The 60,948-nt window shown below is 40.2% G+C and overlaps 3 protein-coding genes across 4 annotated transcripts; all 3 read left to right on the top strand.

Moving 5' to 3' along the window:
• The first annotated feature begins 2,171 nt into the window (after positions 1-2,171).
• Positions 2,172-11,138, top strand: spon2a (spondin 2a, extracellular matrix protein). Its single transcript, XM_053323801.1, has 5 exons — positions 2,172-2,400; positions 4,339-4,559; positions 9,019-9,210; positions 9,583-9,754; positions 10,951-11,138. Exons 1-5 carry the CDS (start codon positions 2,172-2,174, stop codon positions 11,136-11,138), a joined length of 1,002 nt encoding a protein of 333 aa, XP_053179776.1.
• A 3,783-nt stretch (positions 11,139-14,921) lies between these two features.
• kdm3b (lysine (K)-specific demethylase 3B) lies at positions 14,922-38,746 on the top strand. 2 transcript variants are annotated; one of them, XM_053323788.1, is made up of 25 exons: positions 14,922-15,393; positions 23,499-23,663; positions 24,701-24,814; positions 25,012-25,117; positions 25,688-25,812; positions 25,899-25,958; positions 26,097-26,798; positions 26,969-28,166; positions 28,260-28,476; positions 28,624-28,838; positions 28,967-29,119; positions 29,204-29,311; positions 29,415-29,542; positions 29,648-29,951; positions 30,059-30,312; positions 31,430-31,702; positions 31,854-32,025; positions 32,143-32,233; positions 32,330-32,460; positions 32,593-32,712; positions 33,718-33,741; positions 35,185-35,324; positions 35,764-35,940; positions 36,059-36,193; positions 38,171-38,746. In XM_053323788.1, the coding sequence occupies exons 1-25, from the start codon at positions 15,187-15,189 to the stop codon at positions 38,249-38,251; spliced, it is 5,400 nt and encodes a 1,799-aa protein (XP_053179763.1). In that variant the 5' UTR covers positions 14,922-15,186; the 3' UTR covers positions 38,252-38,746. The 2 variants fall into 2 exon arrangements, with proteins under 2 accessions (XP_053179763.1, XP_053179761.1); XM_053323786.1 differs by having other exon boundaries at positions 29,645-29,951.
• Positions 38,747-41,344: 2,598 nt separating this feature from the next.
• reep2 (receptor accessory protein 2) lies at positions 41,345-50,868 on the top strand. The gene is made up of 8 exons (XM_053323806.1): positions 41,345-41,497; positions 43,865-43,937; positions 45,846-45,922; positions 46,249-46,369; positions 46,553-46,666; positions 47,655-47,835; positions 49,331-49,497; positions 50,665-50,868. Exons 1-8 carry the CDS (start codon positions 41,466-41,468, stop codon positions 50,734-50,736), a joined length of 837 nt encoding a protein of 278 aa, XP_053179781.1. The 5' UTR covers positions 41,345-41,465; the 3' UTR covers positions 50,737-50,868.
• Positions 50,869-60,948: the final 10,080 nt, after the last annotated feature.

The following is a 60,948-nucleotide window of genomic DNA, read 5'->3' as shown; positions in this document are numbered from 1 at the left end:
CAACAGACATCACATGACAGCGACTAACTGTCGAGATTGGCCCTATAGTGCAGCAAAAACAAATCATTATAGACAGGAAAGATCATCTTCAATGTACGCACCAGTACATTTTTTGCTGTGAATTCCTGGTTAAAAAAGTTTGATCTTCCTTTCTTGGAATGTGTGCGTAAATGCATGTGTGACTGACACATACAGAGGAAAAAAACAGCTAAATCTTTGCAACAGCTTGTGACAGGACTGACCTCCTTTTCTATTCTAAACACAGTAGAGGGAGCAGACGGGACAGTAGCAGTTAAGATCGCATACTAATGTGAAAAACCTCCAGCTCCAGCTGCTGAACTTCCATTAACCCACAGTGCTCAATCACAAGCACAGATCATAATCTGCTTATTGTCAGCCTGAAAATAATATTACTATGTCTTTCTTCCAAAAGAAAGTAACTTTTTGGAGCAGCTAAAACATCTCAACCTGGAGCTTTATCTGCCTCCTGCAGAGCAGCATAGTTGCAGTCAGTGAGATGATCAGATGACTGAGCAGTGAGATCAAAGCTGGGCTCAGTGTGTCTCCATACTCAAGGTATTTTTATGGTCGGCTGTTAAACTGTGCAGTGGTTAATATACATTTAATGGAGACGGGGAATTGATAAAACACTCCCTGACATATAAGGCTGCGGTCAGAAAAGTGTCAGAGTTGGAGTTTTGCAGCTATATTGGCAGAGTAATACTATCTGACCTCTGGAAATAGACTTCAGGGACAATGTGCAGCAGGACATGAGTGCTGTGTATGTCTGTGTGTGTGTGTGTGTGTGTGTGTGTGTGTGTGTGTGTGTGTGTGTGTGTGTGCAAGCGTGTGCATCAGTGTTTGCGTGTACATGCATGCGTGTTTGTGTGTCCGTCGACTTGCCCAAATTTAACTGTCTGCATTCTGCAGCTGCTTGGAGGTTTAGTTATAGTATGCAGTAACCCATAGAAATCTGCCATCAAGTCATAAAATCGTCATCTCAAAGGTATAACACCTGCCAATAAAAAAGGAAATAGGGCGAAATAACATCACTTTTCTTTTCCAGAGCACTACATACAGAATTTTCTTTAAGTACTGAAGGTTAAAGTGTCCAAATTGAAAAAGGCATTTCACTACTAAACTGAACTAACTTTCTGGAGAGAATTAAGGCGGAGATGTTGTTGCAGTATACACACATATTCTCACACACACTAGAGTAGTTTTGTTTATCTGGCTGGAAATAGACAGCAGGGAAGGGGTGGGATGAGAATTTGGGTGGGGAAGGGCAGAGATGGATGGGAGGAGGTGTGTTTGGAGCGAAGGAGCGCAGAGAGACAAGTAACATGGCTCTGATTTACATTCATCTCCTGGAGAATGGTAAAAAAAGACAAACACCCGCTGACAGCAAAGCCAGAGATACTCAGCTCAGGTGCACATATACAAAGAGATAAAAACACAGTGTGGGTACTTTCTAGTTTCTTGGCACTGCATGATGACTTACAGTGTGAGGCTGAAGAAAAATAGGTTTTATTATGCACGTGCCCCCTTCCCATTCCACCTTGTCATCGAATGGTCAGTCGGTGAGGTCAGTAGATCGGAGCAGACAGGATTTGCATCTATACTTCAGGTTGTCATCCATGTTGTTTTATTTTAGGACACCTTCTGTAACAGACATTACCACGACAGTGACGAATGCTAACCGTTTTGCAGTGTAGCCACAGATTGGCTGTGGACCAACACACACGCCCTGCCCGGGAGAATAGGAGAATTTTTTTTAACGAAGACTGCAGGGTCAATGGGTTCAGCAAGCTTTGTTCTTAGATAAAATGGATGAGTTGTGATATGAGCGAAAGGATGAGGAATTTCCACCCCTTCTACTGATTTTCCAGTATTGTGTGGGTTTGGTTTCCTACAAATTCATGTTGAGATCCTTTCATGTGTTTACTGATAGACATGGATTACATGCCTTTACAGAGCTTTGTGTTTTTAATGTGCCACACATTTCATGGTATTCCAGAAAACTCAGAGGCAGGTGCAGCATTTTTTCTACAATTATCATTGTTGGTGTTTCTACAAAGACTGTGACCATGTGCAAACTAGATACAGTACATCCATACCATGAGAGTGAGTAACACTTACACAACCATTCTTCATTCCTCTGTTTCTTTCAGATGATGTCATTAGAGCACCTGGCCTGTGGTTGGCTGCAGCAGCTGCTCATTGTGCTTTTAAAGCTTTGCCTCACTTTTGCTGGGCCTCTGCAACCGCTCAATGGGACTGACTGCACAGCCAAGGGTCCTGCCTCCTACATACTGGTCTTTACTGGTCACTGGAGCCCACAGGCCTTCCCAAAGCAGTATCCCCTCTTCCGGCCCCCTGCACAGTGGTCCAAATTCATAGGTGAGAAAGTCACAGAATTACACACTTCATATGTACAGTTTGACCATTGTTTGATATTCAGTTGAGTTATGTCAAAGAGAAGTCAGAGCATATTATTTGACTTCTATCAGTTATGCAGTTTTCTTTTCAAGAGGAGAAAAACGGGGGACTAGGATGGTGTCTACAGTGCTCCTTATCATGTGTTCGAGGTTTATGGCCTCATTGTCACTATACACATATTTACACAGACACATACATGGAGGTTAGAGATCATAATGAGCAAAGCAGTGAGACTCAGACAACAATACAAATGACAGTCTAAATGCTACCAGATGGGGTTTCTTTAACTTATGTCCAGCCCTATCTTTAATATTTCTCTCAATCCTTCATTTTTTCCCACATTTCCACTGGTTTACCGCAGTGTTGGCGGTCAAGAACGGAGTGGCGGTTTTGGGGTTGGTGAACGGGGGTGATGATAGTCGGGGTGTGGTGGGGTCAGACCACTTACCTCAGAGCCAGGAAGAAGGAATAAAAGAAAAGATTCCAGTTCCTTCCTCCTATTCTGTTTTTTTTTCCATGCCATGGAGCATGGGATGGATGGCAGATGTTTGTGTATGTGCACGTATGTATGTGTGTTATACTACTCTTGTGCATCGCTGTCTGAGGTAACTGTGGCTCTGTCTGGTTTCCAACTCTCCCAACAGTGCCCCTCTGCCCTGCCAGAGGATGATGGCCTACTTACTCCATACAGAGCCAGGCACCAGAGATTCTGACATACCCATAAAGGCTTTAATGTGTCAGGGTCCTGGTCATCAGTGGACAGGAGAGGGATAAGGAATGGGTTTTGTCACAAGAGAAGAAAAACACAAGGGCCTCAATGGACTGACAAAAAGAAAGCTGGGAATGGAGTTTGTCACAGTACAGAGAAAAGCGTAATCTGTCGAGGCGTTTAGGGGCCTGCAATGGTTTTGTATTGCTTTATTGTGGAGACCAGGGGGCAAGAGACCAAGGACACTGCCATAAGGAAAAGGGATGGAGTTTGTCATGACCATAGAAAAACACAAGCAGTAGAGAGGGCGGGAAGTGGGCTTCAACATCTTGGTGGGGCTTAAACGTGATGCGTTATCGAATTTCAAGGTCTTGACGCTTGTGGGAAATTTGTCAGAATGGAAAGGCAATTAAGTGCGTAAGTAATGGCAGTTTGGGGAGAAACAGGATAGTGTGTGAAGTGTGCTGGGCACAATGTCTGTGTGAGTCAGTGCAGTGTGTGTGTGTGTGTGTGTGTGTGTGTGTTAATACATGTGTCACAAGTGTTTAAATATAAGCGCATGGTTGTGTATGCGTGTCTGTATGCAGCTCTGAAAAGTGAGGTAAGGCAGAACCATCAGAGCATTTGTCAGCATGTTTCTGGCTAACCTTACTCTGCCCCTAAAACCACTGGTCTGGGCCAGTGGCTCTGTGGATTTCAATACGGAGCTCCAGGACCTGCGGTACAACAGTTTAACCTAAATATGACTCTTGATTCTTAACAGATTTCAAAATCAACTAAATATGAGAATGTGAAACAAAAGGTTCGGCCTGAAGGGTATAAAAAAGAATCAATCAACTTTTGTTTTTGTCCTCCGTCTGGCTGCTGACTCTGAGATCTTGACCTAACTCCTGGCAGCTCCAGTCTGTGTTTTGGTTTTATCAGTAATAGATGGGGAAAAGATGTAACTAAAACCATGCAGAAATGCCAAAGACATGTGTGTGGGCATTTTTTTCTGAATTATCTGATTAAATGCAAGAAGTAAGAAAGTAAGACGCAGCCATAGAGATATATAGAGGCTCCATGGTGGAAATGATCTCACTGTCTGGCTGAGGTTCTGTGGTACTTCACTGACATTGATATGCATTCCAGTGAATAAGCAACTTACTCCTGTCTTCTCCTCTTTCTTGTGTTTCCTTTCTCTCTTTTAGCGGTGAGCCATAATCGACATTTTCGGCTTTGGGAGGAAGGAGCTGCAGCCAGTGTAGGGGTGCAGAACTTTGCTGAAATTGGGGTGACAGTGGAGCTAATGAAGGCAGCCAAAGAGGCAAGAAAGAGACGCACTGTTGGAGCCATGTACCGAACAGCTGGTATCCCTAATGGTATTGGGCACAGCTCCACTGAGTTGCTCATGCAGCCCCGGAGCTCACTGGTAGGTACAAATAAAACTTAAGTGGAAGTAATACTCATTCACAAAAGCACACACATGCTCAGACACAGTAAGTCGCACAAACCGTCTATTCAATCATCTGGTGACCTGGGCCTCTCCACAACGCCGTCCATCCACACTGACCAAACACTTCCCCACTTCTTTCCACTATCCAATGTTAGACTATGTTTAGCCCAAGCACTGAAGCCCGACAGCCACAAATGCCCACATCCATCCTGCACAGTCTGCAATCTGTCTACTGCCTGTCCCGCTGACCTCTGGGAGCTCAGTAGAGGGGCCTAGGAGGAAATTTTGTAAAAGCTCGGAATAGTTTGACTATTTGAGAGATACTTGCCTGACTCTGTCCAAAGAAAACAAATTAAGCCTACCAGCACCTCCTATTCTTACTTCACATTATATCTTTTATTTAATCTGTTCATACTGATTAAACAAACAAGATATGATGTCCCGGTAAGTAGGTTTTTGTTACCTTTGGACAGAGCCATGCTAGCTGTTTCCCCCCTTGTTTCAGGCGTTATGCTGAGCTAAGTTCCCCACCACTCCTGGGTACAGCTTCATATTTTAAATAAAGAGTGGTATTGATCTTCTCATCTAATTTAATGCAAGAAAGCATTTTTCCAAAATTGTTGAGCTGTTTCATGCCCATATGTACATATATGTATGTACATTAAGAGAGAGTTGTTGGTTTCTGTAATCCTACATGTCCATACTGGCCTTGAAGTAATCTCTTCCTTGCATTACTACAATGGATGAGATGGTGACTGGCAGTCCTTGTTTCATGCAAAACTGCATTCTGATGTGCAGCCAAAGTTAATATGAGGCTTCAGCAGTCAAAGTAAGACAACCGAGTGGTTATTTTCGGAGGATATTTTTAGTACAAAATTCCCTGTTTGTGTTCCTGTCTCTTCATTGCAGCTCAGTGAGCGTGGAAACACAAAGGGAGACGATTTCACTAAAAAGACTAACTTGGAAGATTCTCATTTGATTTGACTTTTTCAAACTGCTGAAGCCTTATATTAGCTTTGACTGAACGCTAGGAAGCATTTTTGCACAGAATGAGGAGGGTACATTTTCTGCCATCCTTTACTGGAGTAAAAAGAGAAAGGATTACAACAGTCAGGAACTCTTTCAATGTACATAGATGTATCAAAGATGATAGACCTATGATAGACCTAAAAGAATCTGAACTCATCCTTTAAGATTATAGTTTGACATTTCGCGAAATAGGCTTTTACTTTCTTGTTGAGAGTTGGATGAGAAGATCAACATCGCTCTCATGTTTGTACAGTAAATATGAAGCTACTGTCAGGGCCTGGTTTAACCAGGCTGGTTAGCTTAGCTTAACACAAAGACAGGAAAATATATATGTAAAAACAAGAAGTTTTGTTTTTAGGGGTTTAGGTGTGAGACTATTTCCTGGCCCGGCTCAGTTACCTCCTGAAATCATTGCAAACAAAGGAGATATAAAATGTTAATTGGTGAGCTTTAAAGGTGCTGAAAGGTGGATTTTGTTACCTTTGGACAGAAGCTAGCTTCCCTGTTCCCAGTCTTTAAGCTGGGCTAACATTCTGCTGGCAGTAAACGTTAATATTGAACAGACAGATATGAGAGTGGTATCCATCCCCTAATCTAACTCTTGGCAAGAAAGCGAACTCCACTTCGGTATGGAGTTCATGGTGGACTGCATTTTCAATTAAAGAACAACTTTGCTCAGCATTGGACTACAGGGTACCAGTGCAAAAATAATGAATTAGTCTTGGAACAAAGGTCAAGGCTGCACTCTTTTTTGAGAATTGGGCTAAATTTAAGGCAAGGCCTTAAATAAAGTCAAAGGATTTGAGGTAGGAATGAGGTACTGTGGAAAAAAGTAATGTGTCACACTCTTTTGCAGAGTTTAAGTGGGAAATAAAGTATTCCTTTCTGTGTAAGGTATGTAGCTGATGATTGAGAAGGAAAGAGGTGAAGAGGAAGGGCGTTTTTAGAAATAGGTGTGCCTGCCTGAAAGTCTGGTGACCTACATTTGTTTATTGGTTATTCCACTGCCTGCACCCAAGGGCCCTGAAAAATCATAAGCATACCTGTTGGAGGGCATCTTTCATACTTGCCATGGACAGCAGCTTAACGGCTTGTCATTGAGGTACGTGATGTCTGTGGCTGCTTTTAAACGAGTCTGTCTGTTTTTAGATCAGTGGACAGTAAGGCAAAAAAAAGCAGGGCAGGACAGTTGCATGTTGTTGTAGCACGTGACAACAACAAACTGAATGATGTGAATCTGTTGATAGCTCAATCTGTTATTCAGCTTTTTTGTCTGTCTGCATCTCTCACACACTCGTTGAATGAATGAATCCCATCCTTTTTTCCTCCCCACAATCAAACATTCATACACAATGCCCATAAAATCACAAACGCATATGATTCCCATCTCCATATGCATAAGACTCCTGCTATTGCTGTTTGATGCGTAATTCAAAACAGACAGATAACATCAAATAAGTACCATTAAGGGCCTAATAGACATTATTCTATAAGACTCAATATTTTATAGGATCAAGGAAAATGGGACAACAGCTGTGCATTAAGCTACTTGTGCTACTGGACTGGGTTGCATGTTTTGAGGACGGTTTGTTCTCTCCAGGCTCTGTGGAAGATTTGCTATGATGGAGAAAAAGTGAGAGGGATCATGGGAGCTTTGAGTAACTGTCTGTTCTCTAGAGATACTTCCTGGCCTGTATAATGCAAACCACCATAGTCTGATCAAGCCAGTGACGAGGGATACCCCTGAGTAGACATCCTTACTGAGTGGCCCAATGGATATAGCAGGACAGCTTCTTGGAAAAAACGCTGTTTCAAAGGAGGCTGATGAGGACAAGAGGAGGGAGGGATGTTAGCAGAGGAGTGAAGAAAGGAAGGAAGGAAGGAGGGGATCAGAGGAAGATTTTTGAAAGTCAACAGAGCTGCTTCTGATTTGGTCTCTCTGTTTCTCACTGTGCGTCACAGGCAAGAAACAGACCCCATGTGTCATGCTGACACTAGCTAGCTCCTATCCCTTGTGGTTTGTTTGGCCTGGTGAATTGGTTTGATCTCTACTCCAGCACTCTTCCATCCAACCCTCTATCTGAGTCCAGCCCACCCTTTCCTCGAAATCCAAAACCATGCAGGTCCTCAAATATCGGGCCACAAATGGGTAGGCGTTTCCAAATGTGCTCTTTTCTGGGCGTCTGCCACCTCAGCGTGTGCTGACCCCCAGGCCACTTCCTGTATGAGGTCACCAGTTCTCAGGAAACATCCATCACACAGGAGACACAGGCTAACCCAGCACAGGAAACTGAGTGGGTGCATTCATGTGCACATATGCAATTCCACAGTCCCTGCATTTATAGGTTACACAGTTTATAAATCCTGGCATCGACAGTATGTGTGTGAGATGTCATGCTCATTGCATTTATTGTCCTGGATTATATTCCTGTTGCAGACAAGGGTGGGTAATCAAAAGGGCTAAATCTAGATCTATGTTCTATTCTTATTCACCTCCTAAGAGCTGTGCGTCAACTGAAACTCGTCCAGATTGCTGCGGTGAGACCTTTCATTGAAATAATCATCTCACATATGCTTAAATCACTATACCTGCTCCATGACTGAAATAGGGTTGATTGTAATGTCTGTTCTTCTTGTGATTTAAATATTGCATTTTTACAGTAGTTTCGCGTACAGTAATAATTTGGAAGACAGAGAAGAAAGCATATATTCATAAATACAATATCAATAGTCACATACAGCACATACTGTATAAAACAATAATCATGTGTAAGGAAGAAAAAACAAGTTCATTGCATTCTTCAACTTCAACTTTATGCTTATCACAGATGACATAAGAACAAAGATATTTAGAAAACAATACACTGTATACAGTATAAAGTAAAAGTACAAAGTATATAAGAGTATATGTGAAAAATTAAGATCAGTGCCAAATGTAGGGCAAAATAAAGTGCAGTTCTGCATAAGACAGGTGTCTGTCTGTCTGTCTGTCTGTATTACATTAAGAGATGCCGCTTTTCAATGGCTACATAAATTAAATAATTGCTTTGATCATCCTGTAGTGTCAACCTGAGGGAAGAGGTCAGCTCTTGATTCATAAAATAACTGATCTTATTTATTTTCTGTTTTATACCTACCCTATTTGAATGATGTTTACAATGTGTTTCATGATGACCCTGATGAAGGCCACAAGCCAAAATGCATTTGTCTTACAATAAAGTTGTTCTATATACTAGTGTTACTAAGTGTTGCTGACATTTTGAACCATTTAGATGTGTTGGGGATATTTCATCTGTCTTTAATCGGGCTTTAAAAAAAATACATCTCTCTATTGTCTGTCTTAAACCAAATTTCCCTTTTAGACAGTAAAGTTGAAACATTTGCTTCCTCTCTCTCTGGTCACCAGCTGTCTCTGATGGTGAAGATGATCCCCAGCCCTGACTGGTTCGTTGGTGTGGACAGTGTCAACCTTTGCGAGGGCAGCCAGTGGAAACAGGAAGTGACCATTGACCTCCAGCCTTATGACGCGGGGACAGATAGTGGATTCACTTTCTCCTCTCCCAACTTCCCCACGAACCCCCAAGAAAACATCACAAAGGTGAGTAAGCTCTTGTGTTCACAAAGTTCAAAAGTACAAACACTTTTCTTTCATTCACTCATTTACTTTGCCATTTATGCATTCGACCCAACTTGAGACAAGACAAGGTTGATATCCTTCATCTTATTCTTTAAATAGGTTAGCAGCACATGTGAACGAGACGTCATTCTTAGCTGTCTCCACTTAAGTGATTGCTTGGCAGGTCTCATGCCTGACCTGAAGTGAATTGAGTAAAAAGGGCCCCTCTTACATAATCAACCATCTATCCCTGCCCAGCATGTGTTTTAAAGTGGACTATTGTGTAGTTGAGCCTTTGTTGAGAATCTGCTGGCTCTCCTGATGAATTATGCTGTTCTTTTCTGTCTCCTTCAGATCACGTCTCAGATGCCGAACCACCCGGCCAACTCCTTCTACTACCCAAGACTAAAGGAGCTTCCACCAATCGCCAGCATAAAGCTTATGCGCCAGAGCAGATCACCCGACCGTCAAACCTCCATGTCCAATCATATTCTGCCAAACTCTATCAATCCTCAGTATTTCTCAGGTAAGACCACAGGACTCTCAGTCAGTGTTACCCAGACATTTCGACGAAAAAAATTAAACCTTGATTAAACTATAAGTAACAACACAGCAGGCTTTGTAGTCTCAAAGCCCAGGGTTATTGTCTTGAGCAAATTTTTCGCCTTGCATCTTTTTCACAAGCTTGACTGCTGCACTGTGTAGTAAGTGCTCAGTGTTTATTTGACATAAACAGTCAATGCATTGACTGCAAATACAGTATTTGTGAGGTAGACTACGTGTGTTCAGCCTGTGACTGTCATTTCTCTTCATTCTCTCTTCTTTTGTTCAAATCCACACTTATTCATGTTTTCCCCTCTCATCTCACATACAGAGATGAGAGGGGAAAACATGAATAAATGTGGAATTTTTTGCTCAAGGTGATACATCTTCAGTTCATGCAGATGTGCCTTAACATCTATTTGTGCCATCTTGAGTGAATTTGCATCTAAACACATCCTTCTTTGGACTTCATAGACAAATGTGCCTCTTTTAAAACTCACATTGTTTTCTGTCTGAACACAGTCAGACTCTTTAATTTCTAATGCTCTTTAATGCCAAGATCAATAGAGGAATATAAAACTGATTGTAAATACAGTTACTTTATACATCTTTTTTGTTCATTTTTCACTTAATGTCCAGTGTAAGTCATGTATAGTCATCACAAAGAATGCAATAATGCTTATTGCTCACTTTGATAGAAAGCAATTATACCATATACAGTATATGCCCATATATTACATTTTCACTGTTAGTCAAAATAGTAAACACAGTGAAGAGCTGGCACATCGTGATCATGATCTTCACTGCTGCTTCTTGTCTAATCAGCCCTCAGCAAAAGAGGAAGGAGGATTTTCATCTGCCCTGCAGACAGCCAGTATTACTCAGTATTTGTTAGAGGAATTATGTATTTTACACACTTTTATTGGCCTTGATAATTCAAACGCACTACACACATAGCATAGTTTCAAAATGACATAAGTGGAAATATGTGTTTATTCTTTCATCTGGCTGGTTAAATCAAAGGTTATGGTGGGCAAACTTTGGCCCTTAGACCCTGCTTTAGAAAGGTGTCCTCTACACAAAATCTACAGATGCTTCAAGAAAATGTTACGCTCCCTTCTCTGCCATTTATTCTTTACTTAAACATGGCTTTCTCATGTCTCTCTCCACTCAACACAGAAACACCACTGGACTGTGAGGTGTCTCTCTGGTCATCCTGGGGTTTGTGTCTGGGTCCCTGCTCCAAAGGTGGTGTTCGCCACCGCACACGCTACATTCTCTTGCGGCCAGCCAACGCTGGTGTCCCCTGCCCTGAGCTGGAGGAACAGATTGAATGCGTACCACACAGCTGTATGAAACTCCAGTAGCCTGCTGAGCACACAAGCACAGATACTGCCAGTATTCAACACTGGGACTCATGTTATTACTGCTGGACTGAGAAATGCTGCTGCATCTTGAGCATTTCCTTGATAATGCAAGGGATTTTTTCATCTTTGTCACAGCCAAATTGTGGAAAAATAAGACTTGGTGCATTACCTGTGCAGCTCATTATTTTTAGTGTATGCACTCCTCTGGGTGTATCTTGAATGATAGCTCATTATCACCCACACATGCGTTTAAACTGTACAGTGATCATTGCACATCAGAGTTACAAATGCACACACACTCTTACATGTAGGCACACAAAATTCCTTTCAAATACTGCATACTTTTACAGGCATGGAAGCATTAGTTTACATAAGTAACCTATAAACGCTTGGCACATGCAGCTCTCTCAAAATAACCTCACACCCCGATTTATAAATATCACCTTTCACAACTTATGGCTGACTTGAAACTTGGAGCCAGTCTACAGACGCTGGCCGATTTTATAACAGATGCAAGTTTTTATAGAAAGAAAAAAATAATATGTGTATTATGATCTCTTTTGATATTGTAATGTTGAGATTTTGTATATACTGTATGATGTATCTTATCTTGTATAACTCATGAATAAATATGGACTTGTGTTTTTCAAATAGAAAATGTCTGTGCTACTTTGTTCCCCTGAATGGCTTTTCACTTGTGGAGTACTATTATTATTATGCAAAAGCAAAGACTAAATTTGAAACCCATTGGACTGGAGAATATTCCTGACCTGCACGGCTCCAGTAATACGCGATGAAGTCAACTTATTTGTGTATGCCAGAACAACATTTTGCCAGTATTGACACTTCTTTATTTGTGCTCAAAGAACTTACAGCCTATGCAAAAATACACAGCCATAAATATCACAGTGTGAAAGAGTTATGATGTCTTAAATAGAAGTCACAATGCATCATATTTATAAATAAGAATTGTGTTTATCCCAAACTTTATTACAAAGCTGTTTTCCAAATTATATATAGATGATTGACAACTGAATGTAACTACTACATTTTTGTCAGTGTCAGTCTATACTCTGGCAGAATACCCTGAGAAATACTGACTATCTACAACACGCTGCAGTGAAAACTTTGTGGCGGAGTAGCACCTCCCAGTGGTCCTAGTCAATAACAACAACAATACAACAACTTCCAGGGGTCCGTTCCATAAAGCAAGCTCAGAAAAGCGGCGCTTATTGTCGAACACCTGACTTAAATGAGTCTAACAAATGAGATCAGGCTAAAGCGGTTCCATAAAGGCCGATCCACGTTCATGCAATCAAACTAATTCAAGGCAGGCTCGAGTATTCAGACTAATTGCGTGTGCACGCCATTCATGAGCAGCCCATGACGTTGAACACAGATCAAACGGATTCATTTCACAATGACAAAACACCACAGAAAGCCACAGAGCAGCAGCAGTCTTTAGCACACTTCACACTTCTGCTGTAGGATCACAAAATACAGTAAATAAAATCCAAGAGAAAGGCTGGCAGGAACTTGCTGATCGATTGAATCGGTGTGATCTGTCTGTGAAGGTGCGCTCTTGTTGCAGTACCCTGCGTACTATGGCAGGTCTGTCATGTTCAAGCTCGTCAATCAAGGGACACGCCGTCAGAAATAGAGAAACAGCGCATGGGTTGAGGTCGTTATAGACTGGACCTTAATCAATTAATAGAAAAAGGGAAACGCGTAGACATGCATCCGCTAAACACGTCTTTAAATGTATAGGTACTAATCAATAACCAATACCTTTAAAACAGCGCTTCCTACCAGTTAAAGCCATCTATTTAAATATTACATGTCCAAATATTTTTGCAGTTGTTCAATATTTATGAGGCTGTTATAGCCTACTGTCAGGCCTCAATGTTGAAATATTATGAACACACACACACACACAGACACAAATACATATATAATTAAGTATGATTAACTATGTACTCGACTATATAGGGGTATGAATGTATACATACGAGTATTAAGTTGACTATATATATGTGTAGCCTATATATATTTATATGATTAGGCTATTATTAAGACGACTTTATGTGAACTTTTCTTTTTAAATTATGGTGATTAATGAAGCCATATAATATGTTAAATAATCACTTTTCTATCAGGATAAGCAGCAACTCAGGCTAAGCCTGACAATTAGCCTGGTCTGATCCAGGTTTGCTAGCATAAATTGCTGTGGTGGTAACTGAGCTTGAACTATGCTGAACTTGCTTTATGGAACCGAATCTGCTAGAAAATGAGCCAGACTAATGAAATAAACCAGGCTTATTTGGTAATCCTGCTTTATGGAACAGGGCCCAGGTTTACTATACTACACAGATATAAAACATTAAAGAAAACAGATATGTCAATTTAACACTAAGATGAAACATTTCAGTGTTTTTGGTACAGTTTCTGGATCCATGGGGGACTTTAAAAAAGCCCTTTGGTAAATTCTTCAGGGATTAATGTATATTTTTATTGCATTGTATATTGATTTTTTTTCCGACCCAGGGAATGGTGAGGAGCTGTAATGATTAGTTGATAAATTGATTTGTCAATCAACAGGAAATTAATCAGCATTTCATAAACTGAAATTCTGCATCTCCAACTTCTTCAGTGTGCATATTTTCTGTTTTTTGAAGTGAACATGTTCAGATTGTGAATGTTGGTTGGGACAAACAAAACATTTTAGGTTGCATTTTAAGCTTTGTGAACAGGTGATTGACATTTTTCACCATTTTCTGGTCCAAACACTAATCAAGAAAATAACTGAGATATTGATCATTAATGAAAATAACTGTTAGTTGCAACCCTTGAAAGGCGTGGCCAATTAGTTCAGATAGCAAAATAGCTATGACACATGTGTCTGTTTCTAAAATAAAATAAAGTCAAATAAAATAAAGAGGTTAAAGGTTTTAATGATAGGCTTTGTTTCCCTGGGTCAGATTACAGTGACATTGCTTTTGTGATTGTAAAACCTACAACTGACAAGTGTTAACTTTAAAATGGCAAGATTCAGAGAATTTTAATGGTTTGAAATAAATAAAAGACGATCACGATTAAATTGTTCAGCAGAGGTGGTGAGGTAAACCACCCATATCCTATTAACAGTTTGGTTAATACATTATGGGTTTAATAGCCAACACTCAATATAGTTGCAGTGTGAAATAAAAGTAATTTTTCAGTTTAATAAAAGGTTGTTTTTATTCTCTTTTGCAACTTGGCCCAAAACACTGCAGGAAACCCTGAAAGCATCCCTCATTCACAGGCTGGTATTACCAGCCCCATCAGATACTTTGACTTACAGTGTTAGAAAATATTCAGATCCTTTATTTCAGTAAAAGTATCAATACCTCAGTGTTGACTTTAGACTATATTGCAAATAAAATCCTACATTTAAAAATCATACTTCAATAAAAGTATCATCAGCTAAACTTACTTACAGTAGTTAAAAGTAGCCTACTACATTTGCAGAATAATCAGGCTGACTGGTATATTAAAATGCATGCGTATGCATTGACTCATCAGTCCTTTCTTAAATATATTTAATATATCAGATACTTTTACTTAAGTAGGCTAAAGGATATGAGTTCTTTTTCCAACACTGCAGGTCACGGCATCTGATGGGTCACTAAATGTGGTGTAACACCGGGCACTAGAGGCCGCTGTTGCCCCAGACTCTCTCTGTGTCTCCGCAGTGCTCCCTGTCTACGAGGAGTGCGTTTGATTGTTGCAGGGCTCAATGGCGGACATAGTAGGATAGTCGCTTTAGCTGCGAGGACAATAACATCTCGACTCCGTGAATTCCTGCCGTGACTCGGTCAGCCGCTGCCACCCACCCCTTCTGCTCCGGTGCACCGCTTGAAACGAGCTCTCTTGCCCTTCACCGTGAAACATAAAGTCGCAGCAGCTCTTTTCTGCGTTTCTTTTCGCATTGTTGAGTTCCCATCCCAAGCGGAGAAGTTACACTGTTCATGGTGGCTCACTGAAAAGGCAGCTAGCTTGCGAGCCAACCATGGGGGACTCTCTTGAACTGATAGGGAAGCGTCTGCTTTTGCTTCTCGACGACGGCAGGTCCGCTAATGGCCCCGAGCCGGAGCAGGCTGCCTGGGCCCGGGACTGGCTCCGGGGGACGGTGAGGGCAGTCAGCGTCATCGGCCTGGCCGCTCCGGAGGTTAGCGGAGGAGACACGACAACAACAACCACTGCTGCAGGGCTGACGGTCAGTGTTTACATACTAATGCCGCTGTACTGCGGAACCAAATACCCAGAAAAATCAGCTTTAAAACGTCTGCCACATATTAGCCATGGTTTTCGGCTCCCCTGCGCTCAGTTTCACCGGCTGCCGGTCGTTCGTTTCTCGGTAGTTACCGTCGGCTGGTCCGGACTTTAGCTCGCAGGCAGTGAGGCGAAGCTAAACTCGAGGCCGAGGATTTTCTGGCCTTTTGCTTTGTTCGCTTTCTATCTTTTAAACTAAGGACATTCACCTCCCACAGTGTTATCTGTTACCTCGTAGCAATCAGTTGCATAGCACACATGCGCCAGCATCAACTAAACGTTCACGATACAGTAATAAATCACCGGCAAAGCAGCAGTGACACAAACAGCGTTAGCTTGTCATTTACCTGCTAACCATAGTCTAGTTAAAGGCCTCATAAGTTCAGATGAGGGTGAACCAGGAATGCCTGCGACTGTACTGTGTTATCCACACTGAAATGCACAGTCGGATGCATAAGTTTGTAAGATAATAACCTGCTCAATGAGGGAAACTCCTCCTTTTTGAAGCTATGTTTAGTCTACATTGTGCAAGACTGCCAGATTGATCATTGAGTGAGATTTGTAATCATTTGGGGTGGAGGCAGGTGACCTACATAAATCCAAACGTCTCATAATAACAGTGCAAACTGTTAGAATAGTAAGCAGTTGTAAAGTTTAGTAAATGCATGTTTGAATTAACGTTTGCGTGTGATTTGTATGGTACTTTATAAAATGTCACGGTCTTACAGGTGATTAAAAAGTGTCCCAGTTTAATGAAATAAAAATTATCTAGGTCAAAATAATAAAGAATGAAAATAAAAGTAATTTCAACTAGGGCTATGTTTAAAGATCTGCTCCAGACTTATTTTTAACAAAATTTTGTACTTTAAATTATAATTTCTGTTTATGTTTCTTCCACAAAAAAATCAATTATCTTTTTTCAGATGCTTAAAATTACACCTACCCTTTCTTTCTCATTAAAAGCTTCCAGAAATAATGAATATGCACATTTTAATTTCAAAAGTTGAACTGATGGTCACAAGATGTCTCCTACTTCACAGTGGAATTGACTCAGTGTTTGTGCACTGGAGGCTTCAAGTTTCCACATCACACTTATGTAAGTTGAATATTGGACCAGGATTGGCTTCAAAACTAGTTGTGATGTCACAAATCCTGCTTGGAGGCCTAACTTTTAAGATTAGATTTTCATTGAGCATTGGGAAACTTTTCACTTTCAGCAGATGAATGTGAAAACAAACTTTTACCCGTACATCTTTCTGCACAGTGAAGCGTAAACATCCAACTGTAGGAACAAGAAGAAAAACATGTTTTTGAGTGAATAAAGTAAATACATCTTTGTTTTATAAGGACAATTATCATAGGTTCTTTTGTGTTGACTAAGAAGTGATCTCTTTATTTGTATGAAATAATTAGGCTACAACATAACTATTTAAACATGTAATTGTTTCTTCTGAAGAACAAGAATGTGCACATTTTAGTCTTTTGAAGAATGTGACCGATTGTCTTTTCTGTACATTTATCGAAATTGGTTAATGTGGCTGAGGATTGACTATCTCTTTTTCAGCAACAGAAATTATTCTCCAATTCTTCTTACATTATTTTGAACAATAGCAGGATAATCTATGACAGTATGTACGTATAAACAATTCATTTATTATTTACTTGACAGTTTTGTCTCCCTCTCTGTCAACCGTCTTCCTCACAGTGCTGTCACACTGCTACCCTGTCCTCAGGTTTAAGGTCTTTCATTCACAGGGAACGAGACAAAAAAGGTGCACAAGTTGTTCCAGCGAGTCCTTATGTTAGTGTCTTACTCAGGAAACCTATTTTAACTGTGACAAACTAACAAGGATGTGTAGGTGCATCTCAGTGAGTAGGGAGCAAAATTCATAATCCTTCTCTATGTGATGGGTCATAAGAGGTCATTCCAATTTTTGTGCTGAGAGAAAAGTTTTAAGTTTCTCTTCTACATGTTCCAAATGTATTTACTCCTCGTCATGATTGTACAGAATCAGGGGGCAGAAATAACAAGATGTGGAGGAAAATAAGGGAAAACTGGAGCTCCTGGTAAGCAGGTATTTATACTGAAAACAGTTGTGTGCTAAAACATAGATGACAATAAAATCCAAGAAGTTCGGTTTGAGTATCTGATTAAGGTGTTTCTAAAATTGGGGAAGTTCTCATGGTGTCAACTGTTTGATCTATTTGGTCCCAACGATTTCCAGGTAACGGTAATCCATCAGGAATATGTGCTTGCTTGCTTGTATTTGATTGGCCAATGCAACACCTTGCAGACAATTCTGTGTTCTTCTGCCATAGAAAGCTCTGTTTACTGTCCCACTATGCTGCCGGACTGTCCCCGATCCAATAAATGAGAGGGCTGTGGTTTTACACCCAAGACTAATACCAGTCCTAGTTCAGCCTGACACCATTACAACCTTCATGTTTGTTGGGGAGCCCATCTACTGGCTGGTTGTGTCCAAAACATACAGCTTGAAAATTGCTCCAAGCAAGACATAAATTCACTGTAGGCTATAGAACACACCTTGTTAAGAGAAAGGAGCATCATCTTGGCTCAGAGAGAACAGACACGCTGTTTTTTTCAGTAATCAATGTATGCTCAAGGCAAAATAGCACAGTTCTGCCACCTTTTTGCACTGCTCACATACTCTGTTTGGGATCCAGTTGATAAGATTTTGTTGATATTGTGAAACATTTTCTTTAGGTCCATAAGCCTGTCATCATTTTTCCACCATAGAAACCTGTGTGACAAAATTTCCCAACACCCTTCATGAATGTGGAAGTACAATTTGATATTATCTTCATTTCCCAGACATACCTTTAAGGCTATATAATCAACTCATGGTACTTCAAGTCATTTAAGTATAATAATGGTTATAATGTTTATATATAAACATTATACATGCTTTACTCTGCTGTGCTCGACTGGCACATCTGGTGTACTGTTGTCGGTCTCCCCAGTTGTCTAAACACCTGGAGGAGAAGTTCAGTGATACCTGCTTGAATTCAACAAGTGTCTTCTGTTGATTCACCGTTGAATATTGTGCCTGAAAGATCCACATTTTAATTTACCACACGGGTGTCAACCCTCTTCCCTTAGGGAATGTGACTGCTGGAAATTTTAGATGAATAACTCTTTTTCTAACTCTTCACAGTAATCCAAAACAATCACTACTCTGCCAGAGGCATGCAGTGTTTGTTTGTGTGATTTGTTTAGACTATGGATTGAATTATTTTAGGTTTATTGACAATGCTAACATAAAATACAACTTATCAGACTTTGTCATGGATCAAATGATAAAGAATTTTTTTCCATGCATGTTCCAAGTGCAGTGTAATGGTACACAAAATTCACATTTTGATCAGTCAAAACTCTTACAGAAAGAGTTTAGTTGTACTGCAGAGAAAAAGGAAAACAGTGAGTCAGAACACCTGCTGAGCTGTTTTATGCTCATTTATGGTCGATCAGAACAGACCATGTGTCTGACCACATCGGAAAACAAGCATGTTTGTGGTCATTCAGAACACTTTCACTGAAATGGGGACAGAAAAGCTGACTGTCACAGAGAGGGGAGGGGGACAGTGAGGCGTGATACCTTTTTAAATACGGGGTAATGGAGCATATTTTAATAATAAGGATGGCAGTGACGCTGCATGAGCATAAGTTACCAGGGTTAACAGGGTAAGTTGGCTAAGCCGGTAAGCTTACATCCATGATCTCACTGCCCGCATGCAGTTAAGCAGGGCACTGCTAAAACCCTCCGGGTTGAACTCGGGCACTAGTGGATTTGTTAAACTATGTTGATGGTAATTGTTTGGATCAGGGAACATGCCAAACCAAGGAACGTTCAGGACAAATACACAAATCACCCTTGGTGTTCTCATAAGTCCATCAAACACCAAGGTGCAACAGGTAGCAGGGGTGGATTGGCCATTGGCCACACATAATTGCAATTTGCAAATCTGCAAGTTTACAACTCACATGTTGTGATGTGGTTTGAGCATGTAGATCTGCTATTTTCACAATTTTTGATAATTTCTACCTAATAATGACATCCCCTAAAGGTCACCAAGTGTTTTGAGTGTCAACATGCACCTTTCTTCGTTCCCACAGTCCAATTTGTTCATGAAGGACATTGATCAAACAACATAACACATATGTAGCCTATGCTTTACATATTTTTTTCAGTCAGTGTTTATGGTTTATTGCCCGTTCAACAGTTTCACCTTATACAGTTAAAACTAATTCAAGCCTATTCAAGTTTCCAGAATATAAGGGATAATGTTCAGTATACAACTGTTGTTAAGGGCTTGTGTGTTGAAATGTACATCAACGCAAGTTGGCGAATTTTTGTCCCAGTCCAGGCCTGACAGGTAGTCTTTACTTAGTGGGTTGATTGACCCAAAAAAACACAACATACTGTATTTCTTCATGTACCTAAGCCGTATCTAGCCAGGCCAATATTATAGGTTGTATTGGTTCAAGGTTTGCAACATTTGTGTATTATCCAAAATATTTGAGACATTGTTTCTGTTTTCTAATAAAAATAAAATTTCAGTGTTGTGAGTACCATATAAACAAATATCCATTCACCACCACTCTAATGGGTGGTGGCAAAAGTCTCAAAGATGAATTTATGACAACATCTGTAGATGAATCCTGATGCAGATATCTGCATGGCTAGATAGCACTATGGGCTGATGCTGAACCATCAGTAACATTTGATAAACTTCCCACTCTTTTTTTTTTTAATGTGGCCACAAGCAGCGACCAAGGGAGTCTGACCAACTTATAACACCTAGGCATGTTTCTCATAGCTTACTCTGTCAATAAAACACATGTAGTCAAACATTCAGCTGTATCTGTGTTGCTTTTCAACACGCTAAATAATAATTCTCCTCTGTCAACATTATAATCGTGACAAATATGAGATGTCAAGAGGTCCTCAGTACATGTGATAATAGTCAACTGTGTGAGAGTGTGAGAGCCCATCTGATGTTTGAGACTTTGTGTCGTTGATTTTTAGAAAGTGTTTAAGCTGCATTGTTCATTTAGATAATAAATCGTCAATCAGTTCATACCATCATGTAATTTTTGACACGGAAGAATATTGCAATAAGGAATAGGGTTAATTGCAAAATATTCTCTCAGGATCTATTGTGATTGTCTCCTTCAGTCTGTTGCAGTTTCAGTTGCTACAGTTTTGCTCTCCCCTCTTTCATTAACCTCTCTTGAGGAACCCTTAAACAAAAACATCTAACCCCCCAAACTGCTTTAGTGGGGCTTCTCCGTGGGAAACAGATAAGTATCTGATTGTGCTCAGCATCCTAGGTGTCTTTATCTGTGATTATCAGTGTGAACCAGGGAATTGATAAGAAAGAGGCTGTCACAGTCTGATTCCACTTCATATTGTAACGTGCAACAAGGGACAGTGCAGACATTTGTAACAAACAATGATGTCGATCCACTCCTGACTGATTCTAGCAACCCAAAGTGAGAGTCATGCTGATAGTATTGAATACACAATTGCAAACTAATTTCTTGAAACCAGTTAAGAAAAGTTACTGGTGCCACGGTTCAGTAGTTGTCCCATTTTGTTTATTTTATAGTTTTACTCAAGGGGCAAAAATTAACTTTTTTGTCCACTAGCCAAACTGCTAGTGAATATAGGTTAACATTGTTTTTTGGTGCGTGAAGAAAGCAAATCTACCAACCAACCAATCAATCAATCAGTCTTCATTTGTGTAGCGCCAAATCACAACAAAGTCATCTCAAGGCACTTTACACATAGAGCAGGTTTTAAACCGAACTCTTGAGGTTGTCATTTTAAAGAGACCCAACATTCCCACATGGCAAGAAAAAACTCAGGCAGAACCAGGCTCAAAGTGGACGGCCATCTGCCTCGACCGGTTGGGGTAGAGGGGAGAGAAAGGAAGACTAGGAGAGAGAAGCACATTGAAAATCAACATTGAGGCTAAGTAGGTCCGGGACTGGAGTCTGTCATCCGGACATCTACAGGCCCAGATTACCTGTGAGACGAGAAAGCACAGACAACTCTGGGGAAGAAGTTTAGGTTGTTGAATGTATTAGTGGTACATGAATGTTAATGGATATAGATGGATGGATTGAGAGAGAGAGAGGAGAGAGCAGTTCAGTGCATCATGGGAGTACCCCGGCAGTCTAAGCCTATAGCAGCATAAACTAGGAGCTGGTCCAGGACAAGTCTGACCGGCCCTATCTATAAGGTTTATCAAAAAGGAAAGTTTTAAGCCTATTCTTAAATGTAGAGAGGGTGTCTGACCCCCGGACCAAATCTGGGAGATGGTTCCACATTCTACTTTTAGAGATAGTAGGAGCCACAAGTAGCATGCATGCTGGGAGCGCAGTGTTCTGTTAGGTGCATAAGGTACTACAAGCTCTTTGAGATATGATGGAGCCTGATCATTAAGAGCTTTGAAAGTGAGGAGAAGGATTTTAAATTCTATTCTAAATTTTACGGGAAGCTAATGAAGTGAAGCCAAAATGGGAGTAATATGATCTCTCTTTCTAGTTTTTGTCAGAACACGAGCAGCTGCATTCTGGACCAGCTGGAGAGTCTTTAGAGCCTTTTTAGGACAGCCTGATAATAATGAATTACAGTAGTCCAGCCTAGAAGTAACAAATGCATGGACTAGTTTTTCAGCCTCATTTAGAGACAGGATGTGTCTGATTTTTGCAATATTACACAGATGAAAAAAGGCAGTCCTTGAAATGTGTTTTATGTGGGAATTAACGGACAGATCCTGATCAAATATAACTTCTAGGTTCCTTACAGTGGTGCTGAAGGCCAGAGTAATGCCATCCAGAGTACTAGCATGTTTTACCAGTGTTTGGTTGGTGGCCGGTGCTATTTTTGTGTTCTGCTTTTACCATAGGATATACAATGTGCTTATTAAAATCTGTAGTGATTAATATGCTTTCAGATTGTCTTTACAAGTTGTTTATATTGATGTTTAGGGTTAGGGTTAGCTTGTTTGTAACAAGACCATTTGAAGCACTGTAATAATCAACTTTCTTTTTAAAAAAGTTTCTAGGTGCAGTAAAGATAATAATGATTGAAAGGCACTCCTTCTGTGATCTACTCAGAGCAATTATGAGTAATTCACATTCTTGTTGTTTGCCAAATCAAATGTGCGATCCTACCTGTTTCAGGAGGAATCTGACATCTCTCTGAGTGACTGTGATGTATGATTGTTTTGGACAAGTATCACGTACAGATTTTGATGCAGATAAATTCTGTCTTACTGTCATCAACATTTTTGTTTTCTGCTATATCATCTTAATAAACTGAGTAAAAGTAGCAGCAGCAGTAGTAGTTGTAGGAGTATTAGTTAGGAAGTAAGAGTATACTAATGCTTTGCTTTGCTAGTTGACTACATTTTGAGACATCATTTAATGTGACTCTGTGTCCCTGTCAGCACTAATTCATTTATGTGTTATGTCACCTTTTTGAAAATGTTAACATGCCCATATTTATTCTCTTTCTGTGCTTTTATGATTTTGACATACTATTTGCTTGAATTTCCGATTTTGTGACAAGGTTAGTCATTTAAAGGGGAACTCCACTTTTATACATTAAAGTTTATTTTCAAGTTTATGTCACGACAGCATTTGTGACAGGAGTTGTATGAAACCATTTGTGGCTTCATAGGGGGACTACATAAAGTCTCATATTGTCCCCTAAAATGTCACTTGAGTCAGCACTGTTGGGGCTGATGACTACAAGTTTGAAAAAGAAATATAAAAAAATGGGGTTGTGGAGTTAGAAGAAAGTGATGTCTCTGTAGCCCGTTCCTCGTGTCTGTATAAGGCTACAGTAGCAACGACTAGCATAACACATCTCTGACCAAACTGTTTGAGGTTGAGTTGTGTGGAATAAAAAAAGATAATATCTCTGTTTCTGCTGCATTCATTTTGATGCTATTCAAAAACTGTCCATCGGGAGTCCTTAGCTTATGTTCTCTTTCTCTCTGTTTTTCCAACTGCAGGTATTTGTGGAGTTTGAGAATGCTTCGCAGCGATGTTCTTGGGTGCAGGTGTATGACGAGGGAGTGAAAGCTGTCTTGGTGGAAGACTCCATTGTTTGGGCCAACCGAAGTGATGCTACTGGGACTACTGGAGCCCCAGCATCAACCACAGCCTGGCCTGGCCTGGTGAGTGCTCAGCTGAACAATCAGCATCACTAATATTTTTCTCTTTTTCTTGTAAAATAAAATCTGCACTTTATCCCTGCTCTGGTGTCTCTTCTGTTGTGGACTTCCATGAATGTACTCCAAAAATCAAGAAAACGCGAAGTCAATCAGAGTTCAATGCAATTAAAGATTTACAGTGTATTAAGCATTATACAAGTAAACTGAAAAGCACAAACTGAAAAACTTAAAAAAAGTCTTATATACCCAGCCTGGCTGCACCTGTGGTTGAGCTTGTTTTCCATAGCTCCTCCTTGCTTTCACAAATTTTGGGATTGTCAGATTATTTTAGGTCTTTCTCCTCAAACATAACGTCAATGTCGTAATGTCTTGGTGGTGCTACAAATATAGTAATTTCATGTTTCCATTATTTCTGGATTCGACTTACTGTAAAAATGAAAATAAATGGCCTATGGCTTTCAATAAATAATATTAGTAATTGTTATTGTTGTCTTCGTTCACCTAACCTTCATTGGTGTAATGATTCATGACAGTTTTAAATTTAAACCTAATCATATCATCAATGACCTTATTGATTTATGCTGACTGACTGATTCATCGTTTCAATATAATCATGAAATTTAATGTCACAAGATATGTCATCAGAAAAATATCCCACACCTAAAATAAAAACAAAAAGAAGGAAAGCCTCATTTGACCCTGATATGGGCTACGGCAACTTTCAATGCCCAAGCCCACTCCCCACAACCAGACCCAAATTAGTCAATAGAGCTCATCCTACTGCTTAAATTGTTATTTTACTTTTGTTTGTGCTCTATTCAGATGTTGCTGTTCTTTTGGCTTAAGCCTGAAGTTTATTCATTTGTGCATATGACTGTTTAAGTCATTAGATCAGGTAAACTTAGCCTAGATGGTTTAGATTCTGTTTAAAAATCCACTTATCTGCATTTTTAGATTAAATAGAATGAATGGAATTAAACAAATTTCTCATGTACTTTTCCATATTCAAAGAATTATATGGTTTTGTCTTTTTTCCTCAGGCCTTCCGCTCCCTAGTGGACAGAGTGGGTTTAGGATCGTTGGTTCCAGTGGAGTATTTTGGAAACAAAAAATTTGAGTTCCTGCCTGATAACAAATCAGTCCAGAGGTTTGAGGTGTGTAATTAGTTTTACAAAGTATTGAAATGATAAACAGAAAATAAATATTGGATAAAATGTTTAGAATACTTGTTAAGGTTTTGTTGGTTTGTTCCTTTTCATGACGGTAATCATTGATTCAGTGACAATTGTATTCCTCTGTTGTAGCTGTGTTAGCACTATCTCAGGACAGTGTGTTTTATGTCCTTTTGCAGGTCGATAAAGACATAAGAAATCCTTTGCTGCTGGAGCAGCCCACCTTGCAGGCTGCCATCTCTAGCTGGCGTAGTGACTTTGAACTGCAGGAGATCTTCAGGAAGGGTAAGGCTCAACTTTGACTAGATTTTCTCTAGTTTTTCTTTAGTACCTCCCATGTGTTTCCCCTGTGTTTTGTCTTCTGTTGCCTTATTTTCAGCTGGTCTATATTTACCAGACTCTCACCCATGAATTTACATGCAGAATGTAATTTTAAAACCTTTAAATCATATAAATGTAATATTCAATCACACAAAAGATGGATATATACCTTTGTAGAAGTTGAGAGTCATTGACCCTTGTGCTTAAGATTAGAAAAACAGATACAACTTTCAGATAAAGAGGATATTTTTGTGCAGTAATTTGGAACAGGAAAGATGCAAAATATCCATATTTGTGTTATAGATTATGAATACGAATTCAGTATGAAAACACATTACTGTGAGTAACAACATTTAAATGAACAGTAAGCAGGCTGTTGCTGATGCTCGCTGTGCTGTTGCTGTAATGCTTTGCTTTTTTTTTCATGCTTCATACAAAACCAAACTTCCCTAATTTAAGTATGATGTACCAGCTACTGTGTTTACTTTAAGTCTGACAGAATGTACTTGCTTTTCTGGCTGTACCTGCACTCAGGTTCATACACTATTCAAGGACGCAGAGTTCGTGTGTACCAGCCAGAGTTTGAGGAGTGCTGGGCCTCAGGACTGGTTTCACAGCACGACCCTATCTCACACATTATGGATATTACGATGGACAAGGTAAATAAGGCTTGTGTTTTGCTTAAATATGTTCTGATCTCATGCTGTTAAAGGATACTTCTTAAATAACACCTTTTTTGCTGTAGGGTGAAGAAAATCAGATGGTTGATCCACGTGTGATACACGTAATGCTGGCAGAAGAGGAGGTGAGGCTGTCTTATCATAAATTCATTCTGTAATTTGATGGACTGTGTTGTATATTAAATTCTAATGGATTTAATGATTTTAACTTCAGAAATATTTAAAAAAGGTATTAATTGAAATTCTTCCTAACATTTTTTTAGCTCGGTAAGAATGGGCGGCGAAGGAAGGACAGTGAAACAATGAAGGGTGATAGTGGACGTAGGCGTAGGACTGCCTCCGAAGGTGAGGATGACATGAACTTGAAACGTTTTAAAGGAGCAGGAGACTTGGGGGCTGATGGGCAAAACTGTAGTGATATGAACAAAACGCCCGTGGACGGGACAGTAATGTGGGGTGGAGACTCTGGCGAAAGAGTCAGCAGCACAACCAAAAATGGAAGCTCTTCAGAAGGAACCTTTCCTCAGGGCAAAGTGTCATCCCCCAACAACAATTCCTCACTCCAGATGGACCAATCAAATGCTACTCCTCGTTATACTGCCCACGTCAAAGAAAACGGTCGCTCAATCCCCACACAAGGGGCAGCGGACTCCACTACTACCGTTACTCATACCCCCACCCCTCCTCCCCTCAAGCCAGCCCCCTCTCCCTTCTCCACCACATCTTTCCCTTCACTAGGCCAGATGCCAAGCTTGGTCCCTGGAGCTCCAGCCCCCAAGGCCTCCCCATCCCCCCAGCCAGACAGAGAGGAGGCCTCCCAGTCGGCTTACTCCAAAACAGCTGCTCTTGTTTCCCCGGGGCCTGTCACCATTTCTTGGTCTTCACATGACAGTGGCCCTAGTGTGGCACTTTCTGCCTCTGTGGGTTTTAGTCCTAAGGCTCCCACTTGGGGAAGCCAGACTGAGGTAAGACAATCAATGTGATCAGTACAGACAATAGCAATATATAATGCATCAGTTTTATTCCTGTTATCAATATCATTTTTACTATCATATAAAGTCATTGAATGCAAGCTGACTACCTGATCTTCATCATCATCACTCACAGTCTGAATGCACATTGTTTTGTTTCTTAGGGCTCTAAGACTGCATCTGGTTTTCGTTTGCCCCAGGCTGTGCCCACTGCTCCTGTATTTGGAGATGTTACCCCTCAGACCAATGGAGCACCTACCACTACTACAACCTCCCAGGACACTCCCAGGCCCTTCGGCTTCGGCTTCGGCGGAGCCAAGAGTGAGACCCAATCACAGCAAGACCAAAACTTGTTTTTCCAGTGCATGACCCAGAACTCTGGGTCCATCCCAAGCCTTGCTGCTGGTCAAACCCAGTCTAAGGACACTAATTACTTCACAGCAGTGTCTGAGAGCCTGAGTAAAGAGCCCCCAAGCCTTTTCAAGTCCGCAACCCCCGCTGAAGTGCTGAAAAAGCCTGAGCAGCCGAAAGTGCCTGAAGCCCATCCAACGGGAAATGGTGTGCTCAACAAATCGTCATCAGCCTTCCAGGGCATGGGTGGCTCTGGAGGAGGAAGAGGCTCTGGTCTAAGTATTGGTGGTCTGGCTGCAGCTTCTGGAGCCCAAAGTACTTCTAAGAAGAGCAGTAATAATGGAACATCTGCAGGGGGCTTAGGACTGCAATCTGGCTTTAACACTTCAGATAGCCACCAGAACCTTTTTCTGCAGGCCTCCAAAGAGCCCGCTAATCCATTTCTGGCATATGGGGACAAATCTTCCCACACATCCTTTGCTGGCCTCTCTGGGACTGAGCCACAGACCCTTGCTTCTGCCTCAGACAGCAAGCCAAACCTATTCACTATGGCAGAGCCACCAAAGGGGATTCTATCTTCCCCTTTCCCAGCACTCGCCACAGCTTCTTCACCTAGCTCTTCATCCTCTCCAGCACCAGCCTCATCTCAGAGGTCACATAGTGAAGGGACTGTGACAAAGGAGGAGCAGGAGGTTGGGGAGATGCCTACGTCCACCTCAGGCTGCTCTATGTTTGGAGGCACAGGCCCTGATGGAATTGATGAGGTGCCTGTGTCATTTGACCAGAGCCAGACTCAAAAGTTTACCTTAGAGGAAAGAGGCCAGTCATCCAAACGGGACTCTGACTCCAGCAGTAACAGTGACTTGTCAGACCTGAGCGAGAATGAGGAAGGTCTGGAAAAAGACCAGATTCCTGGAGGACCACCACACTCTATCAAGGATGGGGCCATGCTGCAGAAATCTAAAGTCCAAGGGGCTGCTAAGAGCCGTCCACGTAACAAGCCTTTCAAAGGTGAGTCTTTTCCACTCTTAAGAACATCAAAAGTATTTGCAGTGATATAAACAAACTAAGAAATGCAATTAACACAAAGTTAATCCTCTTCAGTGGGCCAGTCCGTACTAAAAGACCAGAGTAAGGTGCGTCGTCTGAAGCAGTCTGGGGAGTCCTTCCTCCAGGATGGCTCCTGCATCAATGTGGCCCCTCACTTGCACAAGTGTCGTGAGTGCCGTCTTGAACGTTACCGTAAATATCGCAATACAGATGAAGACAGCGATGATGACGATGACCCAAATGTAGCCTGTCGCTTCTTCCACTTCAGAAGGTATGTGATTATAAGCTTGTGCACTATATTGCAACAATATCTGGAATTGTATATTTGAGCATCATTGCGGAAAGTTATCAGAATAGAGGAAGCTATGATTGTAAACAATCACTTGTGACTGAATTAACTTTGTTTGTTTGTGAACAGGTTGGCCTTTACTCGTAAAGGTGTACTGCGTGTTGAAGGCTTTCTGAGCCCCCAGCAGAGTGATTCCATGGCTATGGGTCTGTGGCTACCTGCACCGGCTGTCCAAGAAGGTCTTGACCTTGATACATCCAAGTACATCCTGGCCAATGTGGGAGACCAGTTCTGTCAGTTGGTCATGTCTGAGAAGGAGGCCATGATGATGGTGGAACCTCACCGTGAGTATTCAGAGATCTCACTGATTCATCTTCACATGTAGTGTTTTGTAGTAGATTTTGTCTCAACGTTACCCGTCAGAATTGTCTGTCTTGTACATGACCCTGTTAAATTTTGGCGTGCCCTTCAGAGAAAGTGGCGTGGAAACGTGCTGTGCGAGGAGTCAGGGAGATGTGTGATGTGTGTGAGACCACCCTGTTCAACATTCACTGGGTGTGTCGCAAGTGTGGCTTTGGAGTGTGTCTGGACTGTTATCGGCTTCGCAGGAACAGGCCAAGGGAGGGTAAGTAATACAATAATATAACATTTTCTAGATATTTGAATTTATTGAGAAGACACACATTGGTCAATATGTTCCTTTCTTCAGATGTAGATGAGGGTCCAGAGGATGATGTTTTCTCTTGGTTGAAGTGTGCCAAAGGCCAACCTCATGAGCCACAGAACCTCATGCCTACACAGATTATACCTGGGACAGGTAACTCTCATGACTTGTGCATTATGATTACATTTTAAACCTCTAAATCTCCGCCTCACAAGCATCAAGTATTACATATGATTTTATTGCCTTTCTCCTTTAGCTCTTTACAACATAGGTGACATGGTGCACTCAGCGAGAGGCAAGTGGGGTATTAAGGCTAACTGTCCCTGTGCTAGTCGACACACAAAGCCTCTAGTGCGCCCTAGTGCTCCCAATGGGATTTCACAGGTACTGTGGTGCTACATCACCCTTTTCTTAGTTCTGCATTTTGACACATGCAAAAGGTGTTTCTGACTTGAAGGCTCTAATGTCTATTTGTGCTTGTTTCAGCAGTCTACAACAAGCAGTGGTAGCGGCCTCGGACCTGCGGCTTCTGGTATTGGTAACACTCCAAAATTAGAAGGAGAAACATCAGCAATCAAAACAGAAAGTACACAAACAGCAGCAGCAGCAGCACCAGACAGTGGGGGTGGGGAAGTTGTGGGAAGTACTAGTAACTCCACCAGTGGTACATCTTCCCCTTGTAACCTCACCCAGTCCTCTGCCAAGGAGTCTCGCTCATCAGGAGAGGGCAACAGTTCTGCTCTGCACTGGCTGGCAGACTTGGCCACACAGAAAGCCAAGGATGACACCAAGGGTAAGAAGGAAAGAAGTGCTGAGTCACTGTAATCTGAGTGCATTAAAAAGTCAGAATCAATATTGAATTTGAAGTTATATCACCATTTTCTTGCTATCTTCTTGTAGAATCTGGTTCACTGCGCTCCATGATGAGTCGAGACAGTCGACCTCCTTTTGGCCTAGACTCACTTGGCGCCCTGTCAAAGCCTTCTGCTTCCAGCCCGAAGCTATTTAACAGCCTTTTACTGGGCTCTAGCATGGCTCAGTCCAAACCTGAGGGGTCCAGTCTCCGGGACCTGCTCAATTCTGGACCAGGAAAGCTTCCCCAGGGCCCTGGCGAGAGCGGGGTACCATTCCCATCCGTCTTTACCTCAGCAGGCGTATGTATAAAACTTTTTGTGTTCCTTCTAGTTTTATGAAGTGTACATCTATGAGAAAGCCAATCAGTAAAATCAGTTTCTGAGCTAGTCTTAGGCTGTGGAGTTCAGTTCACCCAAAAATATATTGTGTGACATTGGTTGTATAAAACTGAGAAACATATCGGCAAACCATATCAGTCTGTATGTCTGTTTGAATGTGGAAAGTAAGATCTTTTGTGAATTTCAGCAAAAACAGAAATACAAAGTGTCAAGTTTACACCTCTTCTACAACTCTGTAGACAAATACAAACAAGAAAAGGTGATAACTACAGAAGCAAAATTCTTCTTCATTGTCAGAACTCTCATATTCAAATAATTAATGAAATAATATATAAGTTAGTGTATTCCGAATTAAAGGTGCAATATACGACATTCAGCCCCAGTAGTAGACGTTGCACTAGCACCATTATCTCAGACCTCGCTAAATTTGGGGGAAAAAAATAAAGCAGCGTCTGGACAGACAGTTCATGAAACTAGGTAGTTCTGATCAAATATGAATCAAGATCCTGTTACTGCATTGCCTATTTCTCGCCTCAGTGTCTCATATTTTAGTGTACTGTTTATCTATAATTTGGAAAACTTTGTGACCCGGGCACCATGTTGGAAGCAGCTGCAGGGAGAATAGCGAGGGACTCGCGTGCACTAACATTCACATGCGTCCAGCCCGGCAATTAAAACAAATAACGAGAGGCTTGGATTAACACACAAAGAAGTAGTGTGACTTCATTCTCAGCTCAGGATGCCATTACTTCACTGTATCTTTACGTAGCAGATAGTTTTGTGCTGACATCTAGTGGGGCAAAATGTTGTATATTGGACCTTTTTTAAAACCTTGTGAATGGGAATAATTTAAATGATAAGAAAATTAAGATCAGGAATAATTGCACCATGGGTCCATGTCTTGAACAACCACGTTATCCATTTACTGATGTGTTAATGAACCAGACCGTTTAGTTTGAAAATGCAAATTGGGAAACTACTTAAAAAATATAACTCACAAAAAAGGTGTTTTACTTATTTATCGATAACCAAATACATACATTGCTTGGTAACCCGGAATTCCCCTTTTTTCTGTCAGAGTGACAAGCTGAAGAGCAGCCTTCCAAACTTCCTTGATCACATCATCGCCTCTGTTGTGGAGACGAAGAAGGCCGAAGGCAGACGGACTGGAGCCTCTGAGGGGGGCGAGCTTGGTGTGTTGGGGTCCCGCAAAGACGGGGTAATGGGCCTAAGTGTTTTGGAACCACATACCTCACACTCCTGGCTCTGTGACGGACGACTCCTCTGCCTACAGGATCCTAGCAACAGCAACAACTGGAAGATCTTCAGAGAGTGCTGGAAGCAGGGACAAGTAAGAATGATAATAAGTACTCAGTATTCCTGAGACATTTTTCACAGAACTGTGGTGGAATAAAACAGAAAAAAGATGACTTGATGAAAAATGGGTTATAATTTGTTTGCTTTTGGCTTCCCTTGACATGTTTCTTCTTATTTGTGTCCAGCCTGTGTTGGTGTCAGGGATACATAAACGCCTGAAATCTGACTTGTGGAGGCCTGATGCCTTCAGTAAGGAGTTTGGAGACCAGGATGTGGACCTGGTCAACTGTAGAAACTGTGCCATCATCTCTGATGTGAAGGCGCGAGACTTCTGGGACGGCTTCCAGGTCCTCTCAAGTGAGTGCCCAAAAACGATTGTTGCTTAATTATGCTAATTTGTTTGCAAGTTCACTGCAACACCTGCCCCCCTCTGATGCTCTAATGGTAGCTAATGGGTTGTTTTTGTAAATGCAGAGCGACTGCAAGATAGTGAGGGTAAGCCCATGGTGTTGAAATTAAAGGACTGGCCTCCTGGAGAAGATTTCAGGGACATGATGCCCTCACGGTAAGAAAAATGTTACTTATGTTTATATATTTTACATTATAAATGTAATAATATAATATATTATAATATAATAATAATGTATAATGTTTGTCCCAGGTTTCATGATTTGATGGATAACCTTCCCTTGCCCGAGTACACGAAAAGAGATGGCCGTCTAAATCTTGCTGCCCGTCTGCCCAACTTTTTTGTGCGTCCTGATTTAGGACCCAAGATGTACAATGCTTATGGTGAGAAGAAATGGTTGGATTTGATGAAGAGTTTTAATTTTCAGTCTCATCTCTTTCTCTGCCTCACATCATTACATATTTGTCCTACTTTGTCCTCATCTCTCTCTGCCTCGCTGTCTTTCCTTCCCTCAGGTTTGACCTCATCTGAAGACAGGAAGGTGGGCACAACCAACCTCCATCTCGATGTGTCTGATGCTGTCAATGTCATGGTCTATGTTGGCATACCTCAAGGAGAGGGAGACCAAGAGCATGGTCAGTGGATGTGAACACACACACTTTGTTTTTTTCCCACTGTGTCTCTCTCTGTATACTTAGTAGGGATGTCAGTCAGTAGTTTATTTTGCTTTCGATAGACCGACACCCTTTAACGGGTGAGTAACCGGTTCATTTTTTTAAAAAGTCGTGATGTAGCTCTAGCTTGTGAGTGTTCAACATCTAGTCTGCCCTGGCTAGCTTGACTTGCAGCTCTAAGGAGAAGAAGGATGCCACAATGATTGACAGGATATTGGTCTCAAACATTTGGCACACCAACTGGTTGAAGCATCGGATCAGCGTGCATCACACTTTCCCCCCTGGCTAGCAGCAACATGATCTTTGGCTGCGACTATAAGCCATTCTTGGGCATGGCAGACTAGTGCTTGATCTTAATATAATACAGTATAGTGCTAGTACTACAACTAAAGTTAAGAGTGGCATCACACAATTTACATTTGACTTTGTTGCCTTTCTGGAAGAACTGATCCCACGCTGAGCCTCGTTTAGCGTGCTTCATTTTCTTAGACTGCTTGCTAGGAGCGAAGCAGTAAGCGGAGTGTATATTCAAGCTGACCTGCACACTGACATGTCAATGGTTAACTGATTAATGGTTAACCATTGACATCTCTAACTTGTAGCACTACATCATTAATTGAGCCACTCCTATCAAAAGAACCATAATCTTTTTATTTATTTTTTTAATACCAATATGGTGTAACAATGGTGTTTTACATAAATTCTGTGATTTCTTTTTTACATTATGTTTAATTTATTGAAGGCTTTGTGTATAGTATAACAAGGATTTAAATAATGTGTTTCTAATAGAGGACATTACTCCCAGGTCACTCACAAGCATTCATAAAGAATATTTTCACTTTGTCCTGTACGTCATGCTTATACTGTTTTACACAGCTGCTCCAGGCATTATTGGCTTTGATCAGACCCTGAAAAGACCTTTCAATGAGTGTCCTTTTACATTGTGGCAAAATTTCTCATTCACAGAGGCAGATATCTCTGGACGCAAAGGTCTGTAGACTTTCAGTTGTATCACTTCAGTAGCATGCCCTTTTTCTTGACTAACTCCCCTTCTTCACTCCTCCACCCCACCTCTCTGATACTACCCATGCAGTAGGGGCCAGAGCACTGTGATCCATCTGATAGTTTCTACCGTGGCATGTTTATACGCTGTTCTGTATTTTAATGCATTTATTGCTCTTCGGAGATCCACACTTTCTTCTTGTTTGTACATGTTGGGCTTAAAATGTGTACTATTTGTTACCAATTAAGTCGATGCAACAACATGAATTGACATGGAGTTTCAAATATATTCTGACTGTACAGGATTTCCTTTATTTTCTAATATCAGTTCAGTTTTTCTGTTTATCGGGTGAGTTGTGCTCTGGTCCTTGCAATGTGGGAGAAAAGTTTGAATGAAGGGCACTTAGAATTGGCTTCCCTTTTCCCCAGCAGGCTCCCTCTCACTTATTACAGTGGCACAAACCCAACAGTATGATTACAGTCATACTGTCCTCATTTACCGGCCCTATTCTTCGTAGTGCCACATTAGTCACCCACATTAAAAAACAAACAACATAATCAATGTTTTATCCTTGCAACATTTCTTGAGGCTGTAGGAGTCATGTGCAAGTGACCAGATAGCGATGACTGTGCCAACACACACACACACACACACACACACACACTCTATTATGTCATCTAAGTGCTTACACGTGATTATATACTGAACAGAAACACTGGGTTGTTGGTAGATGAATGTCCACCAAAGCAAACCCATCATTACTGAATGTGTTTGTTTCCACTTGACATTCTAAATCTAATAAAGCTGTACTAAAATAACAAATGAATCAGACAGCAATGTTAGCTTCTCAGTTAGGATGTGATTGTGATTGTGAAGTCTGTAATTTATCCCTCTTTCTGCCCCAGTGGTTCTCAATTGGTCTGCTACAAGACCAGTCACAACCCAAACATAGCATAAAATGTAAACTATTATCTTAAAATCACTCTAAATGACGCTACCATGGCATTTTAAAGTTTGTGTTAATCTCCATTAATAGTGTGTGTTTAGACAGATGTCCGTCACAGTTGTTTGGATGAACACACAGAACTGCGGCTCTGGATGTATGTCATAACATCCACATAATGTATCTGTAAGCAGTATTTTAAGATAAAATCGACATGAAATGGACCTGTGACCTGCAACAAGGTCAGGAGCCACCAGTTGAGAACGACAACTCTGTACCATTTTTGTCAAACAGAATGATGGATGTACCAAGACTGAGACAAGTAGTGACAGTAGTGTTGTAGTAATGTTAAAACATCAACAATTACAGTTGTTGGTGGCCACGTTAAAAAGAACTGTTACTTTAGAGTCCTATCGTCATAGAGACACTGCTAATAACCTTTTGCTGTCCTGTATGTGTGTGTCGGTGTTTATGTTTGATCCTCCAGAGGTCATGACCACTATTGAGGAGGGTGATGTGGATGAAATGACGAAGAGGAGGGTGTACGAGGGACAAGAGAAACCCGGAGCTCTCTGGCACATCTACGCAGCCAAGGATGCTGAGAAGATCAGAGAACTGCTCCGCAAGGTTAGCAGCCAGCGGAGATCTGTCTTAAATAGCATTCATCCTAGTCCACTACATCTGATGTATTATCCTAAGATGTCATGCTATCATTCTGACCAAACTATTGGATTGATCATCATGAAATGTGTTCCTGTACCGCCACCATGAGGTTGAATTCTTCATTCAGCCTGAAATATCTGAAATATGTATTGCCACGAAATTAGCTACATTTATTTAAGAGGTCCTAATAGGATAAATTCTGACATTGGTGATCCTCTGACTTTTCTTTTAGTGCCACCTGCAGGTTGACATTGTTGGTTATTATTGAAATATCTCAACTATTGAATGGATTGTTGTGGAATTTGGTACAGCATGTTAGCATTTAGCACAAAAGCACCACATGGCCAATGTAGCATAGTTGCCAGCATGACTTTAGAGTCTTAGTCTTGTTTATTTGTCTCAGGTGGGAGAAGAGCAAGGCCAAGAGAACCCTCCAGACCATGATCCCATTCATGACCAGAGCTGGTACTTGGACCAGGCGCTCCGCCGCAGGCTCTATGAAGAATATGGCGTCCAAGGTTGGGCCATTGTACAGTTCTTAGGAGATGCCGTCTTTATCCCTGCTGGAGCCCCACACCAGGTTAGACATGTCAATGTATATGAAGAGAAATGTGTATTCACGTCCAGTTACAAATGAACACCCATGGTACTGATCTGTCTCATCTTCATTTGTTCATTCTCTGTTGTTACCCTCTCAGGTGCACAACCTGTACAGCTGTATTAAGGTGGCTGAGGACTTTGTGTCTCCTGAGCATGTGAGGCACTGTTTCAGACTGACCCAGGAGTTCAGACACTTGTCCACTACTCACACAAACCACGAAGACAAGCTACAGGTTGGTGTACTTTTAACTGAATTTACAGTCCTATTGTCACATTTTCATTAGGGATGGCTTGATCTGATACTCAGGATCGGTATCGATCCGATATTGGTCAAAATTTCAGGATCGAACATTGAAAAAAAGAACTATAGCCCGTCCGATCTGATACCTGAGCCCAAATGCTCAACTTAAATTTGCGTGACATGCTGTAAACAGAAATTCAGCTGCTGCAGCGAGTGAGAGTGACAGTGAATTAGCCTAGTGCTCTTATCATGTCCGCTGTGTGGAATTACTTTGCACGCAAGGAAGAGAAAAGTTGCCTGTGTGGTTTGCAGAGGAGGCAAAAGTACTACAGATACTTGTGTAAAAAAGACATACTGATTCAACTCTTTACTCCAGTAAAAGTGAGAAAGTTCAATCACTTCCAGTGATCATTCACGCTCGCAGCCTCTGCCTATAGAACAGACTTAGTTTAACTGAATGACTTAGAAGTCGCCAAATGACTTGCTTTAACGAATTTCGTTAGTTTATATAATGCAGATTTGTAAAATATTACTTTTATGAGGGTCACAGTCACAGACTGTATAAACTTAGCATTTCATAATTGTGGTAGCAGCGGTGCAGTAGATGTAATGAAGTCAACGCAGCACGCTGGATGCAAACTAATATTAAGCCTATAGCCTCTATTCATTATAATGTTGATGGACATAAATGGAGTTCTATTGCCTTAATAATGATAAAATAATACACTAAAAATGGTGGGATTGGGAACCCATATACGCATAATGTCTCCTTGTTGCATTTAGTGTTGCTTGTTTTACACACAGTTCAACCCCAGAGGTTACATGTGAAAGAAGAAACATTCAAGTTTGCAGTTTGCACTGATTTGAAGTTTAAATAAAGAGCTTATGGCTTGAGGAACATCATGGGCTATTTTATTTCTTTGTTTAGGGGAGCAGAATATTTGTTGCACAGTTTGAACATGGTATTTTTAGATGTCCATATGAAGCAAAGTACATCTATACAAACTATATGTATTATTAACAACTTAACAGAGGAGAAAAGAAGGTATCGGCATATATTCCAAGTTGCGGTATCGGTATCGGACATGAAAAAGTTGTATCGAGCCATCCCTAATTTTCATCATTTAAAATGATCTTTGTTTAGTGTAATGTGTAACTGTGAGGTGTGTAAGTTTAATAAACAGCATGAGCAAATGGACAAAATTCAAATGATGTACTGTAAATGTGTTCAGAAAAGTAAAATCTACTTTATGATGTGAATTCAGGCATCTTCCCGCCAGCACGTAGAGGTGTGGCTAGGAGGAGTTTAAAGCTTCAGCTAAGATGCTGCAGCTGATAGAAAATGGGGCATGACTTATATGTTATTTTATGACATTGAAACCTTGATATAATTGACAGGAATGACTCTGTTTGGGACGGTTATGATGGACAGTAAACAATGTGCAGGATACAGATGATTTTTAGTTGAGTTTATTTCGGTCACTGAACTCAAACACACAAACAAAGAAAACAATCATATGTCCCCGTTCCTTGTCCTTCATCTCCATCAGAACTGACAAGTCAAAAGGGAGAATACAAAAGTATAAATAAATAAATAAGCTTGGTTTACAATTCTTATTGCTCTTTTTTGTAGTAGAAAGATTTGATTTGTAGTTGTTTTATTTCTATGAGGTTTCCAGCAGAGTCTGTGGTCTATGGCAACTCCCAAAAATGTGTTTTCATAAACCCGTTCTATTTCAACATTATTTATCTTGAGTTGTACTTGATTATTCATTTTTTGATCATCATATATAATAAGAATACTTTATATTACTTAATTCTTAATATGAACAAGTGGACATACTTGACCCAAGTACCAACTGGTCCTTCATGTGTGCTGACAGAGCCAAGCGTTGTGTTTACGTTCCGAGCGAAGATTGTTTCCACGTCTGTCATTGTTTTAACAGCCACTTCCTGTTGTTTTCCTCAGGTGAAGAACATCATTTATCACGCAGTGAAGGATGCTGTTGGCACACTGAAGGCCCATGAACCGAAACTAGCACGCCCTTAGTTTCTCTCACTTAACACTGTCCCAAGACAACCAGCCTCTCAAGACCACTCCTCTACGTACACACACAGTATACATCACATACCTACATACATATGTACAAGCTGCAGAGTGCAGAGTACACAGATAGAGTGTAGGTTTTTGGGGCAGTGAAGGCCTGGGTTTAGGGAAAGGGCACATTTGGTCTGGGGAGGGATTAGATGGGGTATGGGGCTAGTCAGCGCTTCGATGAAGGAAGTCCTTTATCGCTGTTACACAGTACGCTCAAACTTGTCTAGTTGTTTTCCAATTCTTTTTTTTTTTGTTTTTTTGATTAACTCTGTATTTAAGGTCAGTGTGTTTGTTCTGTTGTTCTCATTGTATATGTAAGATGTGAGAGTAAGGGAGGTAAAAGCTGACGTGCCTTTAGAGCAGAAGTTCAGCTACCATTTAAGCGACTGACAAAATGTGAGTACCAGGCTAACTTTCCTATTTTGATGACGTTGATATTATTTTTCTTTAATAGGAGCAAGGTTAACCTGTTTTTTGTAGATTTTTTTGTTGTTGGAGTTTTTAAACCGCTGATTGCTTCTGCCCTCTGTGGCTGGAATAAATTTGCGAAGCAGCCAGCGAAGGGAAGCAGACCAAAGTTTTGTATTTTTAGTTTTCTTATTTCACTTTTAGAGTAAGAAGTCTTTTCTTTTTATAAACCAGAAGGTAATGGCAGGGTTTTGTTTTTTTTTTTTTTTTTTAGGTTTGGTCACCTATCTTTGTCCCATGGGCTGAATTAATTGCAAACTTCCAACAACATTGTTCAAGAATCACATTTGCAGCTGAACAGAACTACTGGCCATTAACATTGTATCAATATATATATTGATCTTAGCAGTCTGTTTGATTTTTCACAATAAAGTTTACAAAAATTACTGTTTTCTTTATTTTAACCCGCAGAATATGATCATGAACAGCCAAATCAGGGTGTTTACAGGTCCTGTAAGGTGTTCTATTGGATGAATTAGGGCTGGGCTAACAGTTATTTCATTATTGATTGATCTGTTGACTGTTTGTTTTTTTTAAGCTCTCAAAGCCTGAGGCAATGTTGTAAAATTGGTTGCTTTAGTCAGACTAACAGTCCAAAATCCTGAGATATTCAATTTACAATGATTTAACTGAAAAGGAGCAAATTCTAACATTTGAGATATATGAACCAGCAAATAATTGGAATTGTTTGCAGATAAATGACTGTTATTAAAATAGTTAACAAATATCCGTCTTGAATCTAAATTTAAGGTTCTGTATGGTGTTATCTACAGTTACATATTGTGCTTTCATGAAAAACATCAGATGAAGAAGAAGAAATGTTGCCTTTTCAAGTAAATACCTTCAGGTAAAGAATTCATTTGGACAAAGTGTCCTGCGTTCTCACAATTCTCAGTGATGGAATAGTTCTCATTTTCTTCATGTTAATTACCATTTTAAAAGTCTTAAAATGTTTAAATCACAATAAAACAGGTGCATTAACATGTAGGAAGGTTTGTATCTTCCAGCAATATGCAGCAGAATCAAATGCTCCTCAGGTCAGGGACAGCACATCTCAGATGAGGAAAGCCTGAAGGCACTGATGGATTTGCAGTCTTTAGTAGTGCAAACAATTAATTCCGGTACCTTGACTACCAATGTTAACAGCACTGTAAATCAGATAGTGTTTTACTGATCCTCCTCATCCATGTCTTGTGTGGCCTAGCTTTCACTGCTCATGTCATCACAGAATTGAGACAGGGAAGCTTGAATGTACTTTATTTAACCAAGGAGGATGCACCCAGGAATTCAGTTATTTTAAACCAACACATCTACCAATTTATACTACAAATGGGGGTACTCTTTACATCTGTGTTTAATAAATATCGCAGTATAATATCCTAACAGCAAAATATGGTATGTAGTACATAAATAGTTCACCCCTGTGGTTCCTTTCAGATTATTGTTAGTAATTAAATTAGCTCACTGGATGACATGTATTATTACTAAGGCACTGGATGGGAGGAGCATGAGCGCCACTTTTTTTCTTCCTCAAAGGACTTGTTAACAATTTGTATAGTCTGTCTTAAAATGAAATAAACCATCTGGTGCATCGGGTTAACTGATCATTAGAAGATCCTTTCATAAAGCACTTACAATGTAAGTGATGAGGCCCAAAATCCACATGTCTACTGTTGTGCAAAAATGTATTTAAAACTTTATCTGAAGCTTGAGGCTTTAGCAGTCTGAGTTAGTCAAATCAAATATCAAGTATCTTTCAACGTTACAGTCTTCTTAGTGCCAAAGGCCTTCTTTTTGTTACTACCAGCTCAACAGGGAAACACTGAGTAAACAAAAGATACTAAAAAGACTGTTAATGTGGCAGATATCCAATTGATAAGACTCAGACTGCTGATGCCTTATATAAGCTTCACATCAATGATGATTTCAGCCCCCGTTACTTCCACTGCTTTACATTCTGATACATTCTTTCAGTGTTCATATCATGGATGAATAAAATAAACTGGATACAGTGTTGGAGGCAGGATCCATTCATTCAAGTTGCTCAGAGGTGTATGATGCCAAAAAAGCCACTTCCTGTAAACATATGGGGCCCAATGAGCCATGGAGGATGCTCACCAGAGACTTCCACCATGAGGCCACCAACTTCCAGTTTAGCCCTCCAACTAACTAAATGGGGATGAAAGATTCAATCATGCACCTCAGAGAGTGATGAATCCTGATGGATCAAACTCGGAAGTCATATCCATCATTTATCCGCTGATGTCTAGTCATGTCGCTGTCACATGTAAAGTTAAGTCCAAGGGACCCAATAGCATCACGTGACGTTGTAATTACATAGTTTGGCCACGATGTCAAACTGGCTTCATAGTCCCGCGCTGTTACTCGGTACTTTCATATGGGCACGTGGCTGTTGCTTTAAGACAACCTTGAAAAAGTGTGAAGCCGTCCTTTAAAAGAGCACATTTCAGAGGCTGGCCCTTTAAGAGTCGGTTTGTCTCTCCAGCAGCAGCAGCAGTAGTGGTGGTGGTGGAGAGCAAGAGACTGCAGAACATCCTCAGCTGCTACTGACTGACTGACAGACAGCCTCCCGGTTCACATCACAACACACGGCGTCCTGTAGGGGGATGGGGGGCACCTAGCCCGCCAGTTCACAAACTAACCCGATTTCCTAGAAGCGGAGAGGGCTAACGGCAAGATGGTATCGTGGATAATTTCAAGGATAGTTGTGTGAGTATGGGCTGGGCTGCATCTGTTGTTGTGTTTGCGGCTCCTCCATTCATCAGCTGTCTGATGCTCTGTCACCCATTTTCTGCCCGTCTATAGTCGAATTCAAACCTAGTAGAGAAATATAACGAGTAAACTACCATTTATACACTGTATTACTGAAGTATTGCTGTCGTTTCTTGTCGTGTCTTTTAGTTATACGATGCTGCAGTAGAGGCTGCATCCACCGCCTGCTAGCCGCTGGTAGCTAACATATGCTGGCTAGCCACCTGACAGATAATGTGTCGGCAGGGAAATGAGCTGTTAGCTGGCCACTTTATCGTCAGCTGAAACCCTCTTAACATGCCAGTCTCACTGCAGACAAGTAAACAGACTCCATAATCGCCTGTCGTGTCTTTTTAAAACCTCACAGGCTGAATAATGCTGGAATGAAGCATCTCAGCACCATATGATGACATGAGTTAGTAAAATGTGATGGCCAGGCTAAACCCAGCAGCCCATTCAGAGATGTGTATGTGTGTATGTGCCACTCCATACATGACCAGTTAAACGCGGATGAATTGTTTATTTGCAGGATTATAATAAACTGGAGTGACTTTATAGATTTTTATCTCCTTACTGTGATCAGACAGATCAGGCAGCATCAGCAGTTCAGGCCTCATCCTCCACCTGTAAAAACTACACCCCGACAGTGGATGACTCAACTAAAGCCAGCCACTGTCATTATCCTGATCCCCGTTGTGAAGACATTTTTACACTGCTGCGTTAGTTGAGTGTTATTTAAGCAGGATTTTTGTGTTATCTGACCACTGAATATACCGGTCTGTCAGCAGCGCTGTCAGTTTTGTGTGGATTTAATTTAACCAGCTATAATCCCCAAACATGACTGTGTAGGTGTTTTTGAAAGGCCCACGTGTGTGAATGTAATTGGTTTTCATGCCTATAAATATTGTTCCCATGTTATATAAGCAGAGGATAACATTGGCAAACTGTTGGCTTTTAGTGGCTTCCAGCTGGCTCTTCCTCTTCACCGCACCTCAGGTAGTCATGTGTCAATGGGAGACAAACAATGTGACTGAATATGCATCATAGTGGCTGCTGCAAATCTAACATGATATCGATTTGATATGATCTTTACTCTGATTTAAATATACAGCTGCTGCTTAGTTTTGTAGTCTAATCAGTATATTGGGTTTTTTTTAACCTGGAAAGCTCAAAACAGGTGAAGAAGAAGAACCAGTTGAACTCAAATCATTATATGCTCAATATATCAGATCTTTATAGCACATTATCCCGACCACTGGAGGAGCAACAAAGGAAGGATCCCTCTTCCAGGACAGACATACATGCGATACATGTTGTGTACAGAATAGAGAAAGATCGTAAAAACAGGATGAATAGATGCACTGATATGTATGATGAATCTAATCAGGAGGACGTCGGGAAACATCCAGGTTCTGCCAGACAGAGACGACCGGAGCCACATGACGTCCTCTCACCATGGTGACCTGGAAAAGAGGACAGGAAGAGAAAGCGAGGCAGAGAGAGTCTCTGTGAAAGGACTATTAAAGTCGTGAGCGAACCTGAGATGGGGACACAAACAGGCACAGGGCGTCTGCTGAGGATGTCTACTAGCCTAGAGGTCTGCCGTGTTGCCCCAGTGTACTGTACAGAGCTGCACACATGACTGAGCAGGGCCAGAAGACCTTCTTAAAGAAAAACAGTAGATAAGGTCACACTATCAACAGCTGGGAAGTAAGTGTGTGTATGATATACATTCAGACAAGCTGTAGTTTTAAAATTTAACAAGCAAAAGTGCACACTATGAGCATACAGACACGCTGGTGACAGTCTGAACTGTGTGCTCCCTGCTGGACTTCGCTCGGCATTCAGCATCCTGTCACATCAGCACAAATCACCACAGTGGCACAGGATGCGTCCAAATGCACACCGAAAACACTGCTCTGTGTGCACAGTGTCCCCAGTTTGCACGTTGGCGACTGCATGGTGACCCACCCCTGGCAGACTTTTGTGTGTTTTTCCACTCTGTAACTTTTCCATCTCTCTGCAGTCTTCCTGACTCCGTGATATCCATTATATTGTTTTGTACTCGATATCAGGCCAGTGTGTTTTGACAAGCCACTGCCTGCTAACTCTACTGTGGTGCCACCATTCATATCAAAACAACCTAGGGGCTGACTTGGCTGAAGCACATCAGACACAGACAGCTACTTGTGTTTTACATAAGCGTAGAGAAAATGTGACTAACCTGCTTTTTAAGTATTTGTTTAATATCAGAGTCAACACCTGGAGGCCATGTTCTCCAGCTGAATTCCCCTCCCCTGACCCAGCCCTCTCTGCTTTTTGCAGCCTTGCCTTTGGGACACTCTACCCAGCATACTCCTCGTACAAGGCAGTCAAAACGAAGAATGTGAAGGAATATGTGAGTATCGTCTCTGCTTATTCAATCAGAGCAGATTGATTTTGGTCCCCGGGATGCTGTCAGCTTTTTGTTTTAAATGCAAGTTGAGATAAGAAATGTAATATAAAGCCAACAGATAATTAAGGCCAGACACACATATTGTTTTACTATATGTTATGATGTTGGTTTCTCTTCAATGTATCTCTGTCACTTAAAGACTGATATGTCATGTTTAATATTACTATATAATATTATAACACTGAGTATAATAATACTCAGTGGCTCACAGAGGAGGTTAGAAGAATGGCAGCGCAGTTATTTTGGGGCACACTGACCTTCATGTAACTGGGTCGCTGAGGCAAAGATGAAATTTTTCCTGCATGTTTGTTTCAGTCCCAATTCTTTTTCTAAACCCTACATGATGAAGTCTGTTCAACCAGAGCTGAAAAAGTCGATTTTGATAATCTATTAATTTTCAAGCAAAATGTCCCCAGGTTTAGCTTCTTAATAGAAAAGCAGAAAATCTTCACTTTCTCTTGCGTAAACCTAAATAAAACAAGCAATCTGATGAAGTCACTTTTGGCTTTAGAAAATTGTAATGGGCATTTTCACAGTTTTCTGACATTTTACATATCAAACATTTCATTAAATATAGAGATTAATTTGTCATAGCAGTAGCTGCCAATTGTCGAAAAGATTGATCTTCAGAGTAGAATTCGTAGTTAAATTGTCAAATCCATCGGCATCATCTAGTAGGTGTGTGTGTGCCCTGAAACACACCAACAGCATGTTAAATGTATTAAACTGCTCTGTCCCTTGATACCATACAATGATTCATACTTCAAATGTACACTCCCTTATTTTGTTATAGCGTCCAATTGTCCCTGCAAGTCCTGAAATGTCCTCACAGTTCACTAGAGATACAGTGACTCTGGGCACAGTTCACAGTCCACTTTCAACATCAAGACTAAACTGGGAAGAAAGTTTGGGATTTGGTAGCAAAATCTGAGACGATCTCTTTAAACAACACAACAAATAAAGTGCTAATGAGTTTAGGATGGGATGACCAGTGCATCCAGCTTAAACTAGCATTAAAAATAAGTAGCCGATAGCCATTCTGTGTTTTGCTGAGAGTCTTTTAAATAAACGGGTCCTCCCTGCTTACCTCATCTCTGCAAGGGATGAGAGAGAGAGAGGGTGGGGGGGTCCAGAAGGAGGAGTAGATAGCAATGCTCTGGACCTCTGCCTAGATTTGCACTGGAGAACAGTCTCCTCCTGGCTGGTTACCATAGTAACCCCCCCCCCCCCTTTTCGATTGCTCCTCAAGCAGACGGCCACAGAAGGAGCGAAATGAAGCAAGGAAAGCGGGGGAGAGAGGGAGAGAGGGAGAGAGGGAGAGAAAGAGAGAGAGAGCGTGGAGGACGCCATTTTTAGACCTGATGTTTTCTTTCCCTTTTTCTTCTTGTTTGGCTCATTTCTATTGAGTCGCATGATTCAGCATTATGTGTGTTTATGGAGCCTCCTGCCTGTGGCCTTTTAATGTCTTTTTAGCACACTCTTTCCATCCCAGTGCCTATTCTCTAATTTTCAATGTGATATATCAAGATGTTTGATTATTGATAACATATTTACACTCAATCTATGATATATGGTATTATTTCCTCAGCTAGTTCACTGCATTTAGTTCAATAAAGACAGCGGCCTATATTTCCTTTGTCTCTGGGAGATTAGTCACGCATACTGATGTGATCTGATAGAAGTGAAACATATGCTGCATCTCTGTAATGGTATGTGTCTGTATGTAGCTTCTTTTAAGTGCCACATGTTTAAGCACGTGTGTGTTGGATGCTGAGCGTTTACATGTGCTATTTTTGTGATGTTCTCTCTCTCTCTCTCTCCTCACGTGTGTGTGTGTGTGTGTGTGTGCAGGTGAAGTGGATGATGTACTGGATAGTATTTGCGTTGTTCACTACAGCAGAGACGGCCACAGACCTGCTCCTATCATGGTGAGTCAGGAGTTGCTCATGATGTTGACCCTCATGCTCAACTAGCTAAAAATAAGCTCTTATATCAATAGATGCATTCATGTGTGTTTGTTTTTTTAAGTGTTCGTCATATTTTTAGTATAGTGATCTCTTATCAAAGTATCTTGTTTTTTCAATGTAGCAAAATAAAAATGTAACTGAACCTTTTTAGACTTCAGATCAGTGTTTCACAGCTTGTACTTTCTCTAGGTGTGTGTTGCTGTTCATTTCTCAGATCTTAACACCTCTTCAAAGTATCTATTTTTTCTCTACTGATGGAGTTATTCTGTATTTTTGTAATTTCCCAGGTTTCCATTTTACTTCGAGCTGAAAATTGCCTTTGTGATCTGGCTCCTGTCCCCATACACAAAGGGCTCCAGCGTCCTGTACCGCAAATTTGTCCACCCAACCCTGTCCAACAAAGAGAAGGTGGGAACATGACATTAAAAGTCATTTAGTGGGTCTCTCAAATCTAAACTGGTTCATTCATTTACACTGAAACACTGATCCTTCTTTCCTGCAATGTTTTTTTTCTTCTTCTTCTTCTTCTTTGACCATGCTTTCTTTGTGGACTTTCAACTCTTCCTCTTTAACTGTCCTCCTGTGCTGTAGGAGATAGATGAGTACATAGCACAGGCCAAAGACAGGAGTTACGAGACCATGATGCGGTTTGGGAAGAGGGGTCTCAATCTGGCTGCTAATGCTGCTGTCACCGCAGCAACCAAGGTGAGCTGTGTTTCTGCAATGGACATTTGTAAGAGATTTTTTTTATTATCTCATTTTGGCAAAGTCATTTCTGTGTTGTGTCATGATTTTTGACTGCTTTAATATCTTAATTGTAGATTATTTTACAAGTGGATTCAGGTCTGTATAGATTGCGTCTGAATCTAGTTGAGATGCAGTTCATCACTGATGTTTGGTTGTGCTTTTAAAAGCTTGTCAAGTGATCACTGAGATTACGTGTTGCTCCTGTCATATAGGATTTTATCAGCAGCAAATAATACTTATCTTCACCCGGTCAAACTTGGCCTGTTTCACAAGAGATTTTATGAGCACTGCTTACACGCAGATTGTGAATGGTGCCAGTGCCCCGTTTCACCAGTGATTGTTAATATTTGTGAGTCCACCTGTCCTCTCTCAGGCATGGGTACAGATAGTAAGTATGGTGTTTCTTTTGATGAGTTTAACATGTCAAAATTACTACCAGAGGAAATTCTCTCATCTAGCAAGTCACAGCTTGCATGTTGGAGATTTGGTGAATCACTCCACAGATTCACAAAACACTTTGTGGGAAGTTTGCTTGCTCACTTTCCTACTGATAGTTGTTTGATACCAATTCATATTTGTTAAGCAAATTAAAAGTTAAAGGCAGCACTTGGTATTTCTCAGGATAATACCTGGAAACAGCTGCAGGTGTGTGTTTTTTGTTTTGTTTTTTTTTAATAGAAAAAATGACTTTACCCACCAGAGCCCTAGCTGCTCCAACACTTCTACCCTATATGAATATAAACTTCATTAGTGTTTTCACCAGACATGAGAACTGTCAAATGCTTCAAAGAAATGTATTTATTGTAATTGACTGATCCACCTCAGACATACTAGTGATGTCATAGTCATACTAGGTAAGTACATTTTTACTCCTGTGCTGCCACATGTCTGACGTGTGTGTGTGTGTGTGTGTGTTTTGTGTTGTGGGTTTTGCTGCGATGCCCAGGGACAGGGAGTGCTGTCAGACAAGCTGCGGAGTTTCAGCATGCAGGACCTGACTCTTATCAATGCTGAGGACGACATGGTTCTGCGCACTTCAGATACTCGCATGCGACGGGACCCAATGGATGAGATGGGCTCAGGGGCCAGCACGCTTCCCCGGACCAAGAGCACTGCAGCACGACAGAGTAAGGCTACACAAACGCACACCCCACACAGCTTCATTTGTACTTTGAAGCACAGACTCATACACATCTGCATAAATACGTTCATTCTTCCTGTCCAGTTCGCTGATTGGGTTAGGGTTGTAGCACACAGAGGAGTTCCTTCATTTAAACTTTTATCCGAGCAGGGCTGGGGCTAGTCGGGCCAAACTGGAGTCATGTGATTTAAAGCACTGCAGGATGGCAGGAACAAGGAGGTGGGGGGAGCAATCGGAGAAGGGGGGTGAAAGCATGTGATAGAAGTGGGAGGAGAAGCTTGGAAGGAGTTCTCTTTGTGTCTCACTACACTGTTGGCTCGCTGGCTGTGTGGGCCTGACAAGCTGTGAACTGAATACAGACACAGAGACACAGAGACAGTGTAACAATGAACGAACGAGGCACAAGTGGTACATTTTAATTCATATGAACAAAAAAAAGTATCTGTAGCTTTGAAAAGCAGACTGAAAAATGAATGGAACAAAACACTGAGAACACTTTAGACAAACCAAAGCCAAAAAGAAAAATTCTTCTCCATTTATAAATAGAACTAATTTGATAATTGCCACCTTTTTACATGATAACTGATTCAAACATGTTTACATTGTATTTTCCTGGACACCACAACACCTAATGGAAAAAAATCTGTGTATTTTAATCCACTAACCATACTTAATATGATAATGAACATAGACCTAAACGGATTCACATTTATTTTCTTTATTTTTAATTTCTTTTTTTAACCTCATTTACATCAGATTATGTAACACTCAAATGTCAAATGTGATGTCGCCCTGCTGTTGCTGCCAGACTGTCCATTGGAGCTGAAAAAAAGAATTGATCAGTAAAAAAACTTTCACTGACAAAGTCAATAGCTGACTAAATGCTCATCATTGTAAGTAAAATGCTGTGTGAGGAGGCTATTTAGGGTTTGATCTGTAACTCCAGATAGTTAAAGTAAAGATGAGAGACTTGCCAATCCATGCGGAAAAAGATATGTTTTTTATTACCAATACATCTTTGAAATAAGTACTGTAGTACCAGAGTCATTTTCGGGGCTTACATCAAACAGATGAGCTAGTCTATATTTTTAACAACCCAACACATTCTCTTACTCAGATAATGGTAGTTTGGCAGAGGAAAGTTCTCTTTAGTGTGGCCTTTCATTACACAGCCAGCATCCAGCTTTAAAACTGTATTGAAATTTAGCCACGGTAGATTTGAGAAGCCGTGACTGCAGCAATATAATTACACATTGTTGAACAAATTTCATCCGGGAGCTGTTATTAGATGTCCATAAAGTAAAATCACATTGGTTCAGAGGCAAGGTCAAACCACACATCAGCTCATCTCTCTTTTAGCTGTCAGCTGAATCATCTGGGGATTATATTTTTTCAATTAGTTGCTTTAGCTACAGTCTGAACCCTGAGCCACTCTGCCACCGAGCAACCACAATTTTTTTTTTTTTGGTCAAATCCCACAGCTCGCTCTTTGGCAGCCACATCCCTCGCTGACGAAACCTCATCCCAACACAGTTCTGACCTATCAGACACAAGGACTGAACACTCTGACGAAGATGCGGGAGATAAAGCCCCCAAGCGCGCTACCAGCGTCAAGGCAACCAAGAAACCTGTTGCTGCTAAGACAGAGGTAGGTGAACACATGACAGAGGTCTTTTTTTCAGTTATGTAACAAAATGATAACTGAGGACACCATTGCCTTTTTTACCACAAATGTTTTGGTGCATTTTTTTTTAATGATATAGTGACAGTAGAGAGATGTCTGGAAATGAGGAGATATAATGAGAGATAAAACCTGCTGTACAAATTGAAGCCTATTAGTCTGACAGGGCATCATTTCTTTAAACCTTAGTGGCACAATTTCAATATCATAAAACTGTTGATTCTTTCTCTTTGATATGATTTGAAGTTGATGTCATTATTTTTGGACTAAATTTCAACATTTATAATTACTGTTGTTTAGCAATAACATGTAAGTAGATTATTTCAGTTATCATTTCATACGATTATTATCACAATGTTACAAAGGTGTGTGTGTGTGTGTGTGTGTGTGTGTGTGTGTGTGTGTGTGTGTGTGTGTGTGTGTGTGTGTGTGTGTGTGTGTGTGTGTGTGTGTGTGTGTGTGTGTGTGTGTGTGTGTGTGTGTGTGTGTGTGTGTGTGTGTGTGTGTGTGTGTGTGTGTGTGTGTGTGTGTGTGTGTGTGTGTGTGTGTGTGTGTCCACTATCCACAATTTATTTAAATTATTTGCAACACACAGTATAGTGTCCATCAACAAAAATGAAGCATTATTATTAAATGTTATCTCACATTGCCTTTTTTAAAGTAAACAATTTTGGTCACTTGCTAAACACAATGCTAGCATGCTAATGTTTAGCAGGTATAATGCTCACCATGCTCACCATCTCAGCATTAGCATGCTAGCATTTGCTAGTAATCAAACCCGAAGAACAGCTGAGACTGATGTGAACAGCATTAGTTTTGCAGGCATTTAGTCTAAAACAGAAGTATTGATGATGATGATGATGATGATGATGATGATGATGATGATAGACTTGAGGATTACATTTCATACCAAGGGGAACATGAATATATGAACCAAATGCCATGTCAATCCTTCCAAAGAGACTCTTATTGTAAAATATAATATAACCCCAGTAAAACAGTTACTGTGCATTCTCTCCATTTTAACATTTCACTACTGTCTCTCTCTTCTTGTCCTTCCTGTTGGTTAATTAACCCTTTAATTACTCTTTGCTTTGCTTCTCCTCCTTTCTTTGTATCTCCTCCATCTTCAAGACTCAAACCAAGACAGTGAAGAAGCCAGCAAAGAAAAAGACCACGACGACTAATGCAGAGACGCCACCATGAGGCCTGCGGTCCACATCCACTGGCCTACACTCTCTCCACCCACAGCCTGCAGACCTTCTTCTTCTGTTTGGTCTTCACACAAACACACAGACACTATCATTATATCAAGCAACCAAATTGCGTCACTGTTGCTGGTTTTCGAGAGAAAAGTGCACATTTAGTTTGTAGCTGTATAGGTAACGGCTCTATTCCTTTTACTGGGTTGTGGCTGGGTTTTTAAGTCTCAGAATAGCTACTGATTCACAAAAGCTCTTCTGTTTTTTGTTCTTTTTAACCCCAAAATGTATATGAAGGTCCCCATAGCAGGTGAGAACGTGAGCTGATATGTGCGGCTTGCCAGATTCATTGATATTACTTATTCACAGTGTGTTCCCTGCTGAGTGACTTCAGGCAAAACACTGTCTAAGCTGCTTTTTTCTTTTTTTTTAAGTATTTCTAGTAAAATCTTTCATTCATAACTTTATTTTATGAGTATAATATATGAGTCCATAATCATCCTGAGATTTTCCTTAATCTTCTGGGCTCCTCCCTCCATGTTTCCAGCTGAAAAACCAAACCTCACTAATAACATTGATTTTTTTCTTTTTTCTTTTTTTTCAATGAGGAGTAAGTGTGGGTCTGGAAATCTACTTCAAGGCCTGTCAAAATCCTTACTCCCGTACGAGACCCTTCCTCTTTACCACAGCTCAGCTCATCTCACCTGCCAGTCAGCCGTCAGCATGTCCTAGCCCATGTCACTGTCGGGTTTTACAGGATTATTTCTCTTCAAACCCCTTTAGGTCATACATTTTACTTTCCTTTTTAACCTTCTTTTACTGCATTTTAGGCTTTGCAGCTTGTGGAAGAGTTTCATGTCTCAGCTCTGAGTGAGTCTGGCTCTGTTAAGTTCAGATCTCACTCACGACAACTTTCTGCTTTAATGTGACTATCAAGTCACGTACAGTGCTGGTGATGGAGTGGCATGTTTAGTGTTGGTGTAGCTACCCTTCATCTAGACATCACTCTCTTAGGTTTGTATTTACCCATAATCATTAATGTGTTGCCCTTTTTGTTATTATTTTTAATGTAATATTACTTATTTATATGAGTTGTGCATATCCAGGACTTTTAAGGTAATGCTGTAATTGAGCGATGATAGCACTCTTCTAATAGATGCGGTAGTCATAGATGACTTGCCAGTTTTTATGAGCATATCTGCTTTCACCACAGTAGTGATGTCTGTATATTGTTTGTGTATAACATTAGGTCATGAAGTAGCTTTTCACTCTGTCACTCCTCTTGTCCAACAGTGTGGAGACACTTTTACCTCTTTAGAATATTTATGAATCACAGAAGAGGTTGTTTCAGTTCTGGAGGGAGTGTCGATCGAGGCTGTGGGTGTTTCTGAACACACTGGACTTTAGTTCTGGGATGGGCTCTTCTGGTTTCTTCTGACTGCTCTGTGATGGGAGATTTAAAGCATGAGCTGCTGTCTGCAGTGTGACACTAGTGTGAACCAGTAGGGGGAGACAAACCCCACCTCAACTGTTGGAAACTTCACTTAACAATATGTGAACTCTGTGTAAATAGTAACTTTGACTGTATATACAGTATGAGCTTGCTTGCCTTATTCATTTTCTGAGCTTAAATCAATTAATTTTTTAATCATTTGTGTGTGTGGTTTTCTTTTTTTTTTTTTTTTTTTTCTTTTTTAAATCTCATATTTTCTGAAACCAGACTTCAACACTGTGGACTTCTGGTGTGAGAAGTGAGTTTTGTGTTTTAATTAACATGTTTTCTTTTCTGTCTCTTCTCATTAAGACATTTTAATTTGAACTCGTGTCCATACATTCACATTCTGCTATGTTCTTCACTCAGGCTGTTTGAGAGGTCCTTTCGGGCCAAAAGTTGAAGATTAGCCTTTTTTTTTTTTTCTTTTTTCTCGCTCTCATTTTAATGTTTGCACTGAACAAAAAGAAATTGGCACATAATTACTAGACATTTTGTCTAAGATAGAGCTGTGCATTTTTATCTTGTGTTCCAGTCATTTTTGGGATATTTATTGATTATTTTCTGTTTATAATCAGTATTGTATACAGAGATGTCCATTTGTATATTGTTTGTGCCAATTCTTAAAGCTCCATGTCAAAACAGATAACAGTATGTGTGCTGGGACAATGATATCTAACACAGTCATGTATCAGTTATAAACTACTAATAAAGGAAGTTAAATCAGTATGTTACTGTGTCTTGTACTGCTGTGTTTCATCAGTTTTATTATTTGTCTTTTAACAGTGAGGATGACTGCTTGATTTGACCTCTTTTTTTCTTTTTTTTTTTCTTTCAGTTGTAAGACCACAAATCTGTGTTTGAATAGAATATTAAGGATGTTAATTTATGTGTTATCCTGATGACAGCCTGACCTGTAGCTCATTCTGTTACTTGGTACATACTGCCTTTCTCTTTGTCTTGACCTGCTTAACACACCCTGTTTATTTACACACATACTTACTGAACATCAGAGTTTTAACAGTTTAACAGGTCACCACATTTTACGTTTGATATCACAGTAAACCTCACACACTGTACCCTATAGTTTCTGATTAGATGATACATTTTGTTGATGAAGGAACAGTACACAGACAGTCTTTTAGATATTTTTTATTAAGGGCTCAGGACAGAGCAGACAAAATTTCAGATAAAAAACAGATTTTTTTACAAATTCCAAAAAAATTAAAATCAATTCCACATATCACTTGGAATCTGGTAAAGCCTGAATGGTCCTTGGCTCCCCAAAAACAAGCTTGCAAAATATTGAACTAATTTAGGTTTAGAATCTGTCGTGATTTGTTCTTGTATACGGGACATTGTGTTCTGATCAACAAAATCAAGCCATATATTGTGGAGAATTTTATGACCGTCATCTTGGTCTTCTGAGTCAAATTTAAACTGATCTATCATTTCCTTCCCCAGTTTCAAAAGGTCTTTTCTTGAACCTTTTGACCTTTTTGCCAATTGTATAAGCCTATCCAAGGCAAAATGATATTTTTTGGGCAAGTTTTTCTTATATTTATTTAAGTTCTTATGCTGCAGTTGAATTAAATTTCCATTTAAGTAATTAGAATACTGAAAAAAAACACTATTGGGACATACAATATCAGCTTTCTTTATATCTTTGAAACAATTTTTTCCACCCAGTCCCCAGTCTTTGATGAAAACCACATTAATAGAAACTCCATATTGACTCTGCCAATGGGCTGCAATTTTTAAAATGAGAAACATACAAGGGACAAGATGTTTCTTTTCCCGTTTTAAACATGGACTGTTGATGCTGAAAATACAAACACTGTCTACTTTACAGCCATGTGTTTCTATAAATGGATCAACACGGCTAATTAAAATTTCCTCAGAGTGTTCGATGGAGAGGGAAGTAGAATTCCTGTTTGGAATAACCTCATCAAAAAGTTCATATTCACCGTTCCTCATTTTAACAACAGCAAATGCACTTTGTCTTTCAATGTCTTGGTGTTCGGTAAGGAAAGATTTAATGACAGGCAGCCACCATTCATCTCCTCTCACTGAATCAAGACATTCATCCAAAGACATTATACATTTAAAAAGTTTGGTTTTGTCAGAACACAGTTGTTTCCATCTGTCTAATTGTTTCTGATCTCTTTTGAATATAGACAAAAACCTATGTAAAGGTCCCAAATGTAATTCAACTGGACAAAGTAATTCATGGAAAAAATGTTTAAACTTTCTTGGATTTGGAAAAAAATCTAAATTAAAAAGGGTCTTCAGGCCAAAGGGAGGATCCTCCACCTGTTGGTCCTCTTCCCTGATAAAGGAAAAGAGGTTGAACTTATAGGTTTGAATTAGCACCTTAGTCATTGTTTGACTAATACAGTTTGACAAACCGTATTAGATTCACAAAAACATTATTACACATCACATCAGTTTGTTTAGCCTGCCTAATGAAATTGTGACTCAGTGTGTCACTTCAGAAACTGTTTTCAAAAATGATGTCTTGTGTATTTGATACATCACTGTCAAGCCAAAAAATAATATACGCTACTACATTACTACAGTACATGTTTGTTATAACTTGAAGTAAGACTTATTAAAGTCAATAGGAAAAAAGTAGGATTTATTGAATTTGTTTTAGTTGATGAAGTAAATGCAATTTAATAAATAAAACCAGCAAAAGTCCCTAGAACATAAATACTAATAAACTATGTAAATGTTGTTTATCATCAATCTACGATGCATTAAAATAATTATCATATAATTTTGCGTTTAGTGAATGGTGGTCTACCAATTTCCTTAACAACATTTAGTAATAATGTCTTTCATGTGAATGTAACCCAGTCTGATGAGACAGTCTGACATCTCTTTATCTACCTTTGGGATGAGAAGAGCTCCAGCTCGGTGGAACTGGCTGAAGACATTTCCTCTGAAACTTGCTGTCTGCTTCTGTCCAGCCTAGTGAGGAAAAAATAATACAAGATAATCACATCTATTACAAAGTGCACATATAGCTAAAGTAATTAAAACACTGCTGAAAAACTGCAGTGCAGAGTTACTGATGTGATCTCAAGAGTCACCCACTGGATTGTTACTTGTCTACTGGTGTTTGATCTCTTGTTGTTGGTTAACTAATAACATGTCTTGTAAAATTACATATTAATGTATATTAATGTTCTAAAAAAGTCTCAGTATTGATTATTTTACTTTTGAAAAACTGTATTTTGTTTACATTGCCCGACTTTTGTTTTAATATAAAGGGCAGATTTCCAGTTATTTGATGGTTGATGGTGGTGCGGACACTAGAGAGAAAAATCAGATTAGATTACAAAGAAATGAAACCAAAACCAAATGGTCCAAAAATACATAGCAATAAAAACAGGTGTGGGCTTACTGATGTAACAAACATGTCTTGTAAAATAACCTAAACATTCATGTAATATTAGTCTAAATGTTTCAGTGTTGTTGATTAAACTGTATTGTTTTGGTTATAATATTGTAGAGTAAGCAGTTACCTGCTGGTCAGCTGCCGCAAGGCTGGAAAAGCAGGATCAGATTTTTAAAATATGAAAACAATGACACAGAAAAAGATATGTAGAAAAAATAAATGAATATCATTCAACCAGTTTTCCTTTAAATTCCTTTAAACTTGTTTTGATCCTTATTTGAGTTAGATAATGAATAAAACAAATTGTAATGACTTACCAGACTTGGTCCGCAGGAGCCCTACCCTACCCAAGCAAGACTAGGAAACCTTGTAATCTACAGAAAAAAAAAACTTGAAAAAAACCCCCCAAAAAACAAGAACTAGATTTCTGTAGGTTATAAGGTTTGGCTTGCTTGGGCAGGTTGTGATGGTGATAATTTTTGTCCCTCTCTTGTAAAGTTGTTTTGTGTACACAGATTCAGGAACATTAGTTGATGAATATGTGTTACCTGGATACATATATGCTTGGTATCAAACTCCTCCCCTGCCGAAGGAGGGATTTGATACTTTGCCATCTCATTACGTATAACAGCTAGAATGCAGGTTGTTTGAAGTTTGAAAGGTGTGGCACCACTGCGTGTTGCTAAGTGTTAATACTGTATACTGAGAGAGTTTAAATAAAAGCAGTGCAAACAGTCACATTATGTAAAAAGGTAAATATTTATTGTCAAAGTGTTTATTTCAAGAAAATGTCACAGATTCATATGTCAGTAACTGATACATCAAATAGTATGTCAGAAAAATGAAGAGATGTCTTTTACAACCAAGTCCAAGCCCAACCAAATCAGGTCAAAGAGGGCTACAAAACTGTGTGCATAGTTTAAATGCATGGGAATAATAATTATTAGCTCTATCTCTTGAATGTTTAGCAGAATGAAGCCCACCTGCCCATCAGAGGCTTGGACCAAAGACAGAAAGATGAAAAGCAAATATCTTTTTTCAGTCTCTGCTTTCTCTTTCATTTTTACTACAACACACCTTAATAGTCTCACCACTATGGGTTCAAATGTAAGAATGCTGTCAGTCCTGAATAAGGAAGCTGAAGAAGCTGATGATCAGTGTAAGGTTACAAGAAGAATGGTGGAACTGATTTCAGGGAAATCACGTGACAAAAGTATATCACTGCCAGGTGTTAGAAAAAAAAGTTAGCTGAAAGGCAAGCTGCTAACTGATACAATGATGCTTGTGTAATTACAATATGAAACGGGGAGATAAAAGGTGAAACACACTATAATAAAATGCTGTAACTGGTGCTGTCAAGAGTCGTCAACAGGCAGTATGATGATTAGCTATTGAGCACACACTATGATAATGCTGACAAATCATTGTTTCTGGCTTCTTTCCTCCATCATTATTCTTTACTGCCTTTTTATAATTGATGTTGACATTGATGTTATCATAGGTACTTTTTAATTGCTCCTCTGGGACATTAAAGTTTTACTCTGTCGAAATATTTGTAACTTACAGGTTATTCACCCCACAGAATAATTTAGATGGTTTCATAGTTTACATTAAACTTAAATGAGAAGAAACCAAAATTGAATGTAATCACTTTCCTTAAAATGAAACTATTTCATTTGTCAAACTGTATAAAGTATTCTCCTTTCATAATCATTAATAATTCAACCAAAATCAATACATAGTTTAATCACAGATTGAGCCTGTTTACAATGTTTACATGATGGTAAAGACTTTCAGAATGCAGGAAAGTAGAGCGTAAGTGGAGAAAAACTAAACTTCAAATTCACCTTGACCTCTACAAACAAAGTCTTTGTAATTTTAAATATGAGTTACTCAAAGCTAGACAGCAACACTTTTCTGAAATAATTAATAAGAACATCAACAACACTCGTACTCTGTTTGCTACGGTTGATAAGCTTACAAACCCCCCTCAACAGATAGCTCCAGAACTCCTTTCCACAGAAAAATGCAATGAATTTGCTTTTTCAGTGAAAAAATCCAGTCCATAAGGTTAAATATCAACACAAATCAACAAAACAATAACATGATGCAATCCCTAAGACCTCCCAGGAATAACTCAACTGCGATGTCAGAATTTAAAACAGTTGACCAAAAAACCATAGAGGAAACAGTGCAGCATCTAAAACCATCAACATGCTGTCTTGACACAATGCCATCAGATTTCTTTAAAACTATTGTGAACTCTGTCCAAACAGATTTGCGACAAGTAATAAATAGCTCACTTAAATCAGGTGTGTTTCCTAAACTCCTAAAAGTAGCTGCCATTAAGTCACTCTTAAAAAAGAGAACGCTGGATGCTTCCATGTTAACCAACTACAGACCTATCTCAAATCTTCCTTTTATAGCCAAGATCGTTGAGAAAGTGGTTTTTAATCAACTCAGTAATTTCTTGAACTCCAGTGGCCTTTTTGACAAATTTCAATCAGGTTTCCGACCTAACCACAGTACAGAAACAGCTCTTATTAGAGTGTTAAATGACATAAGGTTGAACACTGACTCAGGCAAGGTGTCAGTTCTGGTCCTGTTGGATCTCAGTGCTGCGTTTGACACTGTGGATCACAGTATACTGTTGAACAGGTTGGAAACTTGGGCAGGACTCAGTCCTAGACTGGTTCAGGTCCTACTTGGAAGAGCGGAGTTATTTTGTGACCATTGGAAGTTATGAATCTGATCGAGTGGCTATGACATGTGGAGTTCCTCAGGGGTCAGTTCTTGGACCCCTTCTGTTCAGTCTATATATGCTGCCCTTGGGTCAAATTCTGCAGAACTCTAATGTAGACTATCACAGTTATGCAGATGACACACAGATATACCTAGCATTGTCCCCAGATGACTACAGTCCAATACAGTCATTGTGTCACTGTTTAGAGCAAGTAACTAATTGGATGAACCAAAATATCCTTCAATTTAATCAGGACAAAACTGAGGTCATTGTTTTTGGCAATAAAGAGAAGAGGATTGCTGTCAGTAAACATCTCGAGTCACTCTCTCTAAAAACTAGGGACCAAGTCCGAAACCTTGGCGTGCTGATAGACTCAGATCTGACCTTCAGCAGTCATATCAAATCAATCACCAAAACAGCCTTCTATCAGCTTAAGAACATATGCAGAGTGAAGGGTTTTATGTCTCAAACAGACCAGGAGAAGTTGATTCATGCTTTCATCTCAAGTAGACTCGACTACTGTAACGGTCTTCTGACTGGACTCCCACAAAAAAGCATTAAACAGCTGTAGCTCATTCAGAACGCTGCAGCTCGAGTTTTAACCAGAACAAAGAGATCAGAGCACATTACTCCAGTTCTAAAGTCTTTACACTGACTCCCAGTCAGCTATAGAATAGACTTTAAATTTCTGCTACTGGTATACAAATCACTGAATGGTTTAGGTCCAGAATACATGAATGACATGTTAGTAGAATATAAACCCAGTAGAGCTCTGAGATCTACTGACTCAGGTCAGATAGTTGAGCCCAGAGTTCAAACTAAACATGGTGAAGCAGCTTTTACACAACTGGAACAAACTACCAGCAGAACTGAAATCAGCCCCAACTGTGAACATTTTTAAATCCAGGTTAAAAACACTTCTCTTCTCCTGTGCTTATGATTGAGCTCTTTTAAAGCACTTTATATTTTAATCTTTCATTTGCACTCTCTGTCCTTTTAATGATTTTAAAGCTAATTTATAATTTTATGCTGCAATCTTATATTTAATGCTCAATTCTAGCATTTTATGTATGTCTTTCTATTTTTCTGTACTTTGTTTTTATTATAGGGGTGGGGGTGGGGGGTTAATTGTATGTTTTAATGTTTCTGTTTTATGTAAAGCACATTGAGTTGCCATTGTGTATGAAATGCGCTATATAAATAAAACTGCCTTGCCTTGCCTTGCCTTGCCTTTCATCATATGACACCTTACCTGGTTGTCCTGTCAGACTACTTTCTTAAACAGGACTATTTGCATACCTGAGTAATGGAAAGTACATAGGAGGAAAGTGTAATTAAAAAATAAATCTCGGGCCAAGTCACAACAAAGTAGTCTTGAGGCTGAGACTGATCGGGCTGATGAAGTTGAAGTGTTGCATTGAGATATTTGAGGACTGGATGGTGATGGGGAGCTGGCGGGTTGCGCAAAACAGCATCAGAGGGGAGAACATTTAAACAGACAGCTGCAATATGATAGGTTGACAATGAAGGTGTCCCACTGTGCTATTGGTTAGACTTGACCAGGTGATGTGAACAGCTGATGTGTCAATTGATAGGCTTAGGGTTAGGGTTAGGGCTCCAAAAATAACAGCAAGGAAAATATGAGCTTTGACAGAGATCAGTATGAGCTGTGAGAAGGATCGGAATGACAAATAAAACTATGATGTGAGCATACAAAAAAGTGGTCCTCCTGTCTGAATTTTCGCTATAGCTTCATTTACTGTAACCTAAAATCGTAGTATGCTGCTTTGGTAACTGTTACTTGACAAATGTAGTTCCCAATAATGTGAAAAATATACAAACTACTGTAACCTGTTTACCTATCAGCAGGGATGGGCAGTAGATTAGTATTTTGTATTTTAAATACATATTTTAAATACATGTATTAGAAATACTGCCCATCCTTGGGTGCAAGTCCAGTAAGTTGCCAGAGTCCATATCAGGCTTCCAACAGAGCTTTCACCACCCTGGGGAAGAAGCTGTTTTTCAGTCTCTCAGTTTGTGCCCTCATGACCCTGAGTCTGCCAGAGGGGAGGGTGTCAAAAAGACATTGTCCAGGATTTGTGCAGTCAGACCTGATCTTTCCAGCTCTGTTCAGCACCAATTATCTTTTGTGCAGTCTTGGTGATTCACTGCAGATCTCCCCTCTCCTCTGAGGTACAGCTAGAGAACCACACTGTGCATCCATTGCTCAGGACACTTTCTATGGCGCACTTGTAGAAGTTGGTGAGGAGTTTCTGTGGGAACCCAGCTTTTCTGAGGGTCCACAGGAAGAACAGTTTCTGCTAGGCCGTCTTTACCAGCTCCTTGGTGTTTGCTCTCCATGTCAGGTTCCTTGAGAGATGAAGAAGACCAAGATACTTGAAACTCCCCACCTGGTCCACCTCCTCCCCATTCATCACCAGACTGCATGACTGGCATATGTTGTATCCCTGTTTTTTCTGCGGTCAATGACAAGCTCCTTCGTCTTGTTGGTGTTGAGGAGCAAGTCATTGTTCTGACACCAGGATGTGAGGGCCTGGACCTCCTCTCTGTAGGC

The sequence above is a fragment of the Scomber japonicus genome, chromosome 8 (assembly GCF_027409825.1).
Source record: "Scomber japonicus isolate fScoJap1 chromosome 8, fScoJap1.pri, whole genome shotgun sequence".
NCBI classification, from domain to species: Eukaryota; Metazoa; Chordata; class Actinopteri; order Scombriformes; family Scombridae; genus Scomber; species Scomber japonicus.
Note: the sequence above shows the minus strand (reverse complement) of the source record. Positions and strands in the feature narration are given on the sequence as shown.

What these genes read in the sequence shown, in the direction of transcription:
- kdm3b (XM_053323786.1), top strand. Translation starts at nt 15,187, where the DNA reads ATGGGGGACTCTCTTGAACTGATAGGGAAGCGTCTGCTTTTGCTTCTC. An exon ending in GCAGGAGATCTTCAGGAAGG is followed by an intron (nt 25,118 to 25,687) that starts GTAAGGCTCAAC and finishes ACCTGCACTCAG; the next exon opens with GTTCATACACTATTCAAGGA. An exon ending in AGCCAAGGATGACACCAAGG is followed by an intron (nt 29,952 to 30,058) that starts GTAAGAAGGAAA and finishes ATCTTCTTGTAG; the next exon opens with AATCTGGTTCACTGCGCTCC.
- spon2a (XM_053323801.1), top strand. Translation starts at nt 2,172, where the DNA reads ATGATGTCATTAGAGCACCTGGCCTGTGGTTGGCTGCAGCAGCTGCTC. An exon ending in ACAGTGGTCCAAATTCATAG is followed by an intron (nt 2,401 to 4,338) that starts GTGAGAAAGTCA and finishes TCTCTCTTTTAG; the next exon opens with CGGTGAGCCATAATCGACAT. An exon ending in CAATCCTCAGTATTTCTCAG is followed by an intron (nt 9,755 to 10,950) that starts GTAAGACCACAG and finishes CACTCAACACAG; the next exon opens with AAACACCACTGGACTGTGAG.
- reep2 (XM_053323806.1), top strand. Translation starts at nt 41,466, where the DNA reads ATGGTATCGTGGATAATTTCAAGGATAGTTGT. An exon ending in ATAATTTCAAGGATAGTTGT is followed by an intron (nt 41,498 to 43,864) that starts GTGAGTATGGGC and finishes TGCTTTTTGCAG; the next exon opens with CCTTGCCTTTGGGACACTCT. An exon ending in CTGTCACCGCAGCAACCAAG is followed by an intron (nt 46,667 to 47,654) that starts GTGAGCTGTGTT and finishes TGCGATGCCCAG; the next exon opens with GGACAGGGAGTGCTGTCAGA.